Source organism: Urocitellus parryii, chromosome 5 (assembly GCF_045843805.1).
Source record: "Urocitellus parryii isolate mUroPar1 chromosome 5, mUroPar1.hap1, whole genome shotgun sequence".
In the NCBI taxonomy this organism is placed as follows: Eukaryota; Metazoa; Chordata; class Mammalia; order Rodentia; family Sciuridae; genus Urocitellus; species Urocitellus parryii.
This window is the reverse complement of record NC_135535.1, coordinates 103,439,443-103,505,901: the sequence shown is the minus strand read 5'-3', so window position 1 is coordinate 103,505,901 and position 66,459 is coordinate 103,439,443. Positions and strand designations below refer to the sequence as shown.

At 32.6% G+C, this 66,459-nt stretch overlaps 1 protein-coding gene across 1 annotated transcript; it reads right to left on the bottom strand.

Annotated features, from left to right (window-relative positions):
• Nucleotides 1-32,179: 32,179 nt before the first annotated feature.
• LOC113201642 (vomeronasal type-2 receptor 26-like) lies at nucleotides 32,180-45,297 on the bottom strand. The gene is made up of 6 exons (XM_026415464.2): nucleotides 45,086-45,297; nucleotides 44,319-44,616; nucleotides 40,909-41,718; nucleotides 39,307-39,531; nucleotides 38,539-38,662; nucleotides 32,180-33,084 (listed from the first exon to the last, which is right to left on the bottom strand). Exons 1-6 carry the CDS (start codon nucleotides 45,295-45,297, stop codon nucleotides 32,180-32,182), a joined length of 2,574 nt encoding a protein of 857 aa, XP_026271249.2.
• Nucleotides 45,298-66,459: the final 21,162 nt, after the last annotated feature.

Sequence of the window (66,459 nt, the reverse complement as noted above, 5' to 3'; positions counted from 1 at the left end):
AATGAGCATCTGCCTAGCATGTGCAAGGCCCTGTGTTTGATGCTTAGAGCCATTAAAAAACACAAAAATTGAACACAATCATTTAGAAAAAAGATAGCTATTTGACTTTAATGTGACATTCTATCACATGACTAGTTCATTTTTCTTAATGCACAATCATGGCCATTTATTATATTATTGTTCTTATAATAACAAATTACTTGTGGAATGATCTGCTAGTAGTAGAGTCATATTAAAAATTGATATTTTAAGGTTAATTTGCTAATTTTATCTTGAAATTTTTGAGAAAATATAAGCGTTTTTATATTTTACAAGCTTAATTTTAATAAAGCCTGTGATTTAAATTTAAAAAAATTTTTAAACATTACCATTTACTCTATGAAAGATTTACATTGTTTATCATAATCATAAGAGGTGACTCAAATTTTAATGTATATTTTTTCAAGAAAAAAATCATATCTTTCCTGAATATGAAAAGATTACAGAAAAACTAATAGACCATAAAACAGAAATGAGATTCTCTTTTTTTATGATAAGCAAATGTGTAATCATATTTTATATAATTTCTTTATATTTTACCTTAATTTAGAGTAAGCATTTGCTGTGTCATATTAAATATTTTCTTTTATTCCACATATACTAGTTATATACTATTAAATCTAGGTGGTAATATGGAAAATAAAGCAAACTTCTGAAAAATGTAAATTTATGACTCAAGAATTTTTTCATTAAGAAACAACTAGACAAATATCAAGATATATGAATAACAATAATTATTATAGCATTTTTTACAATTTTAAGAAAAACTGAAAATCTATTTAAATGTCAATCTATAAACAATAATTACAAGTAATATTAACTTTCTTCTTTTAGTTCAAAAATTTTCAGTAGCTCCCTGTTTTTACCCATAGGACATCAGAGTAAATGTTTCTTCTTAATTTTATAGTCCTTGATTAGATATTCCTACTATTCTAAATGATGTAACAAATCATGCAGTTGTAGAACTGAGTACTATTACAAAGATAATTTAGTTCACCTTTTATTTTTCAAATATCAGGCTTCTAACTAATTGTTAGACAACTAATCAATATGATTATAATGGAACTAATCAAATGATAACATACTATATTTAAAAATATATTTATAGATTACAAATTAAATAATGATGCCCTGCTGTCTCTCTCAAAGTCCCCCGTTCAAAGATCATCAATAAACACAGCTGTAGTTAAACAAGTTGCTCATTTATCTTTGCAGTGAGGAAAATTGAACACAATGGGGGACCTCATAGTGCTTTATAAGAAGATAGAAAAAATTATTTATTATAGGAATTAGGTATGTGATAGGCGAATTAAGGGAGGTTTAAAGAAATGGAGTTCTTTCCTGAATAAGATGCTGTGATGGTTAATTTATATTTCAGTTTTACTGAGTTAAGGGATGTCCAGATAGCTGGTAAATATTATTTAGGGGTATGCCTATGAGGGAATTTTTAGAAGAAATTAGCATTTAAATCCATGTACTGACTAAAGATCTCCTTTCACCAATATGGGTGAACATCATCAAATCCATTGAGTTCTCCATTAGAACAGAAAGACAAAGGAAGTGGAGTTTACTTTCTGGGATATCCACCTTCTCTTGCTTTTGTATATCAGATTGTCATTTGAATCCTGGCTTTGCCAATCAGAAACTGTGTAACTTAAACAAGGTAAACAAACTGTTTTGACTCAGATCTCTTATTTGTAACATGGGTATCAAAAAAATACATTTACAAGATCTGGATTAGAATAAATAACATAGGAATGTCTGTTAACTCACTTCAGATGTAAGAAACAGAATGCCTAATTCAAATGGGATTTAAAATAGAAATTAACATTTTTAAAATTTTTTAAATTTTATTTATTTTTTATTGGTTGTTCACAACATTACACAGCTCTTGACATATCATATTTCATACATTAGATTAAATATTTCATATTATATCAGTTTTGATGGCATAAGGGCCAACTGAGTGGCCTAATGATGTCAAAACAATCCAAGTGATTTGCATATTTTCATTCTAGCTTTCCTCTGAGTCTTCAGCACTGTCACTCATGGTTGCAAGTTGCTCTGATCACTCCAAGACTCATGCCCTTGACACTTCTGTTCTAAAAATCAGCAAGTAAGGAGGACAACAACCTTCTTCTACACCTCTGTTTTGGGCAACAAGAAAACCATTTTCTGGAATTTCTATCAGCAGATCTTCTCACTTTGTCTCCTTTTTAACAGGTAATATTGTGTCAGCTAAGAGCTGGGATTCTAGAAGCACATGGGCTGAAATCAAATCTTGGCTCTGCCACTCATTAACTACATGAGTAAGGCAAATTCCTTAGCTTCTCTATGTCTTACTTTTTCACCTGTAAAAGACACATAATATTATCTACATGAAGAGTTAATATAAGGATTATTTAGTCAGCTTTTTCACTGCTGTGACTAAAAGACCTGACCAGAAAAACTGTAGAGGAGGAAAAGTTTATTTAAGAGCTCAGGCTGTTCCAAAGTTCTCAGCCCATAGACAGCCAGCTCCATTCTCCAGGGGCTCCAGGTGAGGCTGAACACCCATGGCAGAAGAGTATGGCAGAGGAAAGCAGCTCACATGATGACCCAGAAGCAGAGAGACTCCACTGTCCAGATACAAAATATATATGCCAAAGCCACACCCCCATTGTCCCACCTGTTCCAGCCACACCTTCACCTGACTGCAGCTACCACTAAATTAATTCCATCAGGTGATTAATTCACTGATTGAGTTCATGCTCTGGTAACCCAATCATTTCTTCTGAATCTTCTTACATTGTCTCACACATGAGCTTTTGGGGGACAACTCACATCCAAGCCATAACAAATATTAAATTACTTTATATATAAATATTAAATCATTGTATGTATATATATATATTTTTTCACAAACCACTCACCCATACATATATATGTGTATAACTTAGAAGGATGTTTGGCACAGAATAAATGTATGTAAGTGTTAATTGTAGGCTATTCCATGTTACATGGTCATTGATACTTACCAGGTATGCTATGAATGAATGTATTTGGTCTGTGTAGTCTGCATTTTAGAAGGCAGACTGTACTAGCAAAGAAGAAATGAAAATGAAAGACTTTTACATAGCTATCAAAAGTGAGTGCCACTACATAGAGAACATTTTTAAAATTTTTCATTTGTTTTAGTTATACATGATAGTAGAATGTATTTATGCACTTTGATATATCATATATAGATGGGATATAATTTCTCATTTTTCTGAGTGTACATGTTGCAGAATTATATTGGTCATGTAGTCTCACATATATTCAGAGTAATAATGTCTGTTTCATTCTACTATCTTTCCTATCTCCACACCACCCCTCACTTCCCATCACTTCCCTCTAATTAATCTAAGGTAACCCTATTCTTCCTTAGTGCCCCCTGCCTTATTGTGAATCAGCATGTGTATATTATAGAAACATTTGGCCTGTGGTTTTGTGGGATTGGCTTATTTCACTTAGCCTGATATTCTCCAACTCCAACCATTTACTGGCAAATGCTGTAATTTTACTCTTCTTTAAAGCTGAGTAGTATTCCATTAACTTTATATACTACATTTTCTTTATCCCTTTATCTATTGAGGGACATCTAGATTGGTTCCATAGTCTGGCTATTGTGAATTGAGCTGCTGCAAACATTGCATATAGAATATTTTGAAGACTCAAAACAAAGTAAGTTCCAAAAAATAATTTCCATTACTTGTAATATTTTTTACTGTTCTTGAATGGCACAATAGTCTGAAATAAATGAGCATTTAATACTTTGATCTTCATATCCCACAATATAATGTGCTCCTTTTGTGTGACCAGCCACATTGCCAAACTGTCTGCAGACTTCATGGGAATAAAGTGACCACAACCATTATGATTTGGACATAAGTTGTTCCTCAAAAGCTCCTGTGTTAATGAAGGCAGGAGGTGAAATGATTAGATTACGATAGCCATAACCTAATTGGTCCATTTTAGTTTGAATGGATTAAATGGGTGCTATCTGTGGCCAGTGGGGCATGGTTGAAGGGGGTGGGTTACTAGGGACATGTCCTGGAAGGGTTCCTTTTCCCTATATTCCCTTCCCCATGCCTCTCTCTTTGTTTCCTGTTACCATGAGTGAACCAACCTCCTTCCCCACACCCTTCTGCCATGATATTCTGCCTAAATTGGGTCCAGAGCAATGGAGTTAGTTGATAATTGCAGTCATTCATGACTGAACCTCTGAAACTATTTGCTAAAGTAAACTTTTCCTTCTTCAAATTGTTCTTGCAAAGTATTTTGATAAAAAAATGACCAACACAACAATTTAATGGTAGGAGAGTACATTTCTACACATAAAAGATAAGTGTTTCTGGAAAGAGACTTTATCCCCAGTCTGTGAAGACGTGTTCTAGATTTTATTCCTCTTGCTCTTTGGATGATGCACTGCCACACTTATTCTGGCTTTCTGAAAGCCTCAACATTATAGGAGCAAAAGGCTCCCAGCAACATCCACTGAGGGAAGAACTAGAACAGCTGTCTCTAGCAGTCTCCTTACATGTGTTTGTCCTTGTACTCAATTAAATTTCTGAATTTCAATTTTTCTCACTATTTAGACTATTTGCTCAGCAAATTTTTCAAATCAGGCTCAAATGCGAGGGCCTCAGACCATTTTCTTTAGTTCCAGTCTCTGATTAGTTGACTTCAGGTTTAAAAACCAACCAACAAACAAAGTTGCAAACTGTGGTAGAATTATTGGGCATCTAAAGTTATGGATTTCAACTCTATCTGGACCAAAAATTAAATGTGTGATTAGATAAATCAGTTTTTCTCTGTTTATTTTTTTGGGGGGTAGATTGGGGATTACAAGGGATTGAACTCAGGGGCACTCAATTACTGAGCCACATCCTCAGCACTATTTTATATTTTAGAGACAGAGTCTCACTGAGTTACTTAATGCTTTTCTGTTGCTCAGGTTGGCTTTGAACTAGAGATCTTCCTGCCTTAGATTCCTGAGCCACTGGAATTACAGGTGTGTTCCACCAAGCCCGGCTCTCTCTCTTTATTTGTAAAATAATGGGGTTGAATCGAATAAGTAGGTTCAAATTATGTAAAATTCTAGTTTCTTGATTATATTGCATTCAGTTTTGTGAGAGCCTGAAAATGACAAAAACTCTCAGCAAAACTGAGTGTATCCTAATTACTGAGCAGATAATTTATCTTAAGACATTGGTTTTATATTTTTAAGCATTGAAAACATAATAATTAGAAATGTCTGGACAGTATGAACAACTAAAAGTAAATGATGGGATTTCTGAATCATTATAAATTATGTAGACTCTATTTAACTTCATATTAACCAGAAAAAAATTTTTTTGAAGATCCTTTCAGCAGATAGGTCACCAGGGTAACTTTTAGTAATCAATGGCAACCATTATAGACTTGGAACATGACAATTATCTTTAAAAAACCCAGGATCAAAAATTTCTGCCTCAACCCACCTGTCAGAGTGAATTTCATTCTACTATTAAAATCACTTCTCTTGAACTCAAGGATTTCTCTAAAGTGTAATATATAAGGAAGTATTTGTTAATTTTTAAAAACGTCATGCCTCATACAAAGTCATGGAAGTAGAGTTTGGAGGTAGAAACAGTTATAAGACACTGAACTCTTAAGGTGAGCTAACTGTAGGAATTAGAAGAATTAGAGTACCTGTTGAAAAAAGGCATTGTATGGTTGAGGGTCTTGGCTGAACCATCAGATGTAGAAAAGGAGAACAGTGACAGGGAGCAGGTGGTGCTACAGCAAACTTTAGCAACTTTATGATTGTGCTGAGCAAAGGTCTCCTGATACTCCATTGGGACTAGGTGCCAAAACTGGCATCTCCTACAGGAATTATCACTTTTATTGTTATGATGAAAAGTTTTGTTATATTCATTAACACCATTCTCACCTCTCTCCCCTTTTACTATCAGTCAGAAATTAAAGTCCCTGATAAATTAATCCTCAGGCTCTGCACCTGTCTCCAATTAGTACAGAATCAATAGGTGAAAAATATGTTTGGAGTCATGCAAACCTTCAGAGACAAGTTGATGTTCTCATTAGCCGGAGTCTTTAGAAGAGTTCTGAGCTATGAGTTTATACTTCCTGTAAATTGTCAACAAGACTAAATCCTCTGGCAGTTCAGCTTATTGCCTGGCCCAAGAGATTGCTAGGAAAGTTTAGAAAGAAGTAAAACGTAACCCTGACCAAGTTACTATAAACAAGATAGCCTTGAAGGCTCTGATGTAACACAACAGAGCTCAATTAAGAGCAGTAAAAATAAAAGGCTATAGATTTCCAAAAATATTCTTAAATCTTCTCAATAGGCTTTTTAAAAAAGAAAATTTTAGAACTTTTTAAAAAGTGTTGTGAAAATGGCAGTGTTCCCATATAACTTTGATCCAGTTGTTTCACATGTTACTGTCTTAGATAACTGGAATGCACTTATCAAAACTAAGAAATTATCCTTAAGTAATTATAAATAAAAGTAAATATAGAACTTTTATTGGGGGATTTTTGGTGTAAATCTGTACTTCTGATGATATTAACCTTGATCATATTACTGACATTATAATAGACTTATTTTTCAGTACTAGAGATCAAACCCAGGGCCTTGCATAGGATTTTTATCATAATTTGTATAGGTGAAAAAGGTGAGGCTTAATGAGAAAAACAAGGTTGATCACGTAGTTTAGGTGCAGAATCTAAGTCCAAATTTCAAGGACTTTTCAAATTTTACCATATTTGCAGGTATGTTTAAAGATGCAACTCATTTTCTTTTCATTTTTACTTCCCTAATAAGATACCTACATGAAGAAAAAGGACTAGAAATGTTGTTTGCCATTGACGTTTATGTTTTTTTTTTCAGAGACCTAGGGAAAAAAATGTGGGAAAAAAGATTAGAAAGTTAATAATCAATATCCTGTGCTTTCTCTTGAGCCAGACATGATTTTATAAAGATCCTAGGGAAGTATAATTTTGAATATTGGGCAACAAAAAAAATGTTCCATTACTCAGGTATCTGCACATAAGCTGAAAAACAAAATTTAATACAGAAAATTTCTTTAAAACTATTCAAAATTTCTTAGAGAAAATCAGTCATAATCTTGAGGCAATGACTAATGTTAAGACCCCAAATTGAAAAAATGAGAGGTCAGGAGCAGTGGCAAACACATGTAATCCCAGTGGCTCAGGAGAGGACTGTGAGTTTTTTAAGCTAGCCTCAGTAATTTAGTGAAGCCTAAGCAACTCAGTGAGATCCTATCTCTAAATAAAATACAAAAAAGAGCTGAGGATGTGGCTCAGTGGTTAAGTGCCCTGAGGTTCAATCCCAAGGCACCAAAAAAAATGAGAATAAAAATTTTCCTTTCTCATTCCCATCTCTCCCTCATCACTTCTTAGTTTGAGACAATCATGTGCATTTCTTTAGAAATGCATCTCATATTACAGATGCCAAAACAGACAGAAGCATTAAGTTTTAGTGTTCAGCAATGCAGTAGGATACAACAGTTGACAATAAATTATTTATAAGAAAGTAGAAGAGAAAAGATCAGTTTCTAAACTCAAGGTAAGGAGGAGATACAATCATTAATTACCCAGATTTGATCAGTGTGTATTGTACATATGAATTGAAATATCACACAAAAATGTACAATTGTTAAATGTTAATCAAAAATTTTTTTAATGTTTAATGAGAGGGAAATATTAGCTGCCCTAATTTGATCTTCACCTCCTATATGCATGTATCAAATTATGACATTGTACTCACAGGTATGTACAATCAACATTTTAAAACATGTATCACATATACCAGACTTCAGATTCCACTGGAAAACATTCTAGTCAGTGATATAAAAGTTCTATCCAAAATAAATAAACATTTTACATAGTAAACATAAAATTGCTTTCAATTAATTTTAATCTATTTTTATGTTTACTTTATTTATATATTTACTATTAAAATTATTTTTATCTATTTTTCTATTTAGATGAAAATATTTCTGCTGGTAGCTAGAAAAGATGTCCCTAATTGAAATAAGCTATGATATGGGTCCACTTTGAGTATAGCATCTTACACTATGCCAATTGCTCCCTAGCTTTTCTTTCATTTCAACAGATTTATCGATGAGTCATTGAGCTGTGCCATTCTTTATGAGAAAAACTAAAAAGACAGAATAATTCTTCTTCAGCTAACCTGATGAACAGAACTTGAAACTACAGAGAATATTATAGAGTCTGGTCAGTTCATTCTCTGAGTCATCAATATTTTTCAAGTTAATATGGCAGAGTGATTGTGATGACTAAGGCTAGAGGCCCCAAGTTCAAATCCTGGCTTCCTAATGTACCACTTGTGTAGCCTTAGCTAAGTTATTCAAGTGTTTTTATTTGTTCTTGTCTGTGTGGTCAAAACAGGGGGTCATTTTCCTTTCTTCATTTGTAAAATAGAGTACAATGGGATAACAATAATAATAATCTTGAGTGCTACAATGAAGATTAAATGAAAAAATATATGTACAGCATATATTGTAAGTAATAATATAAGTAATCATACATCCTCATCTGCCTAGGATGGTCTTAATTATTCCCATTATTCTAGCATAATTATTAATACAGCCCCTTCCACTCTAAAAACCATCTCAGTTTGAATTCAAAGTGACATGGTGATCTTAGATACAAAGCACATAGTAAATGCTCTATAACCATTAAGTATTACCACAGTTTCATTCTACGCATTGAAGATACAGCATAAGCACAATGATCATCCATACCTTCATGGAGTTTCTTTTATGGTTGGGAGAGAAAAATGGTAACCAAAACCTCTTGATAAAATATATATTAGACAGTGATAAGTACTGTGAAGCACAATAGCAACTAAATTCCTGGAAACTGCCTAATAATAGCTATTATTGAGAATGTGTCAGTAGAATCTTTAAATTTGTCAGAATAGAGAAATATAATAAGCTTTGAATTAGAACACAAATGTTATTCTTAGGACATAACTGTTGAGTTGAAAGGGAAAAAAATTAGAAAATACTCCAAAAATTTGAGAGTATAATCAGTTTAAGGAGATCATAGAGAAAAAGTTTCTTCCACCCAGGCATGATGGTGCACAACTCTAATCCCAGTGCATTGGGAAGCTGGGGGGCAGGAAGATTGAAAGTTCAAAGCCAGCCTCAGCAATTTAGTGAGGCCCTAAGTAACTTAGCAAGACCCTGTTTCCAAACAAACCAACAAATTAAAAAAGGGTTGGGGGTGTGGCTCAGTGGTTAAGTGCCTCTGGGTTCTATCCTTGGTACACACCCCAAATGGGACACATACTACAATGCATAGTCCAGCCATCTCATCCCAATTCTCCTATGGTAGTCTATTAGTTGTACTCCAAAATCTATTCCTTCTTTCTGACTCTTGGCCACCTAGGCAAAGATGCTACTTTCTGATTGCCTTGACCCTTTGAGTGTAGTCATATGATTAGGTTCTTGACAATACCTCAGTATAAGTATAAATACAACTTCAACTTTGTGTGCTTACAAGGAGATTACTTGTCCCGTCTTCCCTTTTCTATGGGTTGGACCCTGGACTTGACAATGACTGTGCTTCAACCACACAGACAAGAACAATGCATTAGGTCAGGATTCCTGAATGTGGCTCCCAGAAACCTGAGAAACTGTTTTCTCAAATTTCCCAAGCTAAGCCCATTTTATATGCATAGTAAAAATACTAATTCATTACATAAAATGAATGTGTTGGGCATTGGGCCTTACTTGTCTCCCAGAATATAGGAAGAAGGGAAAGCAAAGGGAGCCTGAATCCCCAAATTACCTCATGGAGCAAACCTATCCAGTCAGCCTAAGCCTAGACATTCCAGACCTGAACTTAGTATTAAAACTTCTAGAGGGGTGCCATGGCAAACGCCTGTAATCTCAGTAGCTCGGGAGGCAGAGGCAGAAGGATCTTGAGTTCAAAGCCAGTCTCAGCAAAAGCGAGTTGCTAAGCAACTCAGTGAAACCCTTTCTCTAAATAAAATACAAAATATGGTTGGGGGCACTGGGGTTGTGGCACAGCGGTAGAGATCTTGACTAGCACACGTGAGGCACTCAGCACCACATAAAAATAAATAAATTAAATAAGGATTGTGTCCAACTACAATTAAAACAGTGTTAAAAAAATAGGGCTGGGGATGTGGCTCAGTGGTCAAGTGCCCCTGAGTTCAATCCCCAGTACCAAAAGAAAAACAAAACAAAATATAACAAAAAAAAAAATTCTACCTGAATAGCCTTCTGTTTATGAGTATCTTTGGTACAGCAATCTATCCTTTATTTCCACTACTTGAGATCCCATATTATTTCTCTTAAAAATATGTCTTGCTCCATATTCTATGTTATACTTGGGCAGATTATTTAGAAATAAGTGATTTTCGTCTTTATGTAGTTTTAATCAACAATTTGTGGATTAAGTGATGGCTGCATATAGACTCTGAACATAACTTGTCTCCTAGTAAATTACAGCAAAGCGGAGGAGAAAGTTGTTAATCTTCCACAATTACTTCTTTGCCACCACTTCCACATTTACTCCCACTGATAGGCCTTGGTAGAAAAAATGGTTAGGATACCACAGGAAATGGTTGCATGCGTGTAGAAGAATGAAAACACATGGAGAAACTATAGAAAGCATATTAGAGTAACATGGTAGGTATAAGGAAGTGTGATTATCAGGACAGAGAGGAGCCAGAGTAAGAAGAAAAAGAGACAAAGCAGAATAACTCTCAGGAAACAATTTAAAAAATCTGAGAAGCTAGAAAATTGTGAATCTGTTCATGGCAGCCCAAATACTCACTTACAGTGGTTTAAAATCATAAAGTATGCACTTCTTCCTCATACTTCATAACCAACATGGATCTGGAGGGGGTGATATAAAGCTCTGCTCCATAAAATTGTTCAAGGACTTGAGCTGATGGAGGTTCTCTTGATATCACTTTCAACGTGAGGTTACAAATTTCTCTATAGCCAGCTGGGTGGGAGTACTGGAGGTGATCACACTAGCAATTAATTTATCATTTCTTTGGTAAATACCTAGGAGTAGAATCCCTGAGTCATATATATATATAATGTTAAATATGTTCTTTATTTTTAAAGAGACTTCCAAATGGTTCCCTAGAGTGTTTGTACCATTTTAAATTCCCAGGAATAATATGTGAGAGTTCCAGTTATCCTACATCTTGCCAATATGTGGTATGGTCATTTTTTAAAAATAAGTGCCAACATTTATTGCTACTTGTATTGTTGATTTTTGCCATTCTGAGTAATGTTCTTTTTTTATTATACAATTTTTAAAATTTTTATTTTATTTTATTTTTTAATTTATTTTTGCATTACAATCATGCATTCTAACAGGAATGTCTCTCTAAAATTTGGATTTGCATTTCCCTAATGACTAAGGAGATTCTTTTTATATGCTTCTTTGTATACTTTGGAGAAGTGTGTAGTTCAAGCCTTTAAGTTGCATTGTTAAATTTTCTTATTAAATTCTGAGAGTTCTTTATATAATCTAGATGCAAATTCTTTATCAGGTATGTAATAAATAAATATCTTCTCCCAATCTGTGTTTGTTTTTGTTTTCTTAATCATATCATTTTAAGAGCAAATTATAACTGAAATACTTCTTTTGTGGCTGATGAAATAAAATCTAAAATTTTAAACAACATTTGGATGGTAATACTAAGTTTTTTCCTAACTCTATTATGACCCTGAACTAGGTGTTGATTAATACCTTAGTAAATGTGTTCTTACTGCCTGGGTACTTTATATGACTTTATTGTTGGGAGACCCTATGATGTGAAGAAGTTGTCAGAAATCTCCTTGCTCAAATCCTAAAGATAGACTTAATAGAAAGATAAGAACTATTTAGAAGAAAAGGAACAATATGAGTAGAGAATGGGATAATCTGGAGAAAAGTTATATTGGGGGAAATGTTCAGATAGCTATTTAAAAGTGGCATGAAACACTAGCACCCAGATCTTTGTTTCTGCTAGCACTCTCCAATAAAAGATATCATGTCCCCTTGGAGAAAAGGATGATTCTAGGACTGGAGTGGACATATATAAGGTGAACATGGAGTAGCTTATGTACTAGAAACTAAGAAAATGCTCAGACTCAGTGATGGACATATGTCAAAAGGGCATAGGAGCTATCTGAAAGGGCAGCCACTGTTCAAAGCTAGAACAACTTCAGAAACATTAACCAAAAAACAAAAAAAAATTTCCATTGGATTATAATCTAGAGTTATAAAAAAATCCACAAGTATATACTTATGTAAATAAATTATTGAATAAATTATCTGATGTGAGGGAATACACAAATCTCCCATGCAGTAGAATTCCAAATTATTTGTATGGATACTTCACTTTTGAGGAGCTGGAGCATAACTCCCTACTTCCTGAGTAGAGACCATATACAGCAATTTCCTTCCAAAGAACACAGGATTAATATTTTTGTTGTTGTTGTTAATTAAGAGTGATTTTATAGTAAGGAAACCTGACCAAAAAATCTCACTCAAGTATTCAAGGTTAATATCAACAGTGATGTCATATTGATAGTACCCTAGATAGTTTGCAATGAGAACATCACTTTGTTTTTGTGGTCTTCCTCCCCAAAACCATAAACCAAGTCTAATCTAAAAAAAGCATCAGGCCAGCCCAATTGAGGGGCAGGCTACAAAATACCCAATGCAACAAGTATTCCTTGAAACTATCAAGATCATCAAAAATAAAGTTTGAGAAATTGTCATAACTAAGATTTCTAGAAGGGATGCTAGGATACAAAAGGGATATAAGGCAAAAACTAAGGAAATCTGAATAAAGAAGGACTTCAGTTAGTAATAATGTCAAAATTTGGTTCAATAATGTTTTAAAATTTGCCATATTAATATATTAATAAGTGAAAAACTGTATATGGGTCATGTGGGAATTTTTTGTATCATATTCACAATTATGATGAACATTAAAAATTTTTCCAAAATTTTAAATGTGCTTTAGAAGTTATTTACAATGCCTTTTAAACCTCATGAAAAAAGAGGAGGTAGATGAAGTAGCTACTAAAATGCTACCATTCACTGTATAATGTACCATCACTATAAACAGTAGACGATTTCAGCTGTCCTACTTACTCCTCGCTCTATTAAGAGCACCACAACAAATCTGTTCAATTTATCTTAACCTTGACTTAAAGTCTGATGATTACACAACAAAAAGAAGTCAGTGTAAATTAAAATGGTTCCAAGTAAAGGATGAAGGTTATGAGGAAAGGAAGCAACATCTGAGCCAGCCAGAGTCTCTTGGTGAAATCTCCGGCAAAAATCAAGAGGCCACATGCATTGGTATAAGTAAAATACTCTGGGAATGGTGATGATATTTTATTGGATTTCTGGACATTGGTGCTCATTGGACAGTGCAAGGGCAATATAATTAAATTAAGAAAACTTGCAGGTAAAAGCATCACTGAAAGTAGGTATTTATGAATGAAAAATATATGTTTATTCTTGGTCCCACCAGAATTTATTACAGAATAGATGTGATATTTGAATAGAGGACTCTTTCCCCACTCAAACCATTGGGAAAGAGGTATTCAAATCTGCCTTTTAGCCTGTTTTTATTGGGCCGGCTAGGTAAGAACCCTTTGAATTGCTTAGTATATTAATACAGTTAATCTAAAACAATATAGGATAGAGATGGGGATTTTGGGCTTTAACTATTTAAGAGTTCAGCATGACATGTAAAGAAAAGCTGATGGATCCTGGAGATAAATTGTAAATTATAAGAGACTGAATGAAATTATGAAATTATGCCTCCAATAGCATAATTGTGCCCAATATGCCAGTTCAGTGGCACAAAAATGATGAGTTGTAAGGTTTTAGAGAAATTACATACCCCCGTTTATAGGTTATCCAGAAAAAGCAGAATTTGAATGATGTTTTTAATAAATTAATCTTTTAAAGAATTTTTAAAAAATCCGTTATTATTATTTAAAAAAAAACTATGCTGGCAAGGATATAGAAAAAAAAAGAAACTTTTGTTCAGTGTTGATGGGAATGTAAATCTGTACAGTTAAGAAACTGAAGACACATCTACCATATGCTCCAGCTGTCCCATATCTGGGTACATGTGCAAAGAAAAAGAAATCAGCACATCAAAGAAATATCTGCAATACCCATGTTTGTTATGGTTCTTTTCACAATACCCAAGATATGAAATCAGCCTAGGTGCCTATAAACAGATGTATGAATAAAGAGAATATGGCAAATACACACAATAGATTATTATGTATACATAAAGAAGAACAAAATCCTGTCATTTACAGCAAAATTGGTAGAATGAAGGTTGTTAAATTAAATGAAATAAGCCACACACACACACACACACACACACACACACACACACATGACCTAAAAATAGAATAGTGATTATGATAGATTGGGAATGCTGTGGGGGAAAAGTGTGGGAAAAGGGTAGTTGGATCTGATAAGTGCAATACTATACTTATGTATAAAATATCATACTGACCTCATTAATATGTACAATTAATACATGTTAATAAAATGTTTTTTAAAGGAAGAAAACATATTATATATTTTAAAAATATATTATAAGGCCCTTCTGGACTTTGGGACCCTCAACTTCAAACAATTTTGGAAGTTTCTGTACCATGCTTTCAAGCCTGAAGTGGCCAGCAAAAGTCCATTACTGCCACCTAATGGTCAACTGTGGGGTTTTGTTAACTCCCAGAGAGTTAAGTATCACAAGGAAATTGCTTCCTTGATAACTAGGTTTTTGTTGACACTGCTTCTTTTTCTGAGGCTGTAAATTATTTAAAAGCCCATAATTTCTTTCTCATGTCATAATTCCAACAAGAAATTAAGTGCACAGAATAATTCCCTCCTGGTGTAGAAAGGATACATCCAGGAATGCTTAAGCATGCACCCATTGCATAAATAATCAGTTGGCCATTATGCCATGATCCATACATTACATCCCCTTGAAGAGTTATCTCAATCTAAAGATGAACAACCCTCTCCTTATTACCAGTTATCATATAATTCCAAAGAACCAGCATGGCTTACAGATGGTAGTTTATAAACTCTGGGAAGCAACAGCCCCAGAGATCAGTTAGTTTGCACAGTGTATATAAAGTGAAAAGTTAAATCTCAGATTTGTAAGTCTACCCAAAATTAAGATGGTGGTCCTTATGACATCAAAAGAAAATATACTTCTAATAATGATATACATATATTTTTGCTGATTCTTTTTAAGTTTCCTGAAATATTGGCATGCAATATAATCCAAAAATGGGGTCTTACATGACTGGAATGGGGATAAAAAAATTAGTGTAGAACATAATTAGGGAAAAATTTGAGAATTTAGAGGGATAAAATTAAAGTGGGGTATGTTGAATTCCCCTACAAATTCTCAAGAGGACTAGAACAAAAAAACTGTTTTTTTTTATTATGCAAAATGAGTGGGAAAGAAAGCACTCAACTAATGAAAGTATGGGCAAAAAAATATGTATACCATTATTGATAGCCAAAGCTCAAAAGCTTACTAAAATTTACTTGAACTAAAAAAATAACCATGCACCACAAACCAAAAGGATTTATGCATCCCATAGACAGCAGGTGAAGTATTTTGGCCCATTATTCACAGTTCTAGATGGATACTGGTCAGTCTTGACTAAATAGTAAAGATAAGTGATCACACTGGATTTGTAATTTCATATCCAGTAGCTAAATAAAATACTTTAAACATATTATTTGGATAGCTTCTATTGCTATGTCATTGAGTTCATTAATATTTTCTTCTGTTGTGTCTAATCTATTGTTAATCTTATGCAGTGCATTTCATCTTCCACATTGCATTTTCATCCTTAGAAATACATTTTGTATTTTTTTCAATCTTCCATGTATCTTCTTTATATGTTTGCACTCATCTTCTTGCATATATGGAATATAGATGCTGTTTTAATGCTGTTGTCTACGAATTTTATATTTAGGTAACATTCCTGAGTCTTCTATTAAATATTTTTTCTTTTCATCATGGTTATATATTTATGTTTCTCTATATGACTAATACAATTTTACTAGATGCCAGACGTTTTAAATTATATATTCTCGGATGTTGAATTTTTTGTATTTCTTTAAATAATTTTAACTTTTGTTCTGGGATTCGTTAGGTACTTTGAAAAAGTTTGATCTTTTCCAGGCTCTATTTTAAGTTTTGTTAGAAGAGCCTATCTCTTATTCTAACAAAATAGTTCTATTCTGTAACACTTTACCCAATGTCCTGTCAACTATTCTTGTCCTATGTGATCTGTGAAAACTCTAGTTTTTGTAGTATAATGAGAGAAAGGTATGAGGAAAAGGGAAGGGAAATTAAACTCCAATTATGCTTGTATCAGAAGCAAGGTAACACAAGGTAACCTATAGCTCTCTTCTCTAATTTTAACCTTGATTGCATGTAAACTGTATTACCTACCTTCAATATTGGTTTTGTATTTCTTACATAGAAATCACTAGCATTCTAATGATCTCATAGGAATCCAGGAAAGAAAGAAAACTAACATTGTTTGTATACCCATTACCAGGCTCTTTCTATTTGTATTGTTTATAAATAAAAAGCATAGTTTGGGCATTATTTCAATACCTGACTCTCTTTAATATCTAGACCTTGAAGGCAGGCAGTTCTATATGCCAATGCTCACTGAGTCCTGCCTCAGTACAATTTTCCTGGCTTCTGGGTCTCTGTATCAGCCCTTCAGCTGCCAGTTGGGATAGATATTCAGCTTAGAAATAGTATTATTTAATTAATAGCAAATAGAATTATTTATCTATAAAGGAATAATTAATATAAACATAACATGTTAGAACTAGAAGCAATCTGGAGTGGCATATCTCAAACCTTATTTTCTGTGTGAAAATTATAACTCCCAGAAAGATGAATTAACTTACCAGTGTTTCACCAGAGGCAATCTGAAATGGAGGAAAACAAAAGGTTTACGTGAGTTGAATCTGGAAAATTCCAACTACCTATGTGATATTAGTCAAATAATTTAAATTCTCTAAGCCTTAATTTATTAATCAGTAACATAAAACTAGTAATATATTCTTAAAACAAAATGTCTACTGAAATATGAGATTTCTTACATCTGTCACCTTCATAGCTGCTATTGTCAAAGTTCAGAAAATGATTTATGTTTCACAGCGTTTCTATATTTACTGTTGCTTTCAACTTAGTTGTTGAAAAAAGAGAAGCATTTATTTGTTCCCTCTTGTATTTTTAAATTTACTTCCCTTTCTTTCTCTGGGCATCTTTCTCCACTAAATTCACATTCTACATCATGGCCTCAAGATGCTGAAAAGGTATCTCATTTTTACATTTTGATTACATGCTCTATCTATGTTGTGTCTTTTAAATAAGCATAATGTTTTTTTCCACAGAAAAACCTATATAAGAGTATTTTCCTGTGTTTCAATCCCCCTGCCCACTTTTAAGGAATCATTTCCCAGCACCTGGAATGACAGTGCTTTGTGGGAAGCAAAACAATTAGAAGTCTCAAGAAAATGGTGTTTAACAGAAAATGACTACACATTACACATGATTGGTATTTACCTAAAAGTTTTTTATTCTTACAAAAATCACTTTTGAAGTAGAAATGTATTTAGGTTTATTGAAAATCAGTATATAACAGTCCTAACATATTCAGTTCATACTACATCAGAGGAAAAACAAAAAGTTTACCTCTTAACCAAAAACAAACAAACAAACAAAAACCCCAAAACAAAAAACAAAATGAGTTAATATGTACTGAAGCAGGTTTCACTGGAGAAACTATTATTTCCTTTCAAACTATTTGTGTGACTGACCTTCCTACAATTGCTTGGATTGCCTTTGGAGGTCTATTCTAATTGGGACATAAGTATTTTGTGTAAAAGTGAAAGATTGGCTAAATCAGTTGATGCAGGTTTGGAAGGGACAGGTCATGCAATCACCATTCTGATTTAAAGGCTCATGCAGTGAAATGGAGAATATAGGGTTTGGGTTAAAAGACAAGGCCTACACATTCATGAGGCATTGCAAAGGTATCAAGCATAAACAGAAAGCCTTAGTCTGGGCCAGAAGAACAGTTTTAGACAAACAGAAACAGAACAGTGACAAAGTGGCAGTTATCCTCCTGAAACAAACTTTAGCAACTTTATAACTGTACTTTAGACTTGCCCTCCTCTGAGAATTTAATTTAGCACTTTGCTGAACACAGATGTGGTAGCATCCCACAGGAGTCCATGACTCCCTTTTGTTATTGATGAAAACTTAATTATTTTGTTACCTTAATGCTGTCTCTCCCTTCCAACTTCAGACAGGTATTATATTCCTTAAGAAGTTTCTGTCCTGTGGTTCTACACCTGCTCCCAATTAAAACAGAGGCAGTGGATAGAAACTATGTTTGGAATACTCCAAATCTCTACAGGGAAACAGCTGCCTCTGGCCAGTAAAAAGCCAAGGAGAGCTGTGAGTAGGAGTTCCAGTCTCTTTTCCCAAACTAAATTGTCTAGTCAAGGCCTAAAGTTTCAAACTGATGCCTAGAAGTCAAGCCTGAGTAAAGTTAAAAGGTCATGAAGTACAAGTTAAAGGCTGAAAACTTTCCTTCAATCATCAAGCAAAGCCCTGGACATTGGTGTAAATGGACCATTTAGTGAATTCAGTTCTAAGGTGGTCAGTCAGTAGAAAACCAAAGCAAAATTCAGCACACGGTTTTAGATTATTCACTTTAATCAATGAGTAAACTATGCTAAACAGAAAAATTTTTAGGCTTTCTTTCATTTGAAGCATTCTACAAACATAAATTAATGCAAGCACCAATTCTTTTCCTCTTTGAATAAAAAAAGATGATATGTGAGACAATACATTTTCTTCCAATTTTCCAATTTCTCAAAATATAACTCAAGGGAAAAACCTACTCAATAATTAAGCTTGTCAAGTAATTACCTATAACTAGCAAAAACTCTCTAGGCAAAATCAGATCCCAAAAGAAACTAATTTGGCATTATTATTTGACATGCACTATCTGGAATTTCACTGGACTGACATATAATTGGAAAATCAAGGTTGAAACTCTAATGAGTAGCTTACATGTTTACCTTAGTGGCTTAAATGAGGTCTTCCAGTAGACATGCGTACATTGCCAATGACCAAATGACTAAAATTACACTCTAAGAAAACTAAGTTATATGAGGAAAGACATTTGAAAGCACTGAAAAGTTGAAAACTTCATAAAACATAAAAAATTGATTGATCTCAACATCGTTAATAATAGCTAATATGTATTGAGCCCTTACACAAAAATCAGCACTTAATCCTATTTCATTCTAATAAATATGCTATAAATACTATCTTAAAGGTGAGAGTACTAAGGCTTAGATCATCTGGGTTATAACACATTAACAAATATGTAATAGTATTATTTAAGTAAAAAAATAACATTGAAATATATGTATTTTGAAAACTTTTATTTATAATAAAGATAACATTTTTGTTCAAGGAATCAATCTATATGATTAAAATCATTTTTACTTTATTGTATTTTTTAAGTTTTAAAGGAATACATTCTAATTGCCACAATTAAAAAATATAAAAGTTTATAAAGGCAGGATTAATAAGTATGATAATTAATAATATATACCAGATAATTAATAATATAATACAGTGGTCCACTTTATGCTTTGGATATAACCCTTGCTGCTCTGCCACTGCAATTTATTTTAAAAATGGTCATGTTTCTTTCTCCTCCACTCTCCCTGCCCCTCCCAAGTATCTCCCTGTCCCTAATCTCAGGGGAAACAGACTTACCTTTCTTCCCCCATCCTAGGCAGAATTATCTGACCCTGAATACACACCCACCATAGGAACTTTGGAGGTGGTACCAGAAGATCTCAGAAGTGACTGTCTCCCAAATTAACAAGTGAATTACAACTCCAGAGAATCCTTTGACTCACCTCTTTAAAGTCCCCTGTTCCTGCTGATGTGCAGAATCAGCCTTTGGGACAGGAGTTCCCTGTATTTTTCCCTTGCTAGCAAAACAATAGACCACATTTTTCTTTTTCTCAAAACTGTGTCCTCATTATTGAATTGGCATCAGGGACAAAAAGATTGAGCTTTTGGCAACAAGCCTTCAACATACAGGTAAGAACATATAATTGCCATCACCACAGAGGCTACTCTTCTGCTCTCAGGCACCCCTTCTACCCAATAAATAAATCTGATTTATTGCCATTCTATACAATAGATTAATTTTGCAAGTCTCTGAAATTTATTATCTATATTTATATAGTAGTTTTTGTCTGGTCTCTTTAGCTCAACATAATCATGATATGTACATCTTTTTTTGTTTTGTAGTTGAAGTTCATTCATTTTAATTAGTGTATGGTATTCTATTTATGAGTCTGCTACTTTTTGATGGACATTCCAGTTTGAGATTATTATAAACCATGCTGCTGCTAGGAACAGCCTAATCCATTACTTTAAGTGAACATCTGTGGACTTTCTTGTTGAACTTGTGCATAGATGTGGAATGGCTATGTCAAAGTTTTTTTTTTTTTTTGGGGGGGGGGTGTGTACTGGGGATTGAACTCAGGGGCACTTTTGAACTCAATTGTTTTTGAGAATTTGTACTCCAATAAAATAGAAAAATATCAAAATAACTGACAAATTTCTAGAATCATATTATTTTCCCAAACTGAATCAGGATGATATACACAAGTTAAACAAATCAATTTCAAGCAATGCAATGGAAGACACCATCAGAAGCCTACCAGCTAAGAAAATCCCAGGACCAGATTGATATATAGCTGAGTTCTATAAGACCTTCAAAGAATAACTAGTACCAAATTTCCTCAAATTATCCCATGAAATAGAAAAAGAGAGAATACTTCCAAACTCATTCTATGAGGTCAATATCACCTTCATTCCAAAACCAGAGAAAGACATAACAAAGAAAGAAAACTATAGAGCAACATCTCTAATTAACATTAATGCAAAAATTTTCAACAAAATTCTTGCAAATCAAATACAAAAACATATTCAAAAGAGTGCACCATAATCAAGTGGGTTCATACCAGGGATGCAAGGTTGGTACAAAATACAGAAATAAATAAATGTAATTCATCATATCAAAAGACTTAAAGATAAGAATCATTCGATCATCTCAATAGCTGCAAAAAAGCATTAAACAAAATACAGTTTCATGTCAAAACACTAGAAAAGCTAGGGATATAGGAACATATCTCAACATTGTAAAAGCTCTCTATCCTAAGCCCCAGACCAACATTATTCTAAATGGAGAAAAAATGAAGGCATTTTTCTAAAAACTGGAACAAAACACATCTATTTAACATAGTCTTGAAACTCTAGTCAGAGCAATTAGACAAAAGTAGTTATAGGGATATGGATAGAGAAAGAACTCAAGCTATCACTATTTGCCAATGACATGATTCTATACCTTAAGCATCCAAAAAATTTCACCAGAAAACTTCTAAAACTAATAAATGAATTCAGCAAAGTAGCAGGATGTAAAATCAACACCCATAAATCCAATGCATTTCTGTGTATCAGTGACAAATCCTCTGAAAGAGAAATGAGGAAAATTAGGAAATCCCTCTACAATGAAAATTACAGAACTCTAAAGAAAGAAACTGAAGAAAAATTTAGAAGATAGAAAGAGCTCCCATGCTCTTGGATAGGCAGAATTAATATTATTCAAATGACTATACTACCAAAAGCATTATACAGATTTAATGCAATTCCTATTAAAATCCCAATGGAATTCTTCATATAAATACAAAAAGCAGTCATAAGATTTATTTGGAAAAATAAGAGATGCAAAATAGTTAAAGCAATTCTTAGCAAGAAAAGTGAAGCAGGAGCCATCACAATACTAGACATTGAACTATACTATAGAGCTATAATAAGAAAAACAGCATGGTATTGTCACCAAAATAGACTCATATACCAATGGTACAGAATAGAGGACACAGAGACAAACCCACATGATATAGTTATGTCATACTTGACAAAGATGCCAAAAGCATTCACTGGAGAAAAGATAGCCTATTCAACAAATGGTGCTTGCAAAACTTGAAATCCATATGTAGTAAAATGAAATTAAACCTCTATCTCTTACCTTACACAAAAATCAACTCAAAGTGGATCAAAGGCTTAGGCATTAGAACAGAGACCCTGAGCCTAAAAGAAGAAAAAGTAGGCCCAAATGTTCACCATGTTGGCCTAGAATCTGACTTTCTTAACAAGGCTCTTAAAGTTCAAGAAGTAAAATTGAGAATCAAGAAATGAGAAGGATTCTAATTAAAAACTTCTCAGAAAAGGAAATAATCAATAATGTGAGGAGATAGCCCCCAGATTGAGAGAAAATCTTTACTACATGAACCTCTGATAAAGCATTACTCTCTAGGATATATAAAGAACTCAAAAAAAAAAAACAGTAAAAAAATCAATAAATGGTCTAAAGAACTGAAAAGACACTTCACAGAATAAGAAATACAATTGATCAACAAATATATTAAAAAATGTTCAACATCTCTAGCAATTAGAAAACTACATTAAGATTTAATCTAACTCCCATCATAATGGCAATCATCAAGAACACAGGCAACAATAAATGTTGGCGAGGATTTGGGGGAAAAGGTACACTCAGACATTGCTGGTGGGACTGAAAATTGGTGCAACCACTCTGGAAAGTAGTATAGAGATTCAGAAAACTGGGAATGGAGCCACCATTTGACCCAGCTATCCCACTCCTCAGTTTATACCCAAAGGATATAAAATCAGCATACCATAATGACACAGTCACATCAATGCTTATAGCACCTCAATTCACAATAGCTAAACTATGGAACCAACCCAGGTGTCTTTTAATAGATGAATGGATCAAGAAAATGTGGTATATATATATATTCAATGAAGTATTACTCCGCTTTAAAGAAGAATGAAATTATGGCATTTGCCAGTAAATGGATGGAGTTGGAGAATATCATGCTAAGCAAAATAAGCTAATCCCACAAAACCAAAGGTCAAATGTTTTCTCTAATATGCAGATGCTAATTCACAATAAGGCAGGGGGCACTAGAGAAGAATAATGTTACCTTATATTAGGTAGAGGGAAGTGAAGGAAGGAGAGGCGAGGAGATGTAGGGATAGGAAAGATAGAAGAACAAAACAAACATTGTTATTTTATGTATATATGTGACTGCAAGACCAAGATAATTCTGCAAAATGTACACTCAGAAAAATGGTAAATTGTATCTTATCTATATATTATATATCAAGGTGCATACATGCATTCTACTGCCATGTATAACTAATTAAAACAAATTTAAAAAATCAAAAACACCCTTAAAAACACTCCCAGACATCTGAGTACCCCATTACCCAGAAAAACTGACATATATAGTTAACTATAATACTCTATTTATACTCATGTCTATGTAATATTAATATTTGGACTCTCTTTGCTTTTGACAAAGTTACCATTCTGAGTAGTGTCTCTTCATTTCTCTTTGAATTCCTCCTATATATTCTGAGAATAATTTTTCAAAATTTAAGTTAAAGCCTTGCACAGTGGTGCACACTTGTAATCCCAGTTATTCTAGATGTTGAGGCAGGAGGATTGCTTGAGTACAGGTTGATTGAGGCAACCTGGACAACATAGTGAGATCCCGTCTCAAAAAAAAATTAAGTCGGATTCTGTTACCCTCATTTTATAATACATGTACTTCTCCCCCAATTCCTCTGTGACAAAAAAAAAGTTTTTGCAAGCACTTCAAATCACCACATCATCATATCAGACCTTAATCTCTTCTCTGCACCTACCTTCATTCTACTCCTTTACTGTGGCCTCTTTATTATTATTCACATTCTGTTCTGCTTACTTTTGTTTGGTAGGACTAGTTGTTATTTACTCTTTTATAATTCCACAGTTCTCAACAGAGTCAGGGGAATAATTTCTCCATAGACTTTCTCCCAATGATTTCAAGAACCATTAGTGACTCTTACCCAAACCAATAATTAAAATTGCAAATTGACATAAATCCAGGATTTTTAAATTCTACTATTCCCTGCATATTTATTAGATGACATTTTAATATTAAGGAGAACTCCCTTACCTTCTCCTCCCTTTCATATACACTAAGTAATAATATGTACTTATGGATTCTATTTTTATTAATAGTTTATAATTTATTATTGATTTTTTGTGCTTAAATTTTCCCAACTAGGGACAGTACTACTCTTTTTGACAAGTTCTTTGTGACAAATGTCTTTAAGACTTTGAAGAATGCCTTGCTTTCTCTCTCTCTCTCTCTCTCTCTCTCTCTCTCTCTCTCACACACACACACACACACACACACACACACACACACAGATGGGCCTAGCTCACTTTGTGCCTTCCCTCTTTCAGAACCAGAATCAATCATTTCCTCACAAGCGTTTAATCTACCTTACAGAGAAATGGTGCATAAGAGCCACTATCTAGGGACTATGAATCCTATTGCCATTCATTTTTGGTATATTTTGAAAACATTTCTCTCCCATTTTCTTATTTTTCTTTTCTCAATGCTTTGAATTTTTGTTTTCTTAAGTATGTATTATGTAGCATCTGGATTTCCAGTTATAATTAGTCATAGTTGAGAACTTAGACTTGGGTTATATTAAAGTTCACCTTTATTTTTTCTTGCATCATATCATTTTATTCTTGACATTAACATTTCTTATTCATTTGAAATTGTTTTGCTGTTTGACATATGGATCAAATTTCACTGTTTATCCAAGTGATAATTTATTATTTCAGTTTCATTTATTTTAAATTGCAGTTTGAGATGGTACTTTTCCTCTACTTGTGTTCATTTAATTTTTGTTTATTCCATTTTTCTATATATGTTTTTACGTAAGATTATAGTAGCTTTCATGTTTCCTGAGAAATAGTTGACAAATAAGAATTGTGTAAATTCAAGGTACATGATGTAATGTTTTGATACATATACAAAAATATAAAGTGATTACCACATTAAATCCACAATAGATTGTGTTTTGTGGTGTAAGGAAAATATAAAGGAGACACAGAGACAAGATGAAGAGCCAGAAAAAATGTAAGAATGGCAGAATGACCAAGCTGACAGCTTTATTTGTTACAATAGTTTACATTAGGTCACTGGCATCAGTAGTACATTAATGTTCCTTGTGTCATTTGGCAGGTTATAGAGTTAGCAGCATTATGCAGCTTATTCCTCAGTTACATACTATAATTGTATTGTGTAACATTATGAGTTTTCTGTAACTTTCAAGAAAGCCCATTGCTTAAAGTTACTGTTAGCAGGCAGGTCCAGAAGCATCAGGGCTTGGCGAAACATTGTGTTGTCTAACAAGAGAGTTCCCTTATTCCCAGGTGCTGTATGCCTGAGATCAAGGTCAAGGCTGATAAGACTCTAGCACACAGCCTCCTCAAGCAGGGCATTGTTATAGCAGCCAGACATTCTATGTCTTTGCACAGAAACTTCCTAGCCAACAAGCATGCCACAGTTTTGAAGCTATCAGAGACCTCAATACCAAACACAGAACCCTTACACGGAGCAGGGTGAGAATAGAGATTTACTTTATGTAAATTTCAACTATACAATACAGTGCATCAAACATAGTGACTAGAATATTCTTTAGGTCTCCAAAACTTATTCATCTTACAACTGGTAGGTAACTTTTTAGTCAACATCTTCCATTACTCCTCTACCTATGATAATCATCCTCCTGCTCTGTTTGAGATTTTTTGACATCATGCAGCATTTGTGTTTTGCCACAATGTTTTAAAGACAGAAGCTTTGCAATGTACTTTAATATCTGGAGGAACTATTTCCTATTCTTATCAGTTTTTTAGGATGTTCATAGGTACCTGATCAGTAAATAAATTATTGCTTTGAACTATGTAACCATGCGCAGCTAGATGCCTCTTAGAATCTTTTGGTGGGGGGCCTCATGGGAAATGCCCATTTGCAAGGTGACTCCCTATTGATAGGAAGAATTCCAGTGCTCATTATGGAATTTACTAGTTTAGAAACATTGAATTTAAATCCCTGCTGCCCAAAGAGATGGGCTTAAACTGATAAGCCCATACTAAGCTTTTTTTCCTCAACTTCATCCTGTTTACCTCAAGAAGTCTTTTCACAGTGAATCCCTTTGATGTTTAAAACCTATAAAATAAACATGCAGACTCTTGGTTTTATTAGAACCAGACTCCACCAGAGCTGATTTGCCCACTGAGTCCTACTTCCACTTATAAAAGAATCTTTATTTCCATAATTTCTAATTTCCCAATCTGACCCATTTCATGCCCTCAAAAGAACTGTTCAATTGAGGTGCAGGTATGCTGTCAGACATATGTATTATAATGTGCTTTCTGCAAAATGAACTTTGCAATAAAGTTGTTTTCTTTAAAGGAAAAACACTTATGCTATATATTTCAGGATTAGTCTCAATTTCTTTGTTAACTTGGAGAGACTTGATATCCACAAGCAAGGGATATTTTTCTGTTAATGGTGACTTTCAGGAATATGTTAAATTTTTTTCAGACTCTTTTTCTCACAAATCCTCTCAAATTTTCCCCCACAAATTGTATCTTATTGATGCTATTATAAATGGAATATTTTCTTCCACTATATCTTCTAACTGGTTACCGTGTTTGTACACATTGATTTGGGTTATCAGTTTTCTACCCTATTGTCTTCAAAATCTTCCTTATGGTTTGTACTAGTTTTACCACTGATTTACTTGTATTTTCCAGATATATTTTTTTAAAAGAGAGAGAGAGAGAGAGAAAGAGAATTTTTTAATATTTATTTTTTAGTTTTCGGCGGACACAACATCTTTGTTTGTATGTGGTGCTGAGGATCGAACCTGGGCCATACACATGCCAGGCAAGCATGCTACCGCTTGAGCCACATCCTCAGCCCTCCAGATATATTATGTAACCTGCCAATAAAGTAGTTCAGTATCTTTTCTTTCAATTGTTCTGTTTCCGAGTATTTTCCTTTGTCAAAAATTGCATTGGCTTCCACTTATAACACAGTGTGAAGTAGTAATAAAATAGCATTCTCTCCTTGCTATTGATCTTTATAGTGTTTCCCAATAATGTTAGATGCTTATTTTAGGAATGACCAGATCATATTTTACTGGATGTTTCAATTAGGAATAGTTTTAGAATTATGTCAAGGAACTTGAACTGAAGTCATTTATGGAGATAATCACATAATTATTTCCTCCAATGAAAAACACATAGTTGACTGTAAGAGACATTAAGGATAAAATAATACTGTTGCATGTCAAAGTATAGGAGAAGCTAATAAAACAAAAAAAAATTGAAGAAACTATGTCAGGGAGTTTTCCTGATTAGGAAAAGTTAATTTCCATGTTTAGGAGGACCAGGAAATCCTAGACATGACAAAAAGAAAACCCCACATTAACATCATTATCAAATTGCAGAATTTCAAAGAAAAAGAGAAGTAAAAATAGCAATATCATCCATAATCATGTTGTTGTTAGTAAAACAAAACAAAAAAATGATTTTGTAACCATAATTGACAAAATTGAAAGTCTGACAATAACCAAGTGTTAGTAAAGAAGTGGATTGTTGAAAACTTTCACACAATATGAAAGTTCAGTTATTACAAGTATAATTTAGAAATCAATTTAGTATCTCCTGAAAAAAAGGTATCTTTTGACACACAAAATGTGTCTAGAAATTGTGCTTCTGGAGAATTTGTGTACATATTCATCAGTAGGTTTACATGAAAATAGAAGAAACATTGATTGAAATAGAAAAACAATTGAAAATATGTGCCATGGGATAATTCAGTACATATTGATATATTCTTACACAGAGAAATACAATATGCAGCAGTGAAAAGAACAAAATACCACTACATTGTATATAACTATATAAAAATCTTTAAGATATGTAGGAAATAGAACAAATCACAGAATACTCACAGTAAAATATACTTATATTCAATTGAAGAATGGGCAAAACTCCACATTGTTTTACTTGGGGATGAAAAACTTTTTAAAAGAGAGCAAGAAAAATAGTAACACAATATTTAAGATGAATCTTCACTTTGGAGAACTACAGGTAGCACAATGTGCGTGGGAAAGAATATACAGGGGACTTCCGACATATTGGTATTTCTTATGCAATGTTGTCAAACAACAGTTTTTATACAATGAAAATTCTCTAAATAGTAGATGGATATGATTGATACTTTTATTTATAATAGGTAATAACAACAAGTTGTTTTAGTCAGCTGTAGGTGAAGAAAGGTTTATATATGGGCTCATGGTTTCAGAAGTCTCAATCTATACACAGCATGCTCCTTTCCTCAGGGCTCAAGGTGAGGCAGGACATCATGGTGGAAGAGTATGACAGAGAGAAACTATTAGGGTAGCTGGCACAATATCTGAGTTCAAGCAAAGGTTTATTGACAGAGAGTATCTGCCACATGGCCCTTCTGCAAGGCAAAGCAGTCTGCTGGAAAAAAAAAACATTTTAACTATATAATCAAATGCAATGGAGTAGTTAAAAAATAATCCCTCTGGTTCTGTTATCATTATTTGACATTTTTGCTGTGGTTTCAAAGTTAGGCACTCTTTCTGGATGGGCCTAACAGGAAGGTCATGCCTGTTTGGGGAAGTTCTTATTTCCAAAATTGAGTTACTTTGGCCCAAGGACCTAACAGAAACAGCTCACATGATGATCAGAGAGCAGAGAGAGAAGTCTCCACTTGCCATATAAAAATATATACCCCAAAGCCACACCCCCAATTCCCACCTTCTCCACACCCTACCACTTCAGTTAGTTACCACTCAGTTTATCACTGTCAGGGGATTAATCCACTGATTGGGTTAAGATTCTCACAACCCAATCATTTCTCCTCTGAATCTTCTTGCATTGACTCACACTTGAGTCAATCCAAACCATAATACAAATTTAGATAGTTTTTTGAAGAACTGTTGGGTGATGGGTTGACCATGAATTGATTTGTATTAACAATGAATTGTCAGAGTAGGCCCTATTACAACACACTTCAACAAGTAAACATTTGTTGAAAACATATTTGATAAATATTCACTTAATTACATGATTACCTTCAGTTTGAAGGTCAAAGTGCTTTCATTTTTTTTTTCTAAATGTGTCTGAAGTGTTTTTTTTCCCCTATGAATTTTATTCATTTTACTGCCTGCATCTCCAATGGGACCATGTAGAAGGATTTGCTCTTTTAAAAAAGTGTCATTTCATGGACACACTTGTGCTGACCTTCCAACCATTTTTTTTAACTAAGCTTCTCTCCCTGTATGAGGTAAGTTCTCATGAGTAAATAAATAATAAAGCTCTGGACACTCGCAACCACAATTTCTACAACACACTTGTTCTATTATTCTAATAAAAGTTGAACATCCTCCAGTTTATTCATACCAAAGCATAATACTGTAACAGTGGTTCCTTCACCTTCTGAATATAGCCCTTATTGCTCTAAAGCTTATTTTTTATTGTTGTTGTTTTTCTCTCTTCTCCCCTCTATCTCTCCCTAACAAGATTAGAGAGACAGTGTTAGCTTTTCTTCCCCTAGTTCATTATCTTTGAACACACATACTACAGGAAGAAGATGCCTGCTGAGGATCTGGGAAGTGAATATCTCCCAAAATATCAAGTGAATCCTAGCACACATGGAATGTAACTCTTGAAGAATTCATTTACCACCTCCTGTCCATGCTGATCAAAAGAGTCACAATCTTTGGGGCATGAGTCCCCTGTGTTTCTCCTTTGCTAGCAAAGCAATATGTGTGCTTTTTCCTTTTTCTCAAAACTGTCCTCCTTTTTAAATTGGCATTGATTGGCATTGGAGACAGGGGCCGAGCTTTTGATTACAACACAACATAACATATATTCCCTTTTCTACTAATTTTATGGCCAAATGGAAGTAACTAAGCCCAATATAATTAAAGTCCAAAATAGATCCTAATTTTAATTAAAAATCTGTTTATTAGGGGAAGATGAAAGAGAGACCATAAATGACAATTGAGATAGGCCAAAATATTTTCAATTTATTGTCCCTTGGTCTTAGAGTTGTACAGTTTTTAATATTATATGCAAAGAAATCCTCTCAATCTACAGAACTTTGAAAGATATATATCTCCTATTTCAAAAATCCACTTACCTGATATGGCAACTTCTGAACATGTGTTATTTCCAGAGATTGTATTATTTAGTTCATGACTGTCATCTTCAGCAGTGCCCCTTCCCTCTATAGCTCACTGCACTGCAACCTGAGCTCCAGAAACCAAGTCTAAAGAGATTTCTATGTTCCCCTTCCCATAATGATCAGATAAGTATTTGTAGAAAGCATTTTTTTGCCAGAAAACAAACAAACAAACAACAACAACAACAACAAAGCCCTGAAACACTATATGTACCAGGAAAAAATATTCTACAATTCTATACCTCCTTTTAATTATAGCCATTATATTAAATCTCATCTCTTGAACTGCTTCTATGTCCTAATATCTTAACAGCTAAAAAATCTAATAAGTTGTAAATAGTATTGTTGTAGGGACAGATGAGGTAAGGAACTAAAGATAGCAGGAAACAGTTTTATTTGGCTGCAGCCAGGTTCAGAGGGCAGACCTTTTGCTGTAATCAATCAATACCCTGAACCCCAAGTTCAAGGAGTTTCAGAGTTTCATACTCAGCATGTAAGAGGAGGGGCTCAGAAGTTCACAGTGTGAAGAATTTCACATAAAATCAGCTTTCTCTTTTACTGTTTTGGGCAGGTTAACCCTTCAAGGACAACGCCTGAGAAGGGGAGAGCTTTTTGTCCCCTTTCTTTCCTCCCCCTGACAGCTGGTACTATGGAACCAAATTGGTAACTTATCTTAAAAAATGTAGACATCTCTATGAAGCCCAGCTCAAGGCCAGAGGCCTTGTTTGCAAATTTCTACAAATTACTATACTGGATATGTTTGTGAAAAACTAGTAAGGGGGTGTCCAGGAACTGGAGTGCTGGTATCTTCCCAGCCAGTGGCCAAGTAAAACAGGGCGACATGAAAACAGGAAGTTTATCTACTTGAACTCTTTTGCAGAGACTCTTTTTCTGATAGTCCTAAAATCAGCCATGGTGAAGATTTCTGGAGAAGCCCAGTTAAGGCTTTTCTGTGGAAAAAGGGAGTGCCACTTCAATATCAGGTATTGATAAAGGAAGAGGTGAAAGAGAAAAAGTCTGAAAGTTGTTCTGACTATATAGAAATAATATGCTTCCCATAAAGAATAGTTCTCCTCATCAGTACTTCAAGTCTCTCTCCTGATGTGTTAAGGGTCCTCAGTGATAAAGCACCACCTTTTCCTTCAAATTTTCTTTCAGTTGGGGGCCTAGCCTAAATGTTGACCCATAATAGTTCACCTAAGCCTATGGAAGAGTACAAAACACTATTTAGATAGTCCTAAACTCAAATCTCACACTGTTTTGTTTTTTATTAGAAGAATAATGAAACATATCACTAGCTTTCTAGTACCAGAAATTACAACTACCTAGAAATTAATTTTTATATAAAAGGTGACAGCTTAAGTAAGATACACACACACAAAGCATATTGTTGGGCACTGTTCTGTTTTCACATGAATGATTTTATTTAATTCTGACGTGAATCATTTGTTAAATCTGATGTTGCTGTTTAAAGATGAGAAAACCAACTTAAAAATATTTAGGAGACATGCTGAACATCATAGTCAGCCTTCAGGGGTTTGGAATTTAAACATTTGTGTATCTGAAAAAAAAGATTTTTTCACTGAAACTTGGTGACTACAATGATGAAAAGGACATGTGATTAAATAGCAATCATCAAGTTGTAATGAAATGAATTCACTTCATGCACACTTTAGAATCTTTATTTCTATATTATAGATGTTCACTTTATATCAATCATGTCATCTGAAAATTAATTTTTTTTGCCTCATTGAAGGAACTTGTTCAAGAATTTTTTCCTTGAAATGTTATTTGCTTTCAGTAAAATCAAATAGCACTTGGGAAGAAATATACAACCCAACAAACCAGCACTGGAAGCCAAGATTGAAAAAGTTTCCAAAGCCACCATCGTTTTGCCCTTGGTGCTCAGGTAGGTGGGCATGAAACAAATCCACACACTACAGAAGACCAGCATGCTGAATGTGATCAGTTTTGCCTCATTGAAACTGTCTGGTAGTCTTCTGGCCAGAAAAGCAATCATCAAGCTGAGAAGTGCCAGAAAACCCAAGTAACCCAGAACACAGTAGAAGGCAGCGGTGGATCCCTCATTACACTGCAGGATGATTTGGCCAAATTCTGACTGTGCATCCATGTCAGGGAAAGGGGGAGAAGTTCCCAACCAGATTGTGCAGATGCACACTTGAATGAAGGAGCCACTGAAGACTATGGCATTGGAGAATCGGGTCACCATCCACATTTGAAATTTGCTCCGTGGCGTGACAGTTTTGAAGGCCACAATCACAATGAAGGTCTTTGCCAAAATAGCAGAGACAGCTACAGAAAATACAACTCCAAAGAATGTTTGTCTCAGGATACAGGTGACTGGGCTAGGCTGACCAATAAACACCAAGGAGCAAAAGAAGCAGAGCATTAAGGCAACAAGGAGGAGGTAACTGAGGTTTCTGTTATTTGCTCTGACGATGGGTGTGTCTCGATATTGGATAAATAGTCCCAAAATCAAAGCAGTGAGGACAGAGAGACCAAGGGCCATGGAGACCAAAACAGCTCCTAGAGGGTCTTCATAGGACAAAAACATGATAATTTTGGGGAGACACTCATTCTTCTGCCTGTTTGGATATTTGTCCTCAGGACACTTGATACATTGGTCCATATCTGCAAGGGTTGCAGATGGATTTATTATGTTTCTTCAGTCATTTTACCAAAAAAATGTATAAAATAAATACTCTTGAACAGAACTCTACTAGAACATTCACTTTGGAGGAGAGAACCTTATCAGAATATGCACAGATAGATTCACTGGAATAATGCATAGTGTTGAAAAATAGATGTTTTGTATGTGAGGGTAAGTGATTACACTTAAGTTTTAATTTTGGAAGGAAAATTGAGATTTTAATATTTATTATCTATATTTTAGGAATTTTGATTTTTTGTTATAATTTAATTTTCATAACCAGTTTACAAGGTATATATTATTATTTGACTATTTAGTAAAGAACAATGCTGAAAAGGTCAAATATTAAGAGTGATTTTCTGATGATAAAATATATTTATTTTGTTTAGCTTCTCAAAAAATTCACTGCAATTTTGACTAGAATTCAATTAAAATGGAAATGTTTGACACTTAGTTTTCCATGTGGATTTATTTGGAAATGTTTTATCATTAAAGTTTTCTTTTATTTCAGGGAAAAAGTTAGTAATTATCTGTATACAATTTTTTAAATGAAAAAAATATGTAGGGGCATATGCCTTGAAGAAATTTTGAAACAAATGTAGTGAATATTCTATCCATTAAGGTTTTATTTCATTCACTTTGGAGGATAATTGTATATGACCCTTTTGAATTAGAAAAAAACCTACATGTTAATTTTGGCTATATATGCCACAAAAAATTACTGAAAATAGTGAAAAGCTTATTGAATTTTTTAATGATGTTGAGTTTCTTCCAAAAGAGTGGTAACAAATTTGTGGCTTTTAGGAACAGTTTTTTTTTTTGTGATCATTATCTAAACATAGTAGTATTAGCTATCAGCTCCACTCATTCTTTTCTCACTTGCTTTCTTATATATTCCTTTAACATTAGAATCTAGCCATTGTAGTTTTCAAGAAGAAAAAACAAATAAATAGAAACAGATTCCCTTAGAGAAGTAAAGGTCTAGAGGGATCTTTACATGGAAAGTATAATTTTCTTATCTAGTGACTTAAATGGGAAAGAACTTTGAATTTCTATATTTTTACCCCAAAATATCTAAATTCAGATCTATATCTATACCTATATCTATCTCCAAACCAAAAAAGTTTTATAAATCTTGGTTTAGTAAAATTGCAGAACTGAACTTCCACTCTTATATTCACTTTTGTAGCAATGAATTCTCCCATTCATTCATTTCCAATGCTTCTTCTATAAAAATAAGCACAACTTTTCAATCTCTCTTTTAACACTACTCTCAATATCATTACCACAGAGTCAGTCTGAATGTGTTTGAATAGCTACTATGTACCCATCATTTAAGACAGCTACTATATGTAGGAAATGATGGTAAGTAATTGTTAATAAATTAGTAAATGTATGATGTGGTTTTAGTTGAATTCCCTAAGAGATATGGTTTTAGTTGAATTCCCTAAGAGATATGCCGAAACCCTAAAACCTGATACCTATGAAGGTGACCTTCTTGGAAATAGAGTCAATGGAAATGTATTCAAGTTAAAATGAAATGTCTGTAGTGGGCCCAAATCAGTATATCTGGTATTGTTTTTTAATTTATGACTTTTTTTTAAAGAAATTACCCTGTGAAGACAGACACACAAGAAGGACACTATGTGAAGAAAGAGGTAGAGAGTGGAGTGATGCAACTCTAAGAGGTCCCCCAAGAATGGGTGGCCACCAGCAGGAGCTAGGAAGAAGCAAGAAAGGGCTTTCCACCACGGGTTCCACAGGAAACAGTCCTGCTGAAACCTCAGTTTTGGTCTTCTTGCATCTATAACTCTGAGTAAATAAATTTATGTTGCTGAAACAAGTCTAAGTAGAAAATTTTTAAAATGATAGTTTTGAAACTGTTTCAAATGAGTCACTTATCCAATTTTCTAAAGCCATTTGCATTTTTAGAAATAAAAAAACATATTAAGTAAGATTCACATTTAAGATTTAATGCTGCAACAAGTTTAGAAATAAAAGTAAAGAACATTGTATAATAAAAAATTTCAGTCAATATAACATCACCTTTGCTCCAAGTATGCAATAAAAATTGGCAAAATTACCATAAAAATAAATAAAATATTAAAACAAAAAGGAGACATACATCCAGCATAAATACAAATGTTAATGTTTCTAGAAAAAAAATGCAAAAAGAAATATGGAGAAAAGACATGGAATCACTGTAGGGTCAATTGTATGCCCGGTATTGTCCAGGCAAGTAACCATTGTAATGTGACTAAGTCTGAGGGAGTTGTTTTTATTTTTATTTTTTAGTTGTAGATGGACACAATATCTTTATTTTTATTTGTTTATTTTATGTGGTGCTTGGGATTGAACCTCATGTGTGTGAGGCAAGTGCTCTACCACTGAGCAATGAACCCAGCCCCCAAAGGGAGTTTTTATATGACATGTGGAAAGAAGAATATGCATAAAGTCTGAGCTTACTATGGACCTGAGGTTGGGAGTTAAAAAACACAATGTTAAGATAACAATTGGGATTAGTTAGCATTGGTTCTTGGGATAAGTTAGCATTGGCTCTGTCCATGTACATGAAATAGCCAAAGCAGTTCTAAACTAAAAAAATCAATATTGGAGGCATCAGAATATTATACTCAATTATACTATAAAGCTATAGAGGCAAAAACTGCATGGTACTGGCATAAAAACAGGTATATAAACCAATGGCACAGAACAGAAAATAGAGATAAACCCACAGATACACTCATCTGATCCTTGACAAAAGGGACAAAGAGATAAATCGGAAGAAACAATGTGTTTCAATTGGTTCTAGGAAAACTGGCTGTCCATATGTAGAAGAATGAAACTAGACCCTTAACTCTTACCATGCACAAAAGTCAACTCAGAATGTATCAAAGACCTAAGACAATGACCAACTCCTAGAAGAAAACATAGGGTCAACACTGCATCATATAGGCACAAACAATAATTTTTCAATAGGAACCTAAAACTCAGGAAATAAGGCCAAGGGTTAATAGACAGGATGACATCAAATTAAAAAGCTTCTGCCCAGCAAATAAAACAATGAAGAATGTGAAGAGAGAACCTATAAAGTGGGAGAAAATCTTGCTAGCTGCTCTTCTGATAGAACATTACTATCCAGAATATATAAAGAACCACCAAAAACAAACAAACAAAAAACACCAAAACCCCTCTAATAACCTAATTAATAAATGGGCAGTTAACTAAACATATACTTCTAAAAGAAATGAATAAAAAATGATATAAATGGTTGAAAATGTACACCTTAATTAGCAATTAGGGAAACAACAATGAGATTTCATCTCACTCCAGTCAGAATGGTACCCATTGAGAATACAAACAATAGTAAATACTGGAGAAGTTGTGAAGAAAAAGAAACACTTTTAGACTGTAGGTGGGATTAAAAATTAGTACAACCACTCTGGAAATTAGAGTGGAGATTTCTCAAAAGGCTGTGAATGGAATGAGCATATGATCTATCTGTACCATCCCTCAGTATTTAACATAAAGAATTTAAGTTGTCACACTCTAGTAATAAATGCATTCACATGTTTATAGCAGCACAATTCAAAATAGCCAATCTATGTAACCAGCATAGGTTTCTGTCAATAGATAAGTGGATAAAGAAAATGTGGCATATAAAATGGAGTTTATCCAGGCATAAAGAAGTATGAAATTATGTCATTTTCAGGAAAATTATTAACTTGAGAACATTAATTAACTAAAATCAACCAAATTCAGAAAGTTAAGGGTCATCTGTTGTCTCTCACATGTAAAAACTAGACAGAAAACAGGAAAGAAAGACATAGGGTCTCATGAAAATTAAAGGAAGATCAGTTGGATAGAGAAAAAGGAATAGGATGAGAGAAGAGACAAGGGAAAGGGGAAATATTGGAGAATGATATTGTCTAAATTATACTGTTATATTGTGTGAAAGTACAAATATGTAACAAAAATCCCATCATTGGGTACAACAGCAATGCACCAATAAAAATATGATGGAAATATCCTCAATATAATCTTGATACAGAAATTCCCATTTTTACCTCTATAAGATCTGGTTCTATATAATGGGTTAGGGAGTCCAAGCAATGACAACTGCAATCTCCTAACCTACTTATGCACATATGTATTTTCTAATATGTATTGAACATATTATTCTATTAACTTTGCCTTCTATTGTTTCTTTGAGGATTTGAATGTAAGCTGGTTAATGGCTTAAATGTGAGGTGTCCCCCCAAAATGTTTTTCTCAGATAATGCAAGAATATTCAGAGGTCACATAATTCAATTATGATATTAATAATTTAAATGGAATACTGGATGGTAACTGTAGACAAGTAGGACGTGGCTGGAGGAAGGAGGTTACTGAGGGCATGTCATTAAGGATTACATCTTGTCCCGCTAACTTCACTCTGTCATTTGCTTTCTGACTGCCAAGAGTTGAGCAACTTTCCTTCATTACACCCTTCCTCCATTATGTTCTACTTTAACTTGAGCTTGGAACAATGGAAATAGTCAATCATGGGCCAAATCTCTGAAACCATGAAACATGATAACATTTTCATCTTGTAAATGGTTCTTATCAGGTATTTTGTTCATAGTGATGATAATCTGAATAATGTAAACTATAATCAATTGTTTTTTATGCTATATATTTTATCTCTGGGTGCTTTTAAAACCTTTTAAATTTTTCTTTTGGATATTTTGTATTTAAGAATAATTTATTTTGATAATTTTTTAACTTTTCTACATTTCTAATATTCTGGTTAATATATTAAAATATAGATGAAGTTGAATACATTTTAATATTTCATCAATTTTTGAAAATATTCTGGTGTTATCCCTTTAAATCTGTCTTTTCTTCATCATCTATATTTAGTCTTCCTGGAATCCATACCATCTTACTCTACTCTGCTAAATTTGCCAGTAAAAACTGCATTTTGGGTAATTGATTCAGATGCACTTTCCCTGCACCAAATCCCATTTCTTTCCTGTCACATATACTGAAAACTCATCCACGGACTTTTTAATCTACACATTTTTTTCATTTATTTTTTTCATACTGTTATATTGTGTGAAATTTGATATTTTTGGTTATTTTTAAGTTTTAATAGAAAGCTATTTTATATTTGTATTTAATTATTTCACATTAATTCCTGAACATTCTAAGAGTCTAATTGAAGGATAGTTTTTCTAGAGAGAATAGGCATCTGTTTCTGGTGATAGCCAGGGGATGCTATTAACCTGAACCAACTTAGCCAATTTCCACTCAGAAATTGGAGGAAAAAATTTTTTAAAGGATAAGTTATTTTCTCTCAGTATTTAGGTTTATAAGTATGAAATTCATTTATTCTTGACCCACATTTCATTGTATGCCATTTCACATTTAGAATAATTTTCAGAAATGCCTACTTGTTTCATTGGCAATCTCCCCATCTGGACAGGGAATACAATCAAAACAACAAAATGGTTTTCTTTCAAGAGCTGTTTTCCTGAATCCAGGTGGACAACTTTGACTACAAACAGCTGAGGGAGTCTGTGTCAGAGACAGGGGAAGAAGGAAAGTAAGTTGATTAGTACTATTTGGTAAGAGCATATAGTAGAAGACTGTAGAACTTCTGTGTAGCACAACTTAACCAAGAACTACTGAACTTTTGGAAAATATTTAACAACTGTAATGTTCACCTTACTGTGCTTCATCAGTCTTTTCAGTATAATATAGCTACAATGCTTAGAGACTTAAAAAAGTTTTAATGGGAACTAAAATATGGATATAATAGTTAAATAAATTGAGAAATTATTAAATGCAGTTGAGGAGAGTATTTTTATGACCAAACAATTATTTTATGTCTCATCTGAGTCCCTCATTTTCGTTACTGATGTCATAAATCTTCTAGAATGTATGTAATGTAGAAAAATTGCTATATTGATATATTCTTACTCTGCAGGAGCAGATCTATTTGAGCATGACAAGGACAGAAAATATGGTCTATTTCATTTAAAATAAATAGCTTCCACAGTGATTTTGAGGCCAGAAAGTCCACATACTTTGTGTTCCAGCACAGCAGAAAATAAGGAGACTCTCTACCTAGTGGAATTAGGAATTTAGTGATTACCTAAATCCTATTAGAGCATTTTGTTCTGATAAATATCACCATGGTCCCACCTTAGGATGCTTACCTCATTGAAGTGTTCACCCCATGTTATCAGCTTATCATTTAAGGAAAGGTGCTGAACATTGTTTGATTCAAAAACAAACTCTCCAACTTTCACATGGGCCTTAGTTCCATTCAGCAATGACTGATAATTGAAGATGTCAAGCTTAGTTGTTGAAATATTCTCATTCACAATTTTCTTCTTAACAAAACTTCTTTCAAGTTGGCATTTTTGCAGAAATTCATGGAGCTGAAAGTGAAAAGTGATTTTCAGAGGATGAATATCTAAAGCATAAAATAAGAATAAACCTAATTATTTCTACTGCCACCTTTCTCTTTGGCTATTTATTCCAATAGATTTCTTTTTTAAGGTTTAAAAAAATTGTTCTAATTAGTTACGCATAACTATAGAGTACATATTGACAAATCATACATAAATATAGTGTAACTTCTCATTCTTATAATTGAACATGATGTAGAACTTCATCAGTAGTGTAATATAAGGTAATAATGTTTGATTCATTCCACCATCTTTTCACCTCCATACCTCCCTTTCCCTCCACGACCTTCTATCTAATCCAAAGTGCCTAGAATTCTTTCATTAGTTGTTCTATCAAAAGTTACATAGGGATTAATATTCTTCAGTTTTGCATCTTTACACTTTACATATATTAACATACAGTTTTTTATAAAACTTGTGTTAGTTACTAATATTATCTCTATTTTATAAATTAGGATGCTGAATTTTTTGTCACACATCTAATCAGTCATGAAACCAGGATTCTTTAAGCATTTGCTCCTAATTCTAAAAGAAAAAAAAACTGGAAATTCAGGTGATGAATTTTAAGCTTCATAAATAATGGTTCCTTAAGTTACACACTGCTATTCTTATACAAACATAAACCACTTAAATTATAAGATATTAATGTCAATAAAATAGGATTTTTAATTCTTTAAGAATATAAGCCATAGTTTTCTGAATACTTCCTTTGAACTTTATGTAACTTATTGCAAGTATCAGGGATATTTTCATAGAAACTTTTTGTTTTAAAATTATGCATTTTTGAAAGGAAAGCTGAACATTACTCTTATAACAGTGAAAATCAATAAGCTATTCTATACCAATTTAAATTTCTCAGGATGTTTCAACTAGAAAGTTTACAGAATGCCTTAAAATGACCTGTTTATTGCCAATTATTTTTAACTGATTTATTCTTCACATTAATTTATGATATTTCATTTCATAGAGGATTTATATTAAAGTATACATTTAAATTTTATAAGAAAGGTTCTAAAATTAATATCCAGATTATTATCCACTTAAGTCAAAATTTATAGAAAGTAACTATTATAGAGTAATAATTAGATGATGCAAAGAGAGAGATAGAGGTATAGATTATTTGGGAATAATAAATAACACCAAGAGAATGTGTGTGTCACAAAAAAATAAATGCAGTTGGAGTTGGATGGCTGGGATTAATTACTAGTATTTTAAAAATAAAGAAATATGTACAAAATAAAGTATCTTTCCTCTAATGTAAAACAATGCAAAGTTCATGTATCAAGAAAAAGAAAAGGCAATTTATGGCCCCTTGCCCAAAAAAACATTAGAATGGACTATTGCTACCTGCCATGGATGAGGAGCCACATTTGCACCATTGTCAAGTGATTCTTCTTCCAATTTGAGTGACAGTTCTTCATGAAGAGCCTTGGCAATGACATGCACAGCGCCATAGACATTGTAACTCTGGGGTGATGTATTCATATCCCAAACATGCAGACCTCGAGTTTCCAGGGTGCCATTTTGTTCACATTTACTCAATTCCCTGATTCCATGTTGATCCAAATATGGACATTCAAATAGTATAGACCACACATCCTGGATAACGATGTCCTGGGGATATTTTGCAGGCTGAACATTTTTGAGAAAACCCTCAAAACCAGGAATCTCATCCATGTGTACTGAAAATGATAATCCTCCACCAAAATATGTATAACTTAGCTTTTGTCCAAATGGTGATATAGTTATATCCCAATAAGAAGTTGTGACCCAGACATTACCAAATATAATATTGCAAAAGATTTTATACACAAATCTCAGAAGAGAATATGTGTCTCCAAAAACTACAGTGACATTTGAAAATGTAAATCTTTCCACAAAAATTTGGTTATTAATAGTATCCATGGCAGGAAACTCTGGAATTCTTTCTGCAAATGCAACACAGAGTCCACTGTTGATCATTTCTTGTGTCATATCCCTGAGGAACATTTCTCCCCTGATGTCATCTGGAACCACAAGGCCAACCCAGATCCAACCAAAGTGCATCATTAGTTGAATAAATCCCTGATATAGAGCTGTAGGGTTCATGGGAAATTGGTAGAGAGACTGGAAATGGACTCTGTCCCTGAGGCTGTAGTCAAATGGACCATAGCTGATCTATACAGAGCACAAAGTTACAGTTTATACAAATTAATGATGTTTATTCACAAATGATTTAATTTCTTCCATCTCTTACAGGTACTATGAAATAGAATTTGTGATTAATTAAGTTCACTAAGAAATACCACTTAACTATATGTCAATTATTACTAATACTACTTACATTATATGTACCTTTCCCTTTTAAAAAATATATATCTTTAAAAAGCACCAAAAGTTTTCATTAGTTTTACTAGATATTACTAGATATATCCACAAAGATATTTTTTCAACTTCAGAATTTCCCATGACCTTTCTTTACCTACACTTTTGAGCCACTGAAATAATGAAATGCTATCACTCTAGATTTTTAAGTTGAAGTCATAAATAAATTATCAAATTTATTGAGAAAGAAAAGTACATTAAGCATTTTACAATTCATGAGAAAAAGAAATGTATGAAATTTTACAAGTCCCTACACCTCTCTCCTAGCCTTAGTATACATAACCCATTATCCCAAAATGAAAAAAAAGTCTAATTATTTTCCCCTCACTTCATATGCTTTTCATCCATTTGTACTATTTATCTTTTCTCATGTGGCTATCTTTCTTCATAAAGTTCTTCAATTGAGTTGTGTAAACGGCTGTTCCTGTATGTCTCGAGTGTTGTCTTTAACCTGCTCCATGAAGTATGCTGACCATTCTCAAGCTTTGAAAAATGAAGTCACTGATTACCTAATCTGCTAAATCAAATGATAAATCATCAGAACTTAATTTACTTTATCTACCATCGATGTAGCACAATTGATTATATGCTTTTTCTTGAAACATGCTTCTAATTTAGTTACCAGGACTGCATTTCCATAATTAATTTCCAGGATATGACATTATCATTCTATTTTACTGAATCTTCCATATCTCTTCAAAGTCAATAAACAGAGGACTCAATGACTCAGACTCAGATATTTTCCCTTTCTCCATAAATATACATTCTCTAAATAATCTCCTAAATTTACATGCTCACCATAAAAATTTAACCCCAAACCTAGATCTGTGTATCCAAGGGCTCAAAAGGCATCTACACTTGAGTGCTTAACAGACCCTTCATGTTTATCAGTTCAAAATCATGATTGTTCAACACAGATGCTCATTAAATGCTTGTAACTATGTGAATGGTTGCTTTAAATATTTCTTGAGAAGAGAAAAAGAAATAATAAAAGCATAAAGATAAGCATCTACTTTGAGGAAGAAAGCAGAAAGCATTAGTAAAGCAATTTTTAATAGATGTACAAAATAAGTAATTTTAATAGATGAATAACATTATGCTATTTTTGTTTTCTTTTTTAAAATATTGTTTTAGTTGTCAATGGACCTTTATTTTATTCATTTATATGTGGTGCTGAGGATAGAACCCAGGGCCTCACACATGCTAAGCAAGTGCTCTACCACTGAGCCACAATCCCAGCCTCTTTTGTGGTCTTTTGAACTTGATTATGGATGTATGTGGCTAACAGAAATATATTTATGTTTAATATTTTCCTTCAATAAATTGCAGAACAACTTTTAAATTATTAATTATAAACATAAGTATTTAAATTTTGTGTGACAAAAAAACCCACTTAGTTTCTTAAATACATTTTGAAAGATTGCATTTGCTTATAAGGAAAGGGTAAAAAGAAAGATTTTAAAACCAATGAGAACAAAAAAATTCCCTTCCCACTATTACATAACCAAAGGTGAGTTTGTAAAGACACAAAAATGAAATATAATTAACTGATAAGCATAAGAAGTAAAAATAAAACAGAAAAAACCCCACTAATACCTAAACTTCATTGACAAAGTTTTTAACAATTACTCTAGCAATATTAAAAGGGTAATAACTGAGATACTCATGCACTATAACTATAACTGGAAGATGTTTCTAAATAGCAATTTTTTAACCAATAGAAACATGAATTAATTTGACTGAAAGCAATGAGAAAAATATTTATAGAAAGTTATCACTGATGTATATGTTGTGTGTGTATATATATATATATATACATATATATATGTATATATATATATATATATACTTTGAAAAACAAGAATGTGAATTGAAATAGATTTCATAATAGAGGAGGATTGAAAACAACCTAAATGCCTGATCATAAATCAGCTAAATAACTTTTATAGAAAGAAATATTAGATTTCAATTTAAACTTAAATTGAAGGAAAGTGATGATAGGTTAAATATGTTCATAGCATTAGTACATCTGAAAACATTAAAGACAACATGTGAACTGAGTACCACCTTCCCAATATATTTATGATGCTTTTTCATTCTATACAAAAATTAGTCTGGGTGCTAACAGCAACAATTACTAAAAAGATAGTTTCTTTGGCTGGGGAGATTATCTATTATTGTTAATTTATCTGTATGTTTTTCTACATTTTAAGGTTTTCAAACGCTAATTTTATTTTACACAAGCAATTTTTGTTGTAAATAAATATATTTTAGAGAATAAAAGATAATTAAAGTGTACATTTTTAAGAAGTCCTACAGCTTTCCTAAGAATAATTTTGAGTTTTGGCATATATTATTATGTTTAATATCAAAAGTCAGAATTTTTCATTTACCTGGGGTACATTGTAGAGACTGAGTACCTGAGAACTCTGAGCTGTTATTTGTGTTGAAACACCTCCAACAACAGCCACCAACTTGTTTCTCTTCTCAGATCTACAGTCATAATTAGGAATTGGAGGACTCTTTCCTGAAAGCAAAGACATGGAACTCTTCACTGCCTTCGTCTCAATAAAGTCAACATTGAAGAGATGGAATCCCAGAGACATATTGAACAATATATTCAGGTCCTTGTTGATTTTCTCTATTGCAAAAACCATGGCCAGCAGGTGCTGATAATGCTTAGTTAGATCCCTAGTAGGCAAAGGTAGAAAGACAGCTTACTGAATTTTTTTCCTAGAAGAGATAAAAATCAAAGAATGCACACATACAAAAATACACATAATAATCAAAGAAATAAATGAGATATCATATTGAAAATGTTGAGAAATTTGATGCCTAAAAATATCAGATTGAGAGTACATAAAATTTAAAATTTGACTTTTTTGATGTACAGGTTGTGACTGAGTGAGTACGGTGAATCCAGAAGAAAATTACCAGCATTAAATTCAGTTATTCTTCTTTGGATAACAGGACAAATTTTGGGAAAACATAGTTTACTAGATTACTTATGGCAATATGCAAAGCAAACCAATTCAAACGGATATATGTTAAGAAAAATTCTCAAAACCATGTCTTTTACCTTTATTCAAAGAAAAGTAAATCTCAACTATAGAGTGCTTTTTAGATCTTCTTATGAACTTAAGAGAAGTCATACACTTACATATAAACATTTTCTTGTATATACACATTATCTTTAAAGCCAAATCTGGTGTTATCATCAGTCACTCTTAGGGAAAAGAGTCCACCAATAATGAAATCCCCATCTTGATAGTAGCCAGGAGAAGCAGGTACATTTAGTGAAAGAATAGAATTTTCTTCCTGAGATACAAAGATGATAGTGACCAGCAGAGGAAAATCAAGAGATAATTTCATATTAAAATTGATAAATATTAATATAGTTGATTAAACCTTAGAAATGTACTCAAGAACTGATAATGGTAAGAGTACTGAACAGACTGTGTTCAAAACAAATGCTCCTCCAATCAGTCTGGGGAAAGTTTATAAAGTATTTGCCTTGACCTGAGGCAAATGTAAACATCCCCTTGTTTTCTGGGAGTACATTCAACTTGCACCTGCTCAGCCACAATTCATGTCCCCTTTGCTATAATTAGTGCAAGTCTCCAAGGGGTCACAAGTCTCTTAATTTCACACCTGGTTCCTGTCATTCAATTAAAAACAAATTTAAAACATAAAAAACAAGTAGGAATTTTGTATCCTCAGTGGGTTCAGAATAACTAGAGATGCCAAGATAAATATAGCACATTCTATACTAGAAGTATGTTTCCATGAGTAAAGCAGCTTCATCCAATGCTGTTTTCAAACATTTAATGAGGTAGGAAGTCATAGATGCCAGGGAAGAGGGTATCAAAGGGTTCATTCAATTTAAGATGCTTCACTTGACTCTTAATTATTTAACACTTATGCAATCTTAAACAAAAGAGAAATTATGCACTGTGTATCTTTACAGAAACAATATAAAGCATTTATATATATATAAAAAAACTATTGTGGATCATTTCAGAGCCACCTATTTAGGAGATGGATTTCTAACTTTTAAAATGTACTTACTTATTGGGTACAATAAATATTTTGATATATGTATTCAGCATGGAATGACTGGCTTTTCAACTCCCATATAGTCTTTCTCAAGCAGTGGGATTATTTCAAAATGATTTACTCCATGAAGAAGGAATCAAGGGAACGTTAACAACTGAAAAATGACTATTATTTGTGAACAACTGTGTTTATACATAGGTTTAAATCTTATAAAATGTCTTTGTAAGCACAAGTTCAAATGTTTAAGAGATATCACATTTATTTTCTTCAAATTAAGTTAAATAAATTCTCAACTCTTATCTGCTAGTTTGCAAGAAACCCCATTTTATAAACCACCAAGAAGAGAGTAATAACATTTTAGAATTGCACAATTGCTTGGAACATTAAAAAAAAGCCCACACTATTTTTAGTTCTTTTTGATTTCTGTTAATTACCATCCAAGCCAGGTGCTTGATTATCTCTGAATTATCACTCTGCTGATTTTGATCTAAGTTTGAATAAAAGCATCTGTTAAAGCTGTCAATTCCAATACTAACTGTCCAGCTCCTCCCAATTCACTCTCCAATTCTCCAGGGTATATGTTAAAATATTAACAAATGGTAACACATGCGTTATTTTATCAGTATGTGGAAAGAGTGAATACCATGTTGTATTTATCCATGTTTTTGATAATTCTCAGAAATTTTAAAATTTCAGAATATTAAAGTGAAAAATACATGTATTCATACATGTAAATTTAGAGAACAAACTACCAATTGTGAAAAAAAATTCTCTCAGTATTTCTGAAATAATTTTTAAATTGCTTTATGATTTTAAATTTTCCCTTTACTTCCATAGATCTCTTATTGGAAATGTGTGATAAATATGATGAAAGACAGGACAATGAAAAAGTACTCATTTTAGTAATGAGAGAAATGAGAGAAGGAGTGTGGAGATGAGAGACAGGGAGTAGAAAAAGAGGCTGGGGGGAGGGAAAGAGAGAGAGAGAAATATTAGGTGACTCTATATGATACTGAAAAGCTTGTTGACTTGAGTTCAGGGAGAGCTACCAGACTGCTGTTTCTACTTTTCTGTGATGTCCTGGATCACTTTGCTTTTTTGAAACTCAATGTCTTTGTCCTTAAAATGTATATTAGGAAGAGGGGTCAACTACTACAGGACTGTCAATGTTTTATCTGATTAATTTACAGTGAACTCGATAAATGAGACACTGAAGAGAGAGGAGAGAGACAAGAAAAACAGAGGGGTAGAAGGGATAAAAGGGAGAAAACGATAAACAAAGAAAAGAAACCTTAAAATTATGAAAGTACTTTTTTAAATTTTTTGATTGGGAGACGTAGAAAAAGAGAGATTGTATACCTGATTTTATGAGTCACAGTCCTGTGAAGTACCAGTATATCAGGAAAGATTTTTAAATCCTATTGTAAAATTGTGTCAAAATATAACTTGGTGTAGCTCGGCAGTGGAGCTACCTAGCATGTGTAAGGCCATGGGTTCAATCCCTAGTGCCTGTAAATAAAAAAAAAGAAAAGAAAGAAAAAAGAAAAAGAGTAAATAAAATTTAAAAATAAAAACCTGTAAGGATGATGCACTAAAATACATAAAATATATTAAAAATGTATTAATATATATTATAAACATATATAACCTCAAAATTACTATTTTAATGTTGTTGATAGTATTATAGTCAAAGAGACTAATACCTGCCCCCCAAACAAACAATTTTATAAAAACATTAAAAACAAAAAAGTGTTCACAAAATTGTTAGTAACATTAATAGCTTTTCAATAAAGTTTCATTTTATGTGTTCTGTTTGCAACGGATCTTGGGAAAGTTCCATATTACATTTATTGCAATTTATTATCTCAGTTGATTAACAAAATAAAATGTTATTTTATGCATGTATTTGAATTCCAATTCAATTTTTTCTCTCATGAGACAAATGTAGGAATACAATACGTGAAATGTAATAAGTAGTATTTAAAAAACTTAAGATTACCATTAATATGGAATTATATAACAGAGATTTTATTCAATAAAATAGTTTATTTACTATATAAAATGTTCACTCTAAGATTCAATTTTTGCTCATTCCTGACATTTTGAATTATTTCCCAAAGCTTATACTTTGATTTTTATTCTCAGTATATTTACCATTCACAAATTTTACAGAGAATTTTTTTTTCTTTATTATTTATTGTCTCTCTCTATTAGTCAAATATCTTAAGTGGAACAGGACCAATTAGCTCTAGAGGTATGGATAGATACATAGCTACATACACACACACACACACACACACATATATATATATATATATATATATACAAATGTACATAAATACATACATTCATAGATACATAGACAGTAGATACCTAAAAGTAATTTTATTGTAAAGAAATGTTAATATCATATAAAAACAATCTCACAGACACACCCAGCTAAGAATTCCATGATCCAATCAAGTTTACCCACAAAAAACTAGTCATGCTATGTTCATATTCATGCTTACATAATACCACTATCTAGATTCCCTAAGATTTTGACATTGTTAACATTCTGACAACACTCTTGACTTTTATCTTTGAAATCTTAACATCTCTTCTGAGAGGAATATTTTTTTCAAATTTAAGTCAGAACACACTTAGAGGTTCAATTCCTCTAGAGTTTGAGGCACAATCCAGGATTTTGATTGAGGGCAGCATGGGCAATAGAGATTACCATTTAAAAAAATTAAGTTGAATTAATTCAAACTACATTATATTCTCTTTTGTCCAAATCACAGATTTTCCCCCTAGTTTTAGTGTAGCAAAAAGCTAATCCTTACAAAGGCATATTTTCTGTTTAGAATGCCATAATTCCTAACAGAGAAATTCTCAACAGACTTTCTACCAATGATTTCAAGATCCATTGATGATTCTTGCCAGATAGCATTACTAAATTTGTAAATTGATATAAACCATGATTTTCTAGTCCTGTCATTCCTTTTTATATTGGTTCACTAGAATTCTTCTCTAAAGAAGAGCTCCCTAGTTCTCTTCTCATTTTCTGATATTTTCAGGAACATTAGTGAATTGTAGCTTCTCTTTTTTTCCTGAATTTAATGTTTTGTAATTTATTATTGACTTTTTTCTCCTTAAATATTCCCAACTGGAGCAAGTACAACTTTCTACATATTTCACAAGTCTTTTTCAGACTTTGAAAAATGCCTTGCATTCCAGAAAAGAATATTAAAGGTGGACCTGATTTGATTTGTGCCTTTCCTCTTGCAGACTTGGAATCAATCATTTCCCAAGAGCCTCTCATTCACTTTAGTGAGAAATGGTGTATAAGAGTCACTATCTAAGGACTACGTGTCTTGTAGCCATCCATGAATCACAGGCCTTTCTTCTTTATTTTTTAATTTTTATTCTTTCTTGGCAACAGGACACTTTGCCACTGAGCCATGTCCCTATCCCTTTTTATTTTTTATTTTAAGACAAAATCTCACTAAGTTGCTTAGGGCCTTGCTAAGTTGCTGAGGCTGGCCTCAAACTTGTAATCCTTCTATCTCAGCCTCCCAAGTTGCTGGAATCATAGGTGTGCACCATTACCCCTGGCTTTTTTTCATTTTTAACAACTTTTTATATCAACTATTGATTTATGGTATTTTAGAAAATACTTGTCTCCAGTTTTCTCACTTGTATTTCATTAATGCTTAGTGTGTGTGGTGGGGGGCATAGTATATTATGTAGCACATGTATTTCCATTTATACTTAGTCATATTTGAGACCTCAGACTTGGGTTATATAAAATTCACCTATGATTTCTTTTTTGTACTTATATGACTTTTTTATAGACATTTAGATTTCTTATCAATTTGAAGTTGTGCTTTTGATCTATACATTCAATTCCACCATTTTTCCAAATGAATATTTATTCCATCTTTGTTAATTCTCTACTTTGAGATGGAACTTTAAATTTATATGTATTTATATTCTTTCTGAGTTTTTATTTATGTCAGTGTCTATGTGTATATTTTGATGTAGTAATATAGTATTTTTCAGGTTTATTGAGGCATAATTGACAAGTAAATATTTTATGTACACAAGGTGAACAATATAATATTTCAGTATACATGTATTTGGTGAAGTGACTACCACAATAAAGCTTGTTAGCTATCAACATCATATATGTACACATATACACACATACACACAAGCAGATTTTACATATTTTGTGCATGACAGTTATATATAATATTGAGATTATTTTTGAGATAACTATACACACATAGAATATAATTTGAGTTATTTCAATTTCCAGTACTTTGTTTTCCCCTCCCCTTCTCTCTCTTTCTTTTCCTTTCCTTCTACTCTGTGTGTCTTTCCCCTATTTATTTATTTTAAATTGGTGCTTTATATGTATATATATATATATATATATATATATATATATATATATATATATATATATATATATATGAAAATCACTATGGTATATTATATGTTAATTGTCTGTTCTCTTCAATTTTATTCTATAGTTCCTCCCTTTTCTCTTTATATATCCCTTTACTTCTATCCTATTCCTTTGCTTAAATGATCTTCCTATTTTCGTGGGATGCCATCTCCCCTTTTCCCTTTGTTTCCATATTGTGCTCTCGCTTTCACATGAGGGAGAACATTTGACCTTTGACTTTCCGAGTCTAGCTTATTTCACTTAATGTGATAATATAAGTGCTATTAAAATATTTTTTTTCATTTACTTCTTTATGGTTGAGTAAAAACCTGCATTGTGTGTGTGTGTGGTGTGTGTGTGTGTATGTGTGTGTGTGTATGTGTGTGTGTGTGTGTGTGTGTGTGGTGTGTGTGTGTGTATGTGTGTGTGTGTGTGTGTGATGTGTGTGTGTGTATGTGTGTGTGTGTGTGTGTGGTGTGTGTGTGTGTATGTGTGTGTGTGTGTGTGTGGTGTGTGGGTGTATATATATATATATATATATAATATTTTCTTTACAATTCCATCTGTGTATAAGCACCAAGGCTGATTTCATACCCTGGCTATTGTGAATTATGACACTGTAAAAATTGATGTGCCTGTAACTATTTTATATTAATTATAATTCTTTTGAGTAAATACCAAGAACTGTCATCACTGACAGTTATGGTTGTTCCATTTCTAGTCTTTTGAGGAATCTCCATACTGCTTTCCAAAGTGGTTGTACTAATTTGAATTTTCACTAATAATGCATGAGCATATCTTTTCTCCACATCCTCACTAGCAATTCTTATCTTTTCTGTCCTTCGTGATTGCCATTGTAAGTAGAGTAAGGTGAAATCTCAATGTAGTTTTGATTTGTGTTTCCATACATGCAAACTATGTGGAACATTTTTTTCATATATTGGTTGGACATTTCTTAAATGTTTCAACATTTAAGAAAGAACTGTTTAATTTCTTAGCCCATTTATTGATGTTTTTATGTTAACTTTTTTGTGTGCTCCATAAATTGTGGCTATAGATTCCTATCTGAGGAATAGTTGCAAATATTTTCTCCCATTCTGTAGGCTCTCACCTCTTTCTCACCTAACACTCTTAATAATTATTTTGTTATGCAGAAGTTTTTTTTTAAATTTATTTTTTTGAATTTCTGCTCTTTGATTCTTGATTTTATTTCTTGAACTTTGGGGTCTTGTTAAGGATGTTGATACTGCAATAGTGTGTTGCAGTGTTGACACTGTTTTCTTCTAGCTGCGGCAAACTTTCTGATATAATTCCTAGGTCTTAAATCCACTTTCAGTTGACTTTTGCAAACTGTGAAATATAATTATCTATTTTTATTTTTCCACATATGGATATCTAATTTTCTCACCATCAAAAAAGGCTACATTTTCTCCAACATATATTTTTGTCACCTTTGTTAAGTATCAGAGGTCAGCATTTATGTGGATTTGTCCTAGGTCTTCTGCTCTATTCCATGGTCTCTATGTCAGCTAAAGAATCAACTCTTTGTTGCATTAATATTTTATATCATTTTTATTCTAAATTTTATTAATTTTTGCTCTGATTTAAATTAATTTGTGTCTTCTACTGACTTTGGAATTAGTTTGTTCTTATTTTTCTGAGACCTTGATGTGTAACATTATGCAATTTATTTGGAATCTTTTTATTTTTTTAATGTCAACATTCAATGCTATCATCTTTTCTGTTAGACCTGCCTTAATAGTGTCCCAGAAATTTATTACATTGTATTTCTGTCTTCTCTTTTGTTGTTCTAATTAGTTATACATGACAGCAGAATGCATTTTGATTCATTATACACAAATGGAGAACAACTTTTGATTTCTCTAGTTGTACATGAGGTAGAGTTACATCATGTACCCCATTGTACATGTACCCCAATTGTACATGTACCTAGGGTAATGATGCCCATTTCTTTCCACCATGTTTCTTATCCCCACACCTCCCTACTCCTATATCCCCTTTGCCCAATGCAAAGTTTCCACCATTCTTCCCATGGCCCCCTCCCATTATGGATCAGCATTCACTTATCCAACAGACGATTTGGCCTTTTTTTTTTTTTTGGTTTTGTTTTTATTTTTATTTTTAATTTTTAGGAATGGTTTACTTTGCTTAGCATAGTATTCTCCAACTCCATCCATTTATCTGCATATGCCATAATTTTATTCTATTTTACTGCTTAGTAATATTCCATTGTCTCTATATACCACAGTTTCTTCAATTCATCTATTGAAGGGCATCTAGGTTGATTCCACAGTTTAGCTATTATGAATTGAGCATCTGTTAACAGTGATGTGGCTGGGTCACTGTATATGCTGATTTAAAGTCCTTTGGGTATAGACCAGAGTACAATAGCTAAGTCAAGTGGTGCTTCCCTTCCAAGTTTTTTAAGCAATCTCCATACCGCTTTCCAGAGTGATTGCATCAATTTACATTCCCACCAGCAATGTAAGAGTGTACCTTTCCTACAATATTCTTGCCAACATTGTTGCTTGTATTCTTGATAACTGCCATTCTGACTGGAGTGAGATGAAATTTTAGTGTAGTTTTAATTTTCATTTCTCTAATTACTAAAGATATTGAGCATTTTTTCCATGTATTTGTTGATTGATTGTATATCTTCTTCTGAGAAGTGTTTGTTCAATTCCTTAGCCTATTTATTGATTGGGTTATTTGTTCTTTTGGTGTTAAGTTTTATTTTTTAGTTCTTTATATATCCTGGAGATTAGTGCTCTGATGTGCATGTAGTAAAGTTGTTCTCCCACTCTGTGTACTGTCTGTTCACATTATTGTTTCCTTGCTGAGAAGAAGTTTTTTAGTTTGAATCTGTCCCATTTATTTCTGATTTTATTTCTTGCACTTTAGGAAGTCAGGACTTAATTCAACATGATGAAGACTTGGGCCTACTTTTTCTTCTATCAGATGCAGGGTCTCCGGTCTAATTCTTAGATCCTTGATCCACTTTGAGTCTTGTGCTTGGTGAGAGATAGCAGTTTAATTTCATTTTGCTGCACATTGACTTCCAGTTTTCCCAGCACCATTTGTTGAAGAAGCTGTCTTTTCTCCAATGGATATTTTTGGTGCCTTTGTCTGATACAAGATAGCTCTATTTATGTGATTTGTTTCTGTGTCTTCTATTTTCTACCATTGGTCTACACGTCTATTTTCATGCCAATACCATGCCATTTTTGTAGTATAATTTAAGGTCTAGTATTGTGATGACTCTTGCTTATTGCTTTAACTATTGTGGGTCTCTTATTTTCCCATACAAATTTCATGATTGCTCCTTTATTTCTATTAAGAATGTAATTGGGATTTTAATAGGAATTGCATTAAATCTGTATAACAATTTTGATAGTATGGCCATTTTGACAATATCAATTCTACCTATCCAAAAACATGGGAGATCTTTCCATTGTCTAAGGTCTTCTTTAATTTCTTTCTTTAGTGTACTGTAGTTTTCATTGTAGAGGTCTTTCACCTCTTTTGTTATATCGATTCCCAAGTATTTTTTTTTTCTTTTTTTTTTTTTGAGGCTATTGTGAGTAGGATAGTTTTTCTAATTTCTCATTCAATAGATTTATCATTGATGTTTAGGAACATGTTTGATTTATGGGTGTTGATTTTATATCCTGCCACTTTGCTGAATTAGTTTATTAGTTATAGAAATTTTCTGGTGGAATTTCTTGGACTCTTCTAAATATAGAATCATGTTATCTGCAAATAGTGCTAGATTGAGTTTTTCTTTTCTTATTCATATTCTTCTAATTTATTTCTTTTAATTGCTGTGGATACAGCTTCAAGGACAATGTTGAATAGAAGTTGTGAAAGAGGACATACTTTTTTGTTCCAGTTTTAAAGGAATGTTTTCAGTTTTTCTTTGTTTAGAATAATATTTGCCTTGGTTTTAGCATATATAACTTTACAATGTTGAGGTAATTTTCTTCTATCCTTCATTTTTGTAGTGACTTAAACATGAAAGGGTACTATATTTTATTAAATGTCTTTTCTGCCTTTATTGAGATGATCATATAATTCTTGTGTTTAAGTCTGTTGGTGTGATGAATTACATTTATTGATTTCTGTGTGTTGAACCAATCATGCATCCCTGGAATGAACCCCCACTTGATCATGGTAAACTAAAAAGCTTCATCGCAGAAAAGGAAACAGTCAAAAAAGTGAAGAGAGAACCTACAGAATTGGAGACAATCTTTACCACATGCACCTCAGATAGAGTATTAATATCCAGGATATCTAAAAAACTCAAAAAAATTAACATTAAAAAATAAATAAGCCAATCAATAAATGGGCAAAGGAACTGAACATGCAATTCAAAGGAGAAGAAGTACAACTGATCAACAAATATTTGAAAAATGATCCAACATCTCTAGCAACTAGAAAATGCAAATCAAAACTACTCTAATATTTCATTTCACTCTATTCAGAATGGCAATTATTAAGAATATAAGCAAAAATAATTGTTGGAAAAGATATGAGGAAAAATTACACTCATACATTGCATGGGGGTATTGAAAATTGGTGCAACCACTATGGAAAGCAGTATGGAGATTCCTCAGAAAACTTGGAATGGAACCAACATTTAATACAGCTATCCCACTCCTCAGTTTATACCCAAAGGACTTAAAATCACATACCACAGTGACACAGCTACATCAATGTTTATAGCAGCTCAAGTCACAATAGCTAAACATCCTTGGTGTTCCTCAATAGATGAATGGATAAGAAATGTGGTACTTATACATAATGGAATATTACTCAGCCTTAAAGAACAATGAAATTATGGCATTTGCAGGTAAATGGATGGAACATCATGCTAAACATAGTAAGCCAATCCTCCATAACCAAAGCTTGAATGTTTTCTCTGACATGCAGATGCTAACTTACAATAAGTTGGGGTGGGGGCTAAGGAATAACAAAGGTACTTTGGACTAGACAGAGGGAAGTAAAGCGAGGGGAAGGTTTATGGGTGTAGGAAATACAGTAGAATGAATCAGACATTATTAACTTATGTGCATATAACTACATGACTGGTGTGAATTTAAATTATGTACAACCAGAAAAAGGAGAAATTATACTCTTTATATAATGTGTCAAAATTCATTCCTCTGTAACATATAACTAAAGAGATCAAATTAAAAAATAAACAAAAAAAGAAAAAGATCATAACTGGATCACATTAGGTTTTGGATTGGTCTCTGGATATAAAATCCCCTCAGTATAATATCCTCCATAGCATCTTGAGGGAAGAGGCTTATCCCTATGTAAGACCTGACTTGACACGGGGGTTTACAGTCCAGACAAAGAGAACTACAACCTCCTTACGTACTTATATGTACTTGTATTTTCTCTCAGCCTATTAAAAAATCATTCTAATAACTTTTCCTTATTTTGTTTTCACTACCAATTCTACTGTCAATCTAATAACTGTTCTTTTATATGTGACCTATCTTTTCTTATGGCTGCTTTAAAATCTCTAATTATTTGGGGGGGGTGGTCAAATAACTGCCATCTGTCTTGAAAGCACATTTTTTTTAAACTTTTAACTTTTCTAGTATTCTGAATATTGTATTCAAATATGGATAGAAATAAATAGAGTTTAATGCAATCCTCTTTGAAGATATTCTGATATTATCCTGCAAATGCTGTCTTCCCTACATCTTCTGTATTTTCTCCTCCTGAGTTTCAGGTATTTTTATTCTATTGTGTTTTTCTGTAAGCTTGCTGACATGGGCTGCATCCAGGGTGATTTCTGCAGATGTACTTTTTCTGTGCTAAATCTCATTTCAGTTCTGTCCAACCTACTACAAACCTGCCCACTGACTTTTTAATCTAAACATTTTGTTCTTCATTCTACAGATATTTTTAAAAATGTGAAAGTTTACTGATAATTTAATATTTTTGTTCACTTTTAAGTTTTATATAATTATACTTTGTTTTTTATTATTAATCTTAATTAGGACAATAATTAGGAATCCACATTAATTCCTAAGGATCCTTAGACTCTATTTGAAGAATAGTTTCTTCCAGAGAGAAAAAGCATCCCTTTTTGGAGAGAGTCAGGGGGTACCACCAAACTAAATATACTTATTCACATTCTACCCTTACCTGTTTCCTGGAGAAGTAAAATGTTGTTTTCCCCCACCAAATTCAAAGTTAGCATCTATAAATTTCTAATTTCATTTATTTACTGTGGATCCATGTCTAGTGCACCATTTCCACACTCAGAATAACTTTCAGAAATGCCTACCTGTTTCATTGATAATCTCCCCATCTGGACAGGGAATGCAATCAAAACAACAAAATAGTTTTCCTTTAAGAGCTATTTTTCTGAGTCTAAAAGGACATATTTTATTGCAAACAGCAGAGAGAGTTTGTGTAAGAAGCACTGGAAGAGGAAAGTTAATCAATATGTAAAATTCAGTAACAGCATATAGGTAGAAAATTGTAGACTTTTGAATAACAATTTAATCAAGAACTATTGAATTTTTGCAAATTTTCATGGCCAAAACATTTCTTAGGACTATGACTTACTTTTCCATTATAATATCACTGAAATATTTAAGTCTTTTAAAATTGTATTTAGTTATGTATTTATTTATGTATTTATTAGTTCTAACCAGTTATACATGACAATATAAAGCTCTTCAATTCATTGTACACAAATGGAGCAGAATTTTTTACTTCTCTGGTTGTGCATAAAGTAGAGTCACACCATTTGTGCAATCACATCTAGGATGATTATGTCAACCTCATTCCACTGTTTTTCCTATCCCTTTGCTCCCGTCCCCAACTATGCCTCATCCAAAATTTCTCCACTTATCCCATTCACCCCCAATATGGATCAGCATCCACTTATCAGTGAAAACATTCAGTTCTTGATTTTTTGAGATTGGTTTATTTTGCCTAGCAGGATATCCTCCAACTCCATCCATTTTATAAGCATAAAATAAACTGTTGAAGAAATAAATAATGTCAGTACCATAATATATTTTAACTTTTTAAAAATATTATTCCTCTGAATTTGCATCTTTTTTCAAATTTGTAATTTATATAATTAATTAATGAGACCTGTCTGGGATATTTTTTGTTTTTGTTTTTGCTTTTTTTTTTTTGAGAGAGAGAGAGAGAGAGAGAGAGAGAGAGAGAGAGAGAGAGAGAGTTTTAATATTTATATTTTAGTTTTTGGTGGACACAACATCTTTATTTTATTTTTATGTGGTGCTAAGGATCGAACCCAGTGCCCTGTGCATGCCAGGCAAGTGAGCTACCGCTTGAGCCACATCCCCAGCCCTGTCTGGGGTATTTTTTATAGAAGCTTATGGAAATTTATTTTTGTTTTAATGTTGTATATTTGTTGAAAGGAAAACAAAATAATTTCATCACATTGAAACTCAATAAGCTTTTCCATATCAAGTTAAATTTGTGAAAAATTTCAACTAGATATAAGTTTTTCAGGAGGGCTTTTGGAGTACTTGTTGACTGACCATGTATTTGTTAATGAACTCATCCATTCATTTTAATTATATGACATCTCATTACACAGAGGATCTATAACAAAACCATAAGAATTAAAATTTTAAAGACTCTAAAATTAATGTCCACTGAAGTAAAATTCTGTGCAAAATTTATGTAATAAATTGAGTAGTGTGTGGTAGACACAGTTATAGATTATTTGGGAAAAAAGAAATGAGAGCTCAGGAAAAGAGTCTCAGCTCTTACTATGCAATGCATAATGTCTACCTGTTTTTTAAAGGATTACATAACTTGGTAAATTATATATGCTTTATCTTAAGAAAAATCATATAGTAATACATGAAGCAAGCAACAGAAGCAGACTCAGATATGGTAGAGAACTGGGATTATCAGACCAGAATTTTTAAAACTATGATTAATGTGCCAAGTGTTCTACAAGATAAATAACAATATGTAAGAAAAGTGGGTAAAGTAAACTGAGAGGTTAAAGCATTATGAAAAGCAGAATGAAAAGCTAGAATTCTGTAAAAATACTATGACAGAAAGATCTCACTGATGGGTCCCTTAGTAAACTGGACATGGCTGAATAATAAGTCAATGATCTTGAAAATATATCAATAAAAACTTTCCAAACTGAAATGTGAGATAAAAATATAAAGCAAATAATAAAACAAGAATACCTAGAACTGTGAGACAACTGCAGAGACTATAATAGATGAAAATATGGAACCCCAAACAGAAAATACCAGAAAGGGTCTAAGGAAACATTTGAAGTGTTAATATCTAAAATTTCCCAGATGGAAGTAGGAGTAAATCAACATGGCATGCATGGGGTGGAAGCATAGTGGGGATACTAAAATTAACAAAGAATTTTTTGAGCTTAATGACAGGCATCAAACCATCAATGCAGTAGCACAGAAACAACCACTTTGGTTTGAATATTTTTAATCCCCTTTCAAACTCATATTGAAACAGAGGTGGGGCCTAAAGGGAAGTTTAGGCCATGAAAACACTACCCCCACAAATGGATTAATACCATGATACAAGGATGAGTTCATCCCAATTTACCTCTTTGCCCATTTCACCTTTTACCATGTGAGGGAACAGTGTTCTTTCCTCAGGAGGATGCAGTAAATATTCCTTGGTACAGAATTTTGATATTAGACTTTCTAGCCTCCAAAATCATGAGAAAACAATATTTTCTATAAATTTTTGAATCTTGGCTTTTTCTCTCCAGGTAGCACAAACAGAATGACAAACACCAAGTAGAATAAATATCAACAAAATATACCTAAGCATAGCAATTAGAACAGCCAAAACCAAATATTAACAGAAGGTCCTAGAACAAACAAAGGGCTAATATGACTTACTTATAATGAAAGAAAGGTAAAAATTGTAGCATATTTGTCCAAATATATGCAAACAAGAAGAGAGTGTTGTAAAATACTGAAATTTTAAAAATCACTAAAATTTTGTATCAGCACAGACATTATCTTTTGAAAGGGAAGAAGAAATAAAAATTATCTCAAAAAAAATGAAGGAAAATGTTTCTCAGTAGCCCTGTTTTTTAAGAAATGTGCTAAAAAATTTTCAGGAAAAAGGAGAATGTTAAAAAAAGTCAGAACAATATAAGTAAACAAATAGCACTGGACATAAAATATGATAGAAAGTTAAACATTATATTTTCTTCATTAATTATTGATCTAATAAATAATTCTTTATTTTAAAATAGGAATATATTGTGTGAATATATCATACAGATAAATGAAAGAAATAATGTAATTTTACAAAGGAGGGAAAGCGTAACTATAAATACTGTCAAAAGATAACTACCTTACTGACAGGTAGAATTTTTATATAATTTCAATTTTATTATCATCATTACTATTTCATGCCTATGGGGATCAAACACAAGATGTCAAACCTGCTAGGTAAGTATTTCACCACTGAGCTATAGCTCCAAACCATGTAAGCACTATTCTTAAATGTTTGATACAAATGTTAGGGAAAACATGAAAATTTTTTAAAATAATGATAATTGATATTCCAAGAAAAAGGTGAAAATAGAATAATATATAAGGCTCAATTTAATCCAAAGAAGGCATAAAGAAAGAGACAGATTTAAAAAGAAATAAAGAACAAAGTCAAAACATAGAAATAAGTTTCACATATGAAAGAAATGTCAATAATCAATGTAATGTGAGTAGTTTAAATGCATCAATTAAAAACAGAGACGGATAGAATGAATTAACAAGAAGACTCAAAAGAAACAAACCAAAAAAAACCCAGGCGTCAACTATAAATTCTCTAAGATGAGATCCCTTTTAAAGATAAAAACAATGAGAAATTAAATGTCAAGTGGTAGAAAAATGCATGTAATAAAAATGCTAATTTAAATATCACTTTCAATTCAGCCAAAGGAGACTCAATGATAATAAAAACTATCAAGTATAAAAAAGGGCATTTCATAATGACAAAGAGTTCATTTATTCAAGAAAACATGACAAATCTTAACAAATATGTTCCTATAACCAGTGTCAAAAATATGAGCAAAAAGAAAAGGATTAGAAATATAGAGAAATAGACAAAAGTTGGAGAGTCAATGCATCTCAAACAGTAATTGTAGATGCAGCAGAGAGAAAATGACATATTTGAACTAAGTAGGACCCCCCAATCAACTATGTAATTGAACTTTATAGGCCAGAGAATTATAGAATACTTAGCATCTATGAACAGCAGAATTAACATGCTTCAACACTCACGTAGAACCTTTACAAAGATAGGCTACATTCAGAGCCATAAAACAATCTTTAACAAATTTAAATAACTAGAAACCATGCAATGAAATTACAATAAAAATCAGAGATCAATGAGAGAAAGATAGTTGGAAAATACTAACTTATTAAACAACACACTTTTAAAAAACATGATAAGGTTCATAAGACTTTTTTTTAAAATTTTAATAAAACTGAAACAGTGATAATACAACTTACTAAAACTTGTAAGACATAGCAAAAACAATACTTACAGTGAAATGTGCAGCACTGAATGCATATAGTAGAAAACTTAAAGACCTAAAATGAATAATGCAAGCTCACATTTTAAGAAGTTAGAAAAAATGTGAATATAAACATAAACAAAAAGAAGAAAATGATAGTAAAAATGAAAACATCAACAAAGGGAAAAAAGTAAGAGGATATCAATAAACCAAAGTTGGTTATATAATATGGGCAATAAAATTAGTATACATCTATCCAGACTACCCAAGAAAATAAGAGAGTGGACACATATTATTGATATCAAAAATAAAAGAGAATTTATAACTATTATCCCAATGACATTAAAAGGAAAAAAGGGGGGGTTGGTACTGGGGAGTGAATCTAGGGGTGCCCAACCACTGAGCCACACCCCCAGCATTTTTATTTTTTTGTATTTTGAGAAAGGAAAATAAAGAGAGATTATAAACAAATATTAATGAGTTTTATAACTTAGATGAAATTAACTCATTAAAGTCACAATCTACCAAAACTCACAAAAGGGGAAAGATATCATATATAAAATTTTAAATTAATTAAATAAATTGAATCAATCAATAAAATGTTTTCAAAATAGAAAGCACCAGTCTGAGCCATTTTATTGACAAACTAAATAGCTAATCATAAGTGATATCAATTTTTAATAAAATTTTCCAGAAAATTAAATCAGAGTAAATATTTTCTAACACATCCCATAAGGCCAGCATTATCCAAATTCAAAGTCATATAAGAATTATTCTGTAATGTAATAAATAAAAGAAGAACTCCATGTTCCTCAGTGAAGAAACCCAATACTGTAAAGATATCAGTTCTGCTCAACTTGACTGAAATGTTCAATATAATCCCAATAAAAATGTCAGCAAATTATTTTGGGGTATCAATGTATTTTAAAGTTTATATGGAAAGAAAAAGCCTCTCCAGATACCACAACTCTGTGGATTTTAGAGAAATCACACAAATGTGAATATTTTAGGGCACTGCTCAAAGGGGACAAAAGGAGGCTCTTATCACCTAGCCTGTATTTCAGGGATCTAGAAAAGACATACATTCTGAAGATTTTCAATTCTCCAAGAGTCAAACAGAAATGGAGACTAGAAGCATTCATAGAAAAGCTCTGAGGAATTGCAGGATCACCAACAAGGTTGACAAGTGAAAGTACCTCTCTGTAAAGCCAGCCAATAAAGACTGGAGAATAGGACCCCTTCTTTAAATGCACAGACTGTAATGCAAAACTTTGAAGAACATGTAAAATCAAGGGAGCATGACACCACCAAAAGAACCCAATAATTATACAATGACTGACTCTAAAGAAATAGGAATTTATTAGTTGACAGAAGAATAAATCAAAATAATTATTCTACAAAGTTTTGGTAAGTTACAAGAAAACACAGACAACTGAATGAAATCAGGAAAATGGTATATGAACAAAATGAAAAAAATTACAAACTGATAGAAACCATAAAATATAATTACACAGAATTTCTGGAGGTGAAGGATATGATGAATGAAATAAAAAAAAACAATTTTGTCTACTGACTTGAAATAGAGAAGAAAGAATCAGTGTATGCAAAGACAGGTCATTTGAAATTATACAGTTAGAGAAGAAAAGTAAAAGACTAATAATGAAAATGAATGTAGAAAGACTATACAATTTGTTGGACATCATCAAGAAAAGTAATTAATAAATTGTGGTAATTTCAGAAGAAGAAAGAAACCAGCAGAATACTTATTTAAAGAAATAATGGCTGGCTCCATTGCCAGGCTTTTGAGGAATCTCTATGATCCATTTGAAATAAGTTGTACAAATATGTGAAAAAATTTAAGTGTACTTTTTACCAATATCCTCACCAACAATCATTGTTATTTCTATTCTTGAAGATTTTCATTCTAACTGGAATGAGATAAAGTCTATCTGTTGCTTAGTGTTTATCCAAAAGAACTAAAATCAGGATACTACAGTGATGTAAGTACACAAATATTTATTATAGTGCAATTCACAAAAGCCAAAGTATAGAACCAGGCTATGTGTCCAATAAGCAAAAGAAATAAAAGGAAAACATGGTATATACACACTAAGGAATCTCACACAGCCATAGAGAATAAAATTATGTAATTTTGGGGTGGACAGAATTGGAGAACACCATGCTAAATGAAATGACATAGTAGATGTTGAAAGTGAAAAAAAAATCTCTCATATGTAAAAGCTAGAAAGAAAAGAAATAAAAGAAAGCATTTTTTTGTGTGTGAGCAATCTCCAAAAATAAAAGGTAGAACAAGAGTATTGAAAAGAGAGAGAAGGCAGGCAAAAGGAAAACACATGGGAAATAAAATCTACCAAATTATGCTATGTCCATTTTTGAATAATCCAAAATTAATCCCAATTAAAAATATGTATATAAAATATATTTTACTAATTCGAATGGAAATAATAATATAAGGGAGATATGTCTAGCATGGTGTCAGAGAAAGGGAGATGTTATATGCATTTTCAAATATGACATAATGAAATGTTATATGCAGGTTCAAATATGACATAACGAAACCCACTATTATGTATAATTATAGCATGGCAATAAAATATGAAATAGAAAGAATGGCAGAAAAATTCCAAATATAGATCTAGGTACATGGATATTAAAAGTCCCCAAACAGATTCATACCAAAAAGGATTTCACTAAGACACATCACTTGTCAAAACTTAGTGAAAAGTTGGAAAGTAGCAAGAGAAAAGAGATCATTCTATAGAAGGGAACTTTATGAGTCATGAGAGAAGAGGATGGTATGTTTAAGAAAAAAAATGACAATGAAAAATATCTGATAGATTTGTCCTCAAAGGGGTAAAAATAAAATGATTTTATACTCTAGCAGTCACTTCTGGATATTAAATCAAAACAGTTGAAATAGAATACTATGTTGAAGAGATACCTATACTCCCATGTTCATTATAGCACTATTCATAAGTCAAGTCCCACTCTTCAGTTGACACTCAAAGGACCTAAAATCAGCATAGTACAGTGACCCAGCCACATCAATGTTTATAGCAGCTCAACTCACAATAGCTAAACTATGGAACCAGCCTAGGTACCCTTCAACAGATGAATGGAAAAAAAAACTGGTATATATACACAATGGGATATTACTCGGTCTTTAAGTAGAATGAAATTATGGCTTTGCCAGTAAATGGATAGAACTGGAGAATATCATGATAAGTGAAATAAACGATTCCCAAAGAATAAAAGACCAAATGTTTTCTCTGGTATGCAGCTGCTAATTCACAATAAGATGAAGGGGGATGCTAGGGAAGAATAAAGTTACTTTGTATTAGAGAGAGAGGAGTGAAGAGTGGGGAGGGGGTATGTGTGTAGGAAGGACAGTAGAATGAATCAGACATTATTACCCTATGTGCATATATGACTACCTGACCAGTGTGAATCTACATCATGTACAACCAGAAGAATGAGAAGTTATACTCCATTTATGTATGATTTGTCAAAATGCATTCTATTGTCAAGTATAACTCATTAGAAAAAACAAAAAACCTGATTAAGTGAATGAGATAAATAGACATAGTGGACTATAATTCATCTTTTAAAAAGGAAAATCTGGCATTTGCAACACCATTTATGGAATTGGAGAACATTATGCTAAGTAGAAGAAGCCATGTACATATATATGATATCAGAAACAATAGAATTTAAAGAAGTAGATAGTAGAATGATGGTTACCAAAGGGTAAGGAGTAGGGAGAATAGGGAATTGATGGTGAAAGAATGCAAAGTCTATTAGACAAGAATAATAAGTTTTCCTTTAGATGTGTACTGCACAACACAGGGAATGTGGTTAATAACAATATACTGTACATCTCAAAATCATTAAAGGGAAATATGTTCTCCAAACAAAAATAATTAAATATTTGAAGTGATGGCTAATTTAATTAGCTTACTTTAATTGTTTCACACTTCACCCCATAAGTGCATACATTATACTTTGTCAATTTATACTTTTTCAAAAGCTGAAGGAGACCACTGCCATAATCTAAAGGATTAAATAGATCACAATAAAATGATAGTAGAGGATATCATTACCTCAAGTTTCAACTATGGATATATTTTTCTAGACAAACAATCAGAAACACTGAACTTGAATCATACATTAGACTCATTGGATCTAATAGACATTCACAGAGCATTTCATCTAAAAAGGAATCAAAATACATATTCTTCTGAAATGCACAGAGAGAATATCCAGGAAGGATGGTATACAAGACCACCAAACAAGTTTTAGTAAATTTAAGAAAGTAAAATGAGCAAAAAGTAATCTTTTCTGTCCACAGTGGTATGAAAGTAGAAAGAAGAATCACATCAGTTACACAGAGCTGTGTAATGTTTTGAACAACCAATAAAAAAAAGAAAGAATAAAGCTAAAAAAACACAAAAAAAGAAAGTAGAAAGAAGAAACAAGAAGAAAACTTGAAATTTTGAAAATATGTAGAATTTAAATAATACACTCCTAAATAGCCAATATACCAAAGAAGAGATTAAAATTTAAAAAATTTAAAAAGGAAATAAAACATACCAAACTTATGGGATGATGCTAAAACATTTCTAAGAGGAAAATTTACAACAATAAATGCCTACACTAAGAAAAGGAAATTATCTCAAATAAGTAATCCTATGCTGGACCTCAAATAACTAGGGAAAAAGAAAAAGAAAACACCAAGGATAAAGTTAGCTGAAAAGGAAATAAATGTCAGACCTGAAATAAGTGGAATAGACAATAGAAAAAATAGAAGTGATAAATAAAACTGAATTATATTTTTAAAAGAAACAAAATTTCAAAACTCTAGCTAATACACAAGGAAAAAAAGAAAACTCAAACTGAAAAAATAGAAATGTAAACAGAAATATCACAACTAATATGATAGTTACAAAGAGTCATAAGAAAATACTATAAACCATGAAGCACCAACAAATTGGAAGGATAGGAGAAATGGATAAATTCCAAGACATGTTTATCTCAGTGACATTGAATCATGAAGAATAGAAAATCTGAAAACATCACTAAAAGATAAAGGGATGGAACCAATAATCAACCATATTCCAAGACAGAAAATTCCAGGACCAAATGGCTTCATGGCTGAATTTCACAAAACTTTAGAGAAGAACACTTGCACATATTTTTCAAACTCTTCCAGAAAATTCAAGAGTACAGAAAACTCCCAATCTCTTTACAAGGTCACCATTACCTTCTTACCTAATCCTTTTAATTTCCATAGCATGAGGATAGAAATCACTGGGAAAAAAAAAAAACACTTAGAAGTATTGTGAGAATCACTTTAAAAAATTCTTAGGTGAACTTATCTTTAAGACAAAATAAAGGAAAATGCAGCAAATACGTTATTGACATGATTTGATTCTGTTTTTCTTAGTTTAGTAAAAAGAAATACAAATTAGCAGAT

Excerpts from the sequence above, each read along its gene's own strand:
- LOC113201642 (XM_026415464.2), bottom strand. The coding sequence starts at position 45,297 with ATGAAATTATCTCTTGATTTTCCTCTGCTGGTCACTATCATCTTTGTA. Across the intron at positions 41,719-44,318 it reads GTCTCTACAATGTACCCCAG|ATCAGCTATGGTCCATTTGA; the intron begins GTAAATGAAAAA and ends TGCTCTGTATAG. Across the intron at positions 39,532-40,908 it reads TGGCTCCTCATCCATGGCAG|CTCCATGAATTTCTGCAAAA; the intron begins GTAGCAATAGTC and ends TTTCACTTTCAG.